Source organism: Telmatherina bonti (assembly GCF_933228915.1).
Source record: "Telmatherina bonti genome assembly, chromosome: 14".
Lineage (NCBI taxonomy): Eukaryota > Metazoa > Chordata > Actinopteri > Atheriniformes > Telmatherinidae > Telmatherina > Telmatherina bonti.
This window is the reverse complement of record NC_136612.1, coordinates 23,936,679-24,008,044: the sequence shown is the minus strand read 5'-3', so window position 1 is coordinate 24,008,044 and position 71,366 is coordinate 23,936,679. Positions and strand designations below refer to the sequence as shown.

Below are 71,366 nucleotides of genomic sequence, written 5' to 3'. Positions count from 1 at the left end.
TTAGGCTGAGTCCTTGGCTGGCCCGGTGCCACTGATCAATGCCATGTAACATCCAAAAGGGAGAAATTCAAAATCAAAGCTGTCGCTATAGCAACGCCCCTGCCAGATTCCACCAATCAATGGAGTCTGTGGGGTTGTGAGATGCGCCAGGGAAAGGCCAGCGTCCTACATAAAGAGTCCAGGACAGGGAGCCAGGCGGCACACAGGGCAGCACACCTTTCTGCACACAAACGATCAGGGGAAGAGTGGCGCTGAGAAAGAAGGAGAAGAAAAAAGACAAAGGAAACTGGGAAGCTGTGAAAAACTGAGAAGATATGGTACGCTCATGTGAACAAGAGATTCCTGCCTGGGTCTATGTGGGCACCCTGCTCTTCTTTGTCCACTTCCATTCTTTCACAGTCAGCGGAGGTAAGATAATTACTGTCAGCTACAGTTTTTTGGGGTTTTTTTGCTATGAAATAGTCATCTTTCTTTTGTTATTATTTCCTATCCAACATTGGGAAGATGTATTGTTCTATTTCAGTCCAGCTACCTCCATACCGTCAGTGGTAGAGGGGCACAGCAGGAATGTGTGGCTTGTGCTGAGCCTCAGGGCAAGGATGGCTATTTATTTATACCACTCATCCTGTCCTCATCTGTTTGTCTGGGGTCAGCTAAAGACAAGCAAGTCCATTTGGCATCTGGCTGTGTGCCATCTCAGTAATAGTGCTGTAAAAGCACTAGGAGATGGCTTTTTTTAAAAATTTATTATCATTATTATTCTTGACTCAGAATCATAAATCCAAGGTATTTTGGGGTGTGTACGAATACTTTATTGTTTTGAGGTCTTCTGAGCTGGCATGGAAGAGGCAATGAAATACTCTTCATAAGTTTTTTTTTTCTAATATTCAAGCGTGAAGATCTGCTTTCCATAGAATTACTAGAATTATCTTTTTTTCTACAGAATGTGAAAAAAAGGGTTGATTATGTAACATATTGTATTTTCATTACTCCCCTGAGTTTGGAGAGTTTTTTAGTTAAGCACATGTCAGAAACATTTGTCCACACATGTCCTCACACACTCTACTATGCTGAGCTGGCTCGGGGTGCTGGCTAACTAATTGGAGAAAGATTACTTTGAAGTGGGGGCATTTGATTGTGGTGGAGAAATGTAGACTTCGAGACATCCCAGGGAGCCAAGTGTGCTCCCCCTGTGTCTCATTAAACCCCAAGTAGCAGACCAACAAGGCTGCTGATGGCTGTGAAAGAGCAGAATGGTAACAGGGACTTGTCGTGCTGAGTCTTTCATGTGGGGTTCTCTAGTATGTGCCACTTGTATTTATGCACAAGAGGGCACATAGAAGGAGCCATTTGTAATGATGCTGCAAACTCAGGAGTCTTTTCTGTGCACCTGGCATCTGAGGTTTTCTGAGTCAGCCACCTGGCTTGCTGCTCTCATTTTTCTATATTAATTGAGTGCAGAAGAAGAAAAAGATGTGCAAGTCTTCTTTTTCCCTCATGTTGTGGTTTCATAGAAGAGTTCCGATGTGCTTTTCCAGTTCTGGCTGTGTCGAATAAGATTTAATCTGCATTAAATATGAAAGCAGTCTAACAACTTTTGTGCACATTTTCTTCCATAAGTGAATTTTGATTTTTTTAAAAAATATATTTCTCACTATTTTTTCCACATATTTTTCCCCCACAGCTCCCCTGAAGCAGGAGACAGCACTGGATAATGGTGCCACTGTGCTGAATCACTCCATGAGTTTAGTCCACCGTATGGAGACGCTGCTGGCCATGGGTAACAGCAGTGATGTCACTCTGCGGGTCCACACCATCAACACAGATGAGGTTAAAGTGATTCAAGCCCACAGCCTGGTACTAACCCTGCAGAGTGATGTATTTGAGGAAATGCTGCTCAACCGCAACAACAGTGCTCTCGTTTTGACAGAGACCCCCGAATGTTCAGCTGTCTTCGATAAATTTGTCAGGTGAGGAGCTCTGTGGGAACTAAACATCTGTCATGTGTTGCTTTAGAAATAAAAACAAAACTGCTCATGAAGATTATGAAATAGACTGTAGATGCCATTTTGTCATAAGTTAGTATATGTAACTCTTCAGCTTTCAATTTGGAGAATTACAATTCTCTATATAGTGAGCTATTCTTAAATTACGCTTGTTGTTTGAGGCTTACAGTCTAAAAGCAGTGTGTGTGTGTGTGTGTGTGTTTAAAGAGATTCTAATGCAAGGAAATCAGTAACACTTACAAAATAGTATGAATCCTTTTCTTTCTAACGGTACTTTAAAAAATATCTTTTTCAGATATCTTTACTGTGGGGACATCTCAGTGAGGCTTGATCAGGCCATATCGCTGCATAAGCTGGCCAGCAAGTACCATGTCTGGGGCTTGCAGCAAGGTTTGACCCAATATATGACTCAACATCTTTCCAGTGATTCGCCCACAGGCCATGTGGTTAGCTGGTACAACTATGCACTACAAATTGGGGACATGACCCTGCAGGACAGCTGTCTGCAGTACCTGTCATGGAACCTGTCTTCTGTGCTTCAGAGCGGAGAGTGGCGCTTCATCAGTGAAGACCTGCTCCTCTCCTTGCTCCAACGCTCTGACCTCATTTTGCAGAGTGAGCTGGAGCTCTATGAGGCCCTGGAGGGCTGGATTAACCAGAACCAGCCTGTCAGCGCGACAGTGGAGACTGCCCTAAGGGCTGTTCGATATGGCATGATCCCCCCTCAGCATCTGTTCCGCCTTCAGAAGCAATCCCCCCTCATGGTGAAGTACTATGAGTCTATCCGTGATCTCCTCTATTTAGCTTTCCAGTTTCACTCGGCCTCACCTATTCAATTGGCCAAGTACTTCGATGTCAATTGCAGTATTTTCACTCCCCGTAACTACCTGTCCTCCTCCTGGGGTTCTCCTTGGGTCATCAATAACCCTACCCGTGATGACCGTAGTTTCAGCTTCCAGACCCAGCTTGGTCCCAGTGGCCATGACTCCAGTAAGAGAGTGACATGGAATGCCCTGTTCTCCCCTCGCTGGCTTCCACTCAGTGCCAGGTCAACTTATACTGAACTGGGCGCCATGCAGCCCACTCGCACAGAGGGAGGTCGACCTCGTATCATTGTAACACCAGCCACCTCTAGCCCAGACTTTGCTGGTGTAAGCTTCCAAAAAACAATTATTGTGATGGCAAGACAACAAGGAAAAGTGGTTGTGCGTCATGTCTACAACTTTCACCAAAGTACAGAAGAGGCTGGAGATTTCTTAGTCGATGCTGACTTGCAGCGCCGTGCATCAGAGTACCTAATTGATAGCTCCCTTTATTTGCATGTTGTAATCAAACCTCTCTACCATTCCCTCCTTGTTGCCAGGAAGTAAAATCAGGAATTTGCTCCAGCTTTACCATCAGAGATCCATCCACACAATCACATACACATATTCCAAAGTATACTCATATCACAGCACATGTGTAAGTGTCAGATCTGTGATATTGTTATTTTGTGCATCTTGTCTTCCAGCTGGTATCTGTTAAAATGAAAGACTCTAAACTTGACAGCAGTGCAGTGATTATCATGTTTTTTTTCCTCTTTAAATTTTTTCTTGTGTCCAAGAAAGAAAAAATAACACTTTCATGTACTGTATTTGTTCAGGTATTTTATAGTAGGATAGTTTCCCTGCTAAATTTATAAATCTGTGTAATTGTTAATGTTGTTTAAATAGGTGCTATCAGTGTTTTACTTTAGAATAAACTGCTGATGCTGTTGATTATATGCATTTCTCTATTCAGCAGTCAAATGTAGATTATTAGTTGCACTTATATCCTATGACAGTCTTATAAAACATTTAAATCTCGAATACCAAAATGTGTTTAAGTGAAGAACCCATATGCAGTGTTCCTTTGTAAAGTATAGATGTCTTTCAAGACATTAGATATTCTAGGATTTTACAGCCCTCATATTTTGCTTTTACTTATTTTTCTTTCCTTCTTTTTCCTTTCTTTCTTCCTTTCGCTTGCATTTAACTAGCTAATACCTATTAATTAAACCCACCAGTAAAAGTTATAATAATAAAGTATGGTTTTAAAAAAATCTGTGTTGATCTGTAAACTTTTTCTCAAATAAACTTTGATAAGACAAAATTAAAGTGTGACTGAGCAGAAGTGATATGGCTTTTTTATTAGACGCTTTCGAGAGTGCCCGCACAATGAAACTACACTTCCCAAGGGGCTTGGCGTGCGGCAGGAAATACGTCATCACGTCGTTGGCCCCTTCAGCTGTCAGACTTTGGCCACCCCAGTGCAGGTTTTGTTAGCAAACTAACGCGAACCATCCAGCGCTATTTAAAGTTGTGCATTCCTTTTCAAATCGATCTTTTAGCGCGTGGGATAGTTATTTGTTTGCTAAACTTGCACGGGGACAAATTTCTTGGTTTTAATCGCTGCTTGATCTTGCACCGCAAGCAACGATCCTGAGCGGGTGTGAGGGGTAGATGCAGGGAGGGAGGGAGTAAAAAAAAGGCAAAAGTCTTTGTGCTTCCCTTCCCCCTCATCAAAGCAAAAGGGAAATGTCTGTATCCAAAGGAGGTAAGCAACCAGCAGGTAAGAGTTATTTTCAGTCACTCTTTTATTCGTATTTAAAAAGAAATCTTGCACATATTTTAATGACTGTGTGGCTGAAAGTAATTTGGCTAGCTTTGTGTGAGAAATGTAACCTTGCCAGGTGGAAAACCTGCATGCATGAGAAGAGGAAAACGAAGCTAGCCAGCATGTGTTTCCTGCTTTGTATGAGTGCATAAAGTATCTATACAACAAGATGTACACTTTATAAACCACAGACTCACAGATTGATTGCGTATTGATAGATTTTTGTTCTTATTTTTTTGCCGAAGAGTTGCACTCTTCCTCGTTGAAGTTCCCGGTTTGAGGTTAGCTAACAGTTTTTACGACAATACAGGACTTTTGCCAAGCTGTAATTATTTAACCGACTTGTCCATCAGCTGATAACCACCGTGTTTAGTGTAGTTTATGTCTCCCAGTAAAGTAAAGCATACTGGGACCACAGGTGTTCGGCTGCTTTTGCTTCGCACCGTGTTAGCGCAAACATATTTTTAGCCCCACGTTTATGAAAATGCTAGCGTTTCTACATGGGAAATTCCTTTATTTTAAAGACAGTAACAAGGATCCATAACTATCACAAACACAGACCTGGCATCCAAGCTATAGTGGGTTATTACTGTACATCGTTAAAGAAAATACACTCCTTGGAAAAAAAAGAAAAAAAAAAGTCTCTTCCTATGCGTCAGAGCACAATGATGATGATGATCATGATGTCAATTTACATTTCAAGTTCACCGCTTGTGTTGTTACACAACCATACTAGCGTTACCATGGTAGGGAGTACACGCTATTTTGCGAGGGCCGTGTAGATTGGCTGGGTGCTGCTCAGGCAATCTTTGGCCTACAATGGCATGTTTTGACTTGCAGCACCAGTACTGACTGTAGCCTCCCTTTGTCACTGGTTTTAAGCAGGTATTCTAGCTGCGACACTGGTTCTTTCCTGCTGCTATCATAAAGCGAGGGAAGTTTTGGGTGTCTTTATGAACGTTTTTTTTTTCTTTTCTTGGCTCCTGTGCATTGCTGAGGCACCGTTGAAGATTGGGTTCTCCCTTATAGCACTGATAGGGTGGTGTGGAAGATTATCTCTGCATGAGTCATCATTGTCTGTACATGGACCTTCTCTAAAGCGGCTGCTTCCTGATGGTGACTCGCCACCCAGCTATTGACACTTTGATCCCATGCACAATCCAGAAATTCTTGTTCACATTATGTATGTACTGCTGGGAATTTTCCACTCCTTTTTTTTTTAGAATGAATATATTTTGCATACTAAATTAATATCTTAGTGGGAAAAGTGTGCATGCTTGTTCTGATGTGATTCTTTACTTCACTTATCTCAGCCCTGTTGCTCCCCATCACTCTTTTCTTAGAAATTCTCCGTTTGCTGACATTTTCTCTGTAAATTATCTAATTTTATGTAATTGCCCCGTGCTTCTTTGATAAACTTTTTTTTTTTTTTGACTGCAGCTGTGTCTGATGTCATGGCTCCATTATGTCCAGGGGCTCATTTTGAAAAGCAGGCAGGTCTTGCAGCAGAAAGCTGCAGTGAGGCTGGCCTCTGTTTGCCCTAACAGGGACAGCAAGTGGGCCAAGTAAAGTGACATCATATTTCCCAAAGGGTCCTGACAGTTGCTGTATTTTGAGCGGATGTGTCCACTCTGACTGGCTGTGAGTCATATCCCGGTCCACAGCCTTGACCACAGTGTCCCTGCACACACCAGGTGCTGGGACTTCTACCTGAGAGAAGATAGTATTTCAAGGCCATTAATACTTTACAGTACACAAGCACCAACCTGGGCTTAAGTCAAACTATAATAATAGCTGCATATGCATAGTAATGGAATACTAATGAAACTTAAATATGTAATCGTTTTAAAAACTGCAGTGCAGTATTTCAGTACTGCACTGCTTTGTTTGCTTGCTTCCTTAATTCTATTGCTTGAGGAAAAGCTTGAGTTATTTGTCGGTTCATTAGTAACCTTTGAGTTCTCTTGCTTTATCCCACGCAGAGGAGATACAAAATCTATTTTTGACTGGGCATGTGTGAGTAAATCACACTCAATCTCTCCCTACCACATGAGACTACCGTAGTCCGTCCAGTCCAGACACTTATGGGTTTATTTTAGGCTTGCAACACAGAACGGATGTTTCTAAGTTTCATTGGTGGGCTGCAGTATCAGAAATCTTTATAAAAGCCCACTTCCCTTCCAGCTTAATCTAGCAAGGGGAGGTTTACCCAATAAAACTTCCTCCACTGTGGCATGGTGTGACTCACTCAGTGGCAAAGTCAACGCCACGGTAATGATGACTAAATGTAATAGATCCTAAATGTAGCTGTTTTTTTCCTCAGAACTTGGTGATTTATCACTGCATTAAACCATTTTGTCCTAACTAGAAGTTATCAAACAGCTTGGTCTAGTTTGTCTGTAATAAGCAGTGAATTCTAAATTGCTAGTTATCACTTCCTAATGGATGAAACTGAGGCATAGCAGTCCTAGCACACACAAAATAAGCTCATCTAAAATATTCTTCCTTTTGCTCAGTCTCTGCAACAACAGTAGACATGCTGAAAGTGACTGGAAGTGTCAAAAACAGGTTGAGGTTTTTTTCTTCTGTGTTGCTGCCTCTTGGTGTCTTTAGGTGTGTTCTTCTGGCATAAACTCTAAAACTCTTGAGAAGTTCCACAGATTCCTGGCAAATCACGTTTATGAATAGACTTGTGTTACTGGTTTAATAGAGAGAGCTCCGAGAGCTGTGCAGTTTACAGTGCAACACTCAAGGCATTGTAAAAATGTAAAATATGATGGCTCATAGTTTAGTGACGGCTGTCCTTTTGGGGGCAAAACGAATCACAAAAGGAGGGATGTCTTGATTCCTATCTTGCTTCCTTACCCTTGCTGCATCTGAGTTGGCACTGAACTTGCTTAGTCACGTAAAGTACCTTCTCTCTAGCATTTGACACACTGAATCTCCAGTGAGATAACAGATCATTTCCTGTTTCTCCCAGTGACAACAGCAAATTTATTGTGACTTAAGGAGATGCTAAAGGAAGAGAACTAAATCTATTTCTATACCGCTTAGTCCATTTCAGGGTCATGGAGAAGCTGGAGCCTATTCCTGCAGTTAACAGGCGAGAGGCAGGGTCCACTATGAACAGGTTGCTATCCATCGCAGGATCAATACAGAGACAACCATTAATGCTCACACACACTCCTAGGGAGAATTAATTGTGCCCTTTTTAACTTAACATGTGTGTCTTAGGAGAAAGCCACCATCCACACAAATGTCATCCCAGTGACTGTGGTGCTCTGCTCCACTCCCCCGTGCATCCTGAGAACTAAATCCCACATAGATAAGACTATTGTAGGTCATGCAGCTGACACCAAGTGGTTGGGATGTGAACTAGGAACCGCTGCGGCTAAAAGACAAAAAGTAGATGGGCTATGTTGCTGAGCATTTTATTGCGTTTTGAATTGAAGGAGCTTGTTGGGGCTGCTGCAAGCATTTTATCTCTGAGCACCGGTCACAGTTCTTTTTTTTTTACTTTGTCTTAAAGGGAAAAAGAAGAACCCTGGGCTGAGGCTGGACAAAGAAGTGTTTACGCCTCCCTCAACAGCAGTTACAGCGTAAGGCTCCTTTTTACTTTGGGATTATACCTGAAATGACACCGGTATGGAGGGTCTTTGAAAAAGCAATGCAGCATTTGTATGAGGAGTAATTTAATTATGAAATAAAAATTGAGATTGCTAAATTTAATTTCACAATTCTCAATGAATTCATACAAACGTCAGTCAGCAAAGTTGTGTAATTACATAATTTGAATTAAAACATTTATTATTAACATTAAGAAATACTGTGATTTGTAAATGTATTTGTTTAAATGCCATTTCAAAAAGGAGAAATAGATAACACAGTTCCTAAATTTAGTTGGAAATACCTTGTTAATTTTGTCTATTTAAAAAGATGATTCTCCCCCCTCCTTCTTTTTGCAATTGCATTTCCTTACTGGTCTTCCCTCACCAAGCTTTTGCACAACACTTTGGGGAAGTGAAAACCAAGTTAAACCAGTCACAGCTGCTTCTCAAATGTAATCGCCTCTCTCATTGGTTAGACAGAACAATAACAGGTCAACCTTATCCAATTTTATAAGAAATGTATATTCTGTATGCGTTCATTTAATCAACATTACTTATAATTGTGTTGTTCTAAACAAATTGTTTGTTTCTGCTCATTTTTAAAAGTGGCTCTCTGTCCGCAGGCCCCCTGTAGATCTAGACTCAAAAGCTTGTGTTACAATAGGAGATCGGGTAAGATGGTGTTTTTCTCCTGTATGCCAGTCGGCTTTCTGCAGTACGTTGTTAAAGCGTTGTGTCCCCACCCCTCCCTGTGCAGAACTTTGTGGTGAAGGCAGATGACTTGGAGCAGATTGAAGAGCTGGGGAGAGGAGCATATGGAGTGGTGGACAAGATGAGACATGTGCCCAGTGGTGTTATCATGGCTGTTAAGGTAGACTGAGGAGTTGCTATTTGTTTAGCTCTTTTTTTGTTTGTTTGTGTGCACTATAGTTATAAAAAAACAATCTGTAGCCAAAAGTTGTGAATGTATTTGTCGTTAGATCAAATCTAAGAAACACTGGATCAGATAACCAAGAGAAGTGTGAGGTTGATGGATTTTAAAGTGATGGTAAATCAGTTTAATGCTCATGTTTCCAGAGGATCCGGGCGACGGTCAACACTCTGGAGCAGAAGAGGCTTCTAATGGACCTGGACATCTCTATGAGGACAGTGGACTGCCTCTTCACCGTGACTTTCTATGGAGCCCTGTTTAGAGAGGTAAGACCAGGATATGATTCTGAATGAGTTATTACCGCCTTGTTCCCACATTTTAATAATCACTTTTTCCTTTTCCTTTTCCAGGGTGATGTTTGGATCTGCATGGAACTGATGGACACGTCTTTGGATAAGTTTTATAAGAAGGTTATTGAAAAAGGCCAAACCATTCCTGAGGACATCTTGGGCAAGATCACAGTAGCTGTACGTCCTTTTCCTCTTATGTTACGGTCCAAAATTCATTTAATAAGCAGAATATCCAGTTGTGGTTTATGTAATTATATATTTGTAGCACTATCGTTGTTAATAACAGCTGGTTGCATCGTCCTATTGCTTTGTGTGTAATAATGTGATAGCCAGACCAAAAACTGTGTATCGGTGTGGCTCCAGATGCTTTGGGTGAAAATGCTTGTCATATGGTTAAATTATTGTCTGTCCAGTAATGACCTGCTAAAACACAATCTGTCGTTTCTGCTTGTGTGTGTACAAAAGGAGGCAAGAAGCGGATCAGGACGTGTCACGGCTTTATATTGGGGGGAAAAAAAATCAGCATCTTTAATTAATCAAATCTTTCCTTGATGTACTCCTCAGATTGTCAAGGCATTAGAGCATCTCCACAGAAACCTGTCAGTGATACACAGAGGTAATCAGAAGATATAACGATAGATTTTTTTTTGGCTGTCATTCATTTTTTTTCTCACAGTTGGTTGACTATATTCTCTCTTGTGTCCCCCAACAATGTCCGCATTCAGATGTGAAGCCCTCCAATGTTCTGATCAACACTAAGGGCCAAGTGAAAATGTGCGACTTTGGCATTAGTGGGCACCTGGTGGACTCTGTGGCCAAAACAATGGATGCAGGCTGCAAGCCCTACATGGCAGTGAGTGGGGAAAGGGGGAGAGTTCTGGAAACATACAGATGAGTTTTAATAAGAGAGCTGGTGTGTGTCAGCACCTGAGTCTGATGAGACATTGCATCAGTTGGAGTAAACTGATGGCGGTCAGGACACTCTCGGCTAGGAGAATTGGGAGAAATTCTCTTAAGGGAGCACAAAAGAGAGAATATTTATCATAGTTCAAGTGAATGTTATGAAGAATCACAGTAACTTCATGTCACTTTTCTAACATTCATGTTGCATCACACTATTGCACGCACAGTAAGTTTATCAGCTTCAGAGTCCTGCAGGAGTTGTGTTAGATGTTATTACTAGCTTAGGTCAAGGCATTGCTTTAAATATAGTCAATCTGTGTTAAAAGTTTTTATTTTCCCCCGTCTTTCACTCATTTCCTGTTTGATAGTTTGCATCGTGTTGAGTTGCAGCTTAAAGGCAGAAAAAATGTGCTGCAGCAACTGCATCCAATGACACCGAGCATCACTGAAGTTTGTCATTGCTCTGTCTGTTCTGACATATTTTTTAGTTTTAAGTCTGCTTTTAAATGAGGATGATCAGCTCCTCTGTTTGAGTAGATTTTAGCTTAGATCCCACATCAGACTTCCTTCATGATTCTCCAAACTGAGCACTCTCACTGCTGTTGACTGCAGGTACAACACTGACACAAGGGTATATATAATAAAAAAAAATATTAAGAAAAAATTGATTTTTGCCTTTTAAAAGCTTTTTAATGTCTTACCTGGATGTAGGCTAGCTAAACCTGGTCATTACCCCTTGTTATTGCTAAATCTTGCTTTGCATTTTGTGTCTAATTCTGACATAGAAAGTTATCTTAAATATTCTAATATGATTCATGTTTCTAATGACTTGCCCTACCTTGCAGCCTGAGCGGATCAACCCAGACCTCAACCAGAAAGGCTACAGTGTGAAGTCAGACATATGGAGTCTTGGTATCACTATGGTGAGGACGGTTGTTGAAAGACATTTGATCTTGTTCTATTCACAGCATATTGCTAAGGGAAGTCGGTGCTGCTTTTTCCTTTTTTTTTGTTTTTTTTCCCCCCCAGGGAAAAACTTGCCATTTAAATGTAGATGCAACATAATATGAGTTTGAAAACATCTGTTGCCTGCTAGATAATAAGTCCTTTCATGTGTATTCAGAGTTTTCCTTGCTCGAGTTTCTTTCAGATATTGCTGACGCCAAGCTGTAAATGTTAGTTTAGTCTTATATAATCGCAAGCCCTCCATAATCTAATCGCTCCCATTCTTATATGATACTCTCAACATAATAAATGTTTTATTGACATTCTTGACCACAAAATGTGTTTCAGAGATTATAATGTCGGACTGCTTTTTGACAAATACTCTGAGTTGCCGTGGTCTGTTTTAAAAGTGCTACCGAGCCTTGACTAATGCTGAGTCATGATGACCCGTGACAAATTTGTAACTGTGCCACGTGGGTGCCCGGTTATTAGCAGCTCATACCTTCCTCAATTAATATATAACAGGGCTTACAGATTTACAGAATCTGTTTATAGATTTGGCTTTGACTTGAACTCTTTCTTTGACTATGCATTAAGGACACTTCCTGGAAAATTTGTCTAATATTCACTTAACAATGAAGTCAAGCATTTAATTCTCCTAATAATCTTAAAGCTGTAGCTTGGAGTCACCTAATATTACTTAAAATATAGAAAAAAAAACCATAGTTCAACAATTATAGCATTATACATATTCATCTGTGCAGTCCTTGCTAAATCAGCTTTCCATTGCGTCCTAGATTGAGCTGGCCATCTTGAAGTTCCCCTACGACTCATGGGGCACCCCGTTCCAGCAGCTGAAACAGGTGGTGGATGAACCATCTCCACAGCTGCCTGCAGACCGCTTTTCCCCTGAGTTTGTAGACTTCATCTTGCAGTGGTGAGCTTCACACAAGCCAACATCATTGCATTGATCATATTGCATTCTAGTTTTAGAGGAGGAGAAATGACACTGCTGCCCAGCAGGGGGCAGTGTTAGCTTTGTTTGCTGAAATAAGTGCCATAAATTCTTTATGCCAAGTTGCAATATGATTTAAACTGTTTGTAAATACATGCACTCGATAGTTTTTTATGTTTTTACTATATGTTATTAAGATTAGTGTGTGTTGTTATTCAGTTTTCTAACTTTTGCATTAATGTACTTCTTTTTTTTAAAATTACAGCTTAAGAAAGAAGCCAAATGAAAGACCAGCGTATACAGAATTAATGGTTTGTTCTTTTTTGCATTTTATTGCTATTCTAAAGCAATTGGCAAATGTATCATCTGCTTTTACTTCAACTCATTATGAATGTGATTCTTGTTTTGCCCACAAGAGGCCAGGCTTATGCCATTAACCAACTCAAAACTATGACATGTCTTTTTCATGCATATAGCAACCAATGTATTATTTAGATTATCAATTGTCTTTCCAGACCATATTTCCAAGTGCTTTATTCTCATATTCATGCAGGAACATCCATTTTTCAAACTGCATGACTCCAAAGACACAGACGTGGCCAGTTTTGTCAAGGTCATCCTGGATCACTGATGGGCTCGCTCCAGGCTCCACCTCGTCAGCATGGGCAGGACCTGTTAGCAAATGAACCAATCACTCTACCTTTATTTTATTTTTTTTTTTCTTTTTAAATTTCACTGGAATGATGGACTCTCATGCACCCGTACACAACTGGGGGATGACCCAAAAAATGACAACAGCCCAGCAGCACTGGAGTGCTGCTGTGGAGCAGTAATATGAACTTGTATGGTCAACTGGAGAGGTTTCACTCCTCCTAGCTTCTTGTGCGAGCAGTTATCCCATATGAAAAATATGAACTGAACTTAACTAGTTGTTTGTCCTGTTTTGCTCCCCCCCCCCAAAATCTTTTTATCTCGCTCCAGAACAGACAAGAGCCAGCCATTGTTTGTTTGTGACACATATTGTTTGCATACTTTGAATTTCATCTGCAAAAGTAACAGTTAATATGTATGTTGTTGTGTAGTGGAAGATATATTTGCATATCTGTATGTTTTTTTTTTGTTTTCCTTTTGGTTTTTTTTTTCATTTTACAGAGTTTTGATACGGTATCTCGTTGACGTGTGAATTTTACCAGACTAGAGCCTTTTTGTCAGATCGCATCAGGTTTGACCTGCTTCTGCCCCAATGTGATTGGTCAGTACAGGAACTGTAGATGTCGCTGGACAGCCTGAGGGAGGTGCTGGGGCTGAAACAAAAACATATTAGAAATGTCAAAGGTCACTTTCTGGGCAGCAGGATTCATTCCTAGAGCTGCTGTTGGCACGAGGCAGGAATGTCAAGCTTCCCACATAAGTGAACTGTGGCGTTGCCCTACACACAGTGACCACTCTGTATTCTTCTTTATTGATTATCAGCGAGTCAGCTCCAGTGTTGTGATTGTTACTACGTGGAAGTATTCAGGGGTTGCCTAATCAAGCTTAAAGCTTTATCTATTTCTATGTGCCATTTTAAAAATTGTTCTCATGAATTACTGCATTAATTGTGTCCCTCCCCACCCCCTCTCTTATGTTTTGAAGTTGTTCTGCCCTGCATTCTGATTTTATTCCAGCAACATTGAAACATCATCTCCTCTTTGCCCATCTTTTAAAATTTGGAGTCAGTTTTTTCATAAGAGGCACTTATGTGTGTTTTTTTTTTTTAAGTTGGATTGTTAAAGAGAGCTTATTATGCCTTACAGAGACCATATGTTAGGGAAATAATTTATGTGTTGAAGATGTAAATATCGTCTCTTTTTTTTTTTTAATAGATATAACATGGCACTGTTCAAACCTGTCCCATTGTAGCTGAACGGTAAAGTGGTTGGTATTGGTTAGTTTCAGCATAGTGTGACACATGCACACAAACCGTGCACACAGGGCCAGCTGACTGTACTACACCTATTTTGGACTCGTGCTGTCAGGCTTCACTGCTCAGGTTTCTGCAGCATGCAGAGACGATACCTTTTTTTTTTTTTTTTTTTTTTTTTTTCTTTCTCCCTTTTCCCCAGGTCATGCCCTCCTTAAGCGCCGGGCCATGATTTGCTCTTCAGTTTGTCGGACAGTAATTATCTCTTGTCAATCATACTATGCAGAGCCCCACAGACAGCCAGTAAGAGCCCCTCATTGTGGCAATCCCCCCCCAAGTGTTCACAGACTGGCTTGCACTCATTGCCTCTGGTTTACACTGTAGAGCTACCTTTTTTTTTTTTTTTTTAAACTCAAAATTAAGCAAGTTAGGAGTATTTATGATTGTGAATAATAAGGGAAAGCTAGCAACACCACAAAGAAGCTGCTGTTATTTTCATATTTTTATTTTTCTCCAGTAGGCCTTCTTTTGATGGCCATTCCCTTGGTGTGTAAAAATGAAATTTTACACTGATCACAATAAGAATGGGACACCTGCTCTACCTCTTACTCCTTCACTCTATTTGCCACCTTTTCCCTGGGTGGGATTGACAAACTTGAACTATGGAAAGACATGAAATAAAGGCTTTATTGTTCAGGATGTCTGTTCATGCTTGAATTTTTTTGGCTGTTGTTACAGTAATATAGTTTTTCTATGTTATAGCAGCCATCACAATAAAAATTGGCCTTTTTTTAAAAAATGTATCTCTTTCCATATGTATTCTTCATTACGCATTCCTTGATTATTAATGTAATTACTCCCAAGTCCTATGTGACAGACAGCTCCAATTAAGACTTACTACTTCAACCACACACTCTGAGATGAGATACTTAAGCCAACTGACAATAGAAAGACGAGTTTCCTTCTCTGACCTTTGTGTCCCACTTGTTACCAAGAGCTCCTTTTCCATTGCACTATTAGTGATCGCGTAAAGAAGGTTTAATGTAATGAAAATGTGATTAATGGAGGGAAAGGAAATGGTACACCTGGCCTCTGCACATATATTCCAAGTCCCGCTGTAACCAAAACCGGCTTGGTCAACCAGTGAAAAGTCTTTCAGTGTGTTCTTCGATGCCTGAGCTCCTGTAATCCCATCACATGAAATTAGTTTCAAATAATTCCGATTAATTTGGATTAAGTTTGCTTGTTTAGTTTTTGCTTTATTCCTTTTTATGATTTTTCAGTCTCTGTCAAAAGGAAAAAAAAAAAAAGAAAAAGCCAAAGATTTTTTTTATTCTATCCTTGAAGGTTTTTATTCATCTAGCTCATGGTGTCTGACATAGTTTTAGTAAATTCAGCTCAGCTAAGTTTAGTTTATTGAAGATACTTTACTCATTTAGAAGAGTTTCTTCAGTTCTGATGGAAGAAGTGGGAGATTTTAGTTGAGCAGTCTGTGAAACCACTGATATTTTAGAGTTTAGATGTCATTGAGAGTCATGACTCACCTGAGGTGTCCCATGGTTTTTCTAGATGCTACATGTGAACAGGTTTTCTCAGTCACCAAACGTGCATGTGTAAGGATGCTCTGGCAATATCAGTCAGGGGTTCACATTATTTTCTACTTTCCAGCATTTTCCAAATATTTGAAAGCAAACCAGCAGAATTGCATAATTCTGACTTGTTTCTATATTTAACCTTTTACATTTATACAGGCAAATAAAAAGAATCAGGTTTGCACTTGCAGTTTCATTGAGTCAACATGTGAGTAGGTGTATGGAAAACCGTGTCTCATCTGTGGTTCATATCACAAGTCATCACCTCTGGGGATGCATAAGGGCTGGATTTAAATTCCAGGTGTTCAGGTTGCTAATAAAACAGCAAATCATGCACATGGTTCTTGCTTTCAAGAAGTCATGAAGGTCAACGGGTGTTAATAGTCCTAATATTCACAGTGTATGTGCACTCTGAACATTGTTGCTTAGGGCTCTTCCTACGGTTTTTATTTGTGTAAACATCCTTATATAAGTACACAGAAGGGGAATGCACACTTTTTGGTGAGTTGTGACTCTTAAGGGTGTGTGATGAAAATAAAGAATCTCATTTTGATGTCTTCCTCAGAGCCTTTTTTTATTCTATCTATTCATTTGCTGTGAATGTTAACAGCAGAATGTAACAAAAGCTAACACTGAGCAATCTACTCTGTTCTGTGTCGGTCAAAGACCAATGACTTTATGCCAGAATGAGAAAACTCAATGGCATCAGACTGCAGGGAGTGCTGCAGCGCTGGGCAATAACAGGGATTCTCAGCCTAACTAAGGACATTCTTTTTGGAAAGATGTCCTTTGATGAATGATGACTTACATAATGCTTCTCAAAAGATTGTCGTGTGAAGAGAAAATAGCCAGCAGCCAGCTGAATTGCTGTCCCAGCTGAGATGAATGTGGACTGTGATGCAGAAGTGAAACACAGTTTCTCTGAACTGTAAATAGGCGTTGAATGAGCCCAGCAAGGCAGCAGCAGAAGTGAAAGTTTAAAACATGTTTGAGAAAAGCTGCAGTTTTATTTATTGATAACTGGTGGTTAGTTATCCCCAACAGACAATGCACAACAAACAGGACTATTTACTTTTTTTTTTTTTGTATTAAACATTTGGAAACAGACTAATGTGGTTTGACATGTTTCCATTTATTTCAAAGGCTTCTTTGACAAAATAGTTAAACACTGAATCGGGCAGAATCAAGGTCATGTATGATATCTTTTAATTTAATTTCAATTACACCATTTTTGCTTTTCATTTAAAGGTCACATCCAAGAAACGAGCACAAGTGATTAAATTCATGCCTACTTTTTTAAGCAGAGTTTGGGAACTCTTGCTGTTGCCCCAAGGGACCTACAGTTGGCCAGAGTAGTGCCAGCAAGTAAGTATGTGCGCTCCACTTTAGTAATGTTTCCTTAATCTTCTGCCAGATCTCACGACCTCTTGACCTGCTCATGTTCTAGAGATGGAAATTCAGTTGCAGTGTTTTGCAAACCACCCAATAAGTCAATAAAGTGTCTCACACGCACACAGAAATTGTTCCATACAATCAGCTGGAAGATTAATGTGTTGGGGTAGTAATCATAACTGTGATTTTTTTCTAATCAATAGATTTAACTGTCAGTGTGGTGATACTCTGGACAGCATCCCTTATGAAGTCTCTCTGCGTTTGTATCCGCGTGCCTGTCTATTCCGGGAAACTGTTCATCACGAAGCCCCCAGGTTGCAGACAAACAAGAAGCAGACAACATTGTTCAGTTTTGGCTTCAACATACATGACACAAGACTGTGGTGAGAAGTTAGAATGGGTTATACCAGGAAGGTAAAAGAACTTTTAAAGATCTAGATACATCTTGGCCCTGGGCTGACACGGCACAGTCTTATGCAACATATTGCTCTGTATGGGCTCCCACTGCACCGAGAGCCTTTCATTCTGAGAGAAGAGGAGGCGGGGTGGTGAGTGGTTCCGGACAGACATAACAGGCTGGTTATCCTCAACTAGTCCCATTACAGACAGGGCACATGAACAAATATAGAACATATTTTATATAATACATGAGAAGGACAAGCGAAAATGTTGCCCAGAGTTGTTTCTTCTATTCAAAATATGGTTGGATTGGAATTAAAAAGAAATTTAATACATTTTGCCAAAAACCCACATGGCTTAATTGTTTACTTGATTTTCGTGGACCGACATTTGGCTTTACTGAGTTTGAACTTCACTGAGTTTTTAGTTCAAACCATACAGACACAACATCACCGAGCAAATATCAAGAATTGTTAGAGATAAACTTGTTTCTTTAAGAATTCATTGTGAACAATTGAGTTTTTATATCTTATTTGAATGATTTTTTGGACTAATATTATTTTGCATTTTCAGGTCATGTGTTCCTGCAACAATAAACAGACAACTCCTGCAGGTTTTACTGTCAAAATCTTGTTTAATTCTGCATATTTACTGTGAAAACTCACCATGCAGCCAAATTTTGTCCTGTCAGTGTGGCCTCAGTAATACAAGTAGAACACTGATGCGCGCATCCTGTGTCTCTAACAAGCAAATGTGACCTGACCTATTTGTTGTCAGTCATTGGTCTGCATTTATGTTCATTGTTTGTTTTGTTTTCTTTACTGGCACTTTGCAAATCAAATACACAGATAATTAACATTTTTATCCAGGTCCAACATTAGAATTGACAATCATCAATAATATACAATATGTTTTAGATATATATAAACCAAAACTAATAGTTATAATCTAAAAGTGTAAATAAATGAAACACTGTCTAAATAGAGCAACGTGTCAAGGAAAATGCATTCATTTAGTGATATCAGTGATGTAAAGTCTTGCAATTCGCATTTACATTAAACATCTGGAGTAAAAAAAAAGGTTAAATACTGAGGAATAGGCCAAAATTAACATGAAGCTAAAATATAAAATACATACAACAGTCTAGAGGACTATCAGAGTAATTTTATGTTACTACATTTAAAAAAAGCTATTGATCTCTTTGATGATTTACCACCATTGATTACTTAGTAAAAGGGCCACAACATAATGAACATGTTTGAATACAAACATGCTTTCTACACTTGTGTGCACTTATATAATGCAGAATGTAAAGTTCCACCCTTCTATGAAAATTCCTTTGGGGGAGTTCTGTGCTCTGGGATTCAAAGGTTTGGGCGACAAAGCTAGTCCCTGAATGTGTCTTCTACAGAAAAGAAAATGCCTCAGAGGCTCTGGAACAGGATGAAGAAATTACATAATTACATTTTGGTGAGATGTAAGGGATTGAAAAGGGCCAGTTGCTTGGGAATGTTCACTGGACTTCTTTCATCACCTCAGACTTCTAAACAAGTGTGACAGCAAAGGTTTCACATATAAAACATTTTGGAGGGGTCCTTGTGACACTTAATATTTCAGTTTCATTGAAAGAAAAATTATGGTTATTTTTGTCTAAATTTTGGATGTTTCATAGGCTGAACGCCGCTTGACTTTGAAATTTTTCAGGTATATTGATTATGCAGCTTTTTGGTATTTTGATTATAACATTACAACCTAGTTTTTACATAGAGTTCCTCCACATGAATTTCAGTGACTTACGCAAACATGAGACAGAGTATAATCCAGGGCTTCCTTGTTGTTAATCTTACTCTGGATATAGCTCTTTAATGTCATAAGTTAAATGGTCACAATGGTCACAGCACTGTGAACCAAAGCTGATTTAACATTTGATATAATCAAAAGGGGGTGGGGTCCCATGACAGAGATAGCTTTTTATAAACAGAGCTCAGAGTTGTCTGAACTGACTGGAGATGAGCCATATTGTATGGCTTGTGCTGAAATAAGTCCCTGTGTGAATGTTAGTTCCTTTCTGTTGTGCTAAAATGATACCTGAACAGCTTAGTGATTTGATAGTGTAGCCTAGATTAAATTATGTTGTAATTAAACCCTGAATGACAAATTAAATGTATCCATTACAAACTACTCTATCAAAGCACAACCTGAGATACTTGATGTGCTCCTGTGCTGTTTTTATATGCAAACTGACAGCATGTTTTAGATTGGGCAGACATCACGTGATGGCAAATATAATTAGCGATTCTAATTAAAAACATACAAAATATGACATAATTTCTGTGTTCTTTCTATTTAGATACAAATTCCACTCTGCTGATGAGACAGTGATTTCACAGTTTTCATTCATCTCTATTTTGTGTCCTCATTTATGACCTTAGCGGCATGTAAGCGAGAGTAGAGGCAGAAGTTCTGCCCTGTTCTGTTTAGTTAAGTGATGATTCCTCATGGGAAATGCAGAGGCTTGAACCACCATATACAATATGAAACATTAATGTAGCAGTAATAGGCAGCACTGTTGTTGCTATGAAGGGGGAACATGCAGGGTCTGTGTTGTTTACTGCATGTTTCAGATCATTTGGACTATTTTAAAACCTGAGACAGCCAAAGAAGGTGAAAGTTAATATCTTCACATTCTGGAGCAGAAGTGCTGTGAGCTGATGTCAACAAGTGGAACAGCTGCAGGGAGTCGAGCCACTTTCTCCTGTCAGTCCACAGCAGAGCCCTCAACATCTGATCATTTGCTAATATTATTTCAGTGTTGTTCAGTAAACTTATTTAACACACAGGGAATATTTCAACCAGACCTAAAGAACAAGGAAATGATTTTTTTTTTTTTCTGACCTCTCATCTCCCTGTTGCCTGATTACATAAAAGTGTTTCCATGTTTCCATTGATGACCTCCAGCATGACAAGCAGCCATTGATCTAACAATTGTGATGCGGCAGGCAACTGGGTAAATGTGAAACTGTTCACACCACCCATCTGCTCAAACTTCTGGAATATTTGGACGACACAAGTGAATGTGCTAGAAACTTTTGCAGTCTGCACCAAGACAAGCCCACAGACACACAAATGCACACAGAGAGCTGTTATTCTTATTTCAGACATGCTAGCAATGTAGCCGCTGAATTTTTAGTTCAAGTCTTTAGTCTTTAGTTCAAGGCTTATTTCTCACTTAAATTCAGACTGAGATGACTTAGCAGTCTGTTTATGGGTTGTCGTGAAATCTGGTATCTATTATCTTATTAATAAAGTTTAAAGACTTAGTAACTTTGTTGATTGTTGGTATGCTAGCCTGCAGATGTTAGCCTTTAGCAGGGTGTGCTTCCTTCTGGGTTGCTCATGGTGAGTTTGGAATAAAACTTTAAATTAATCCTTCATGATTTCCTGAAATCAATATTAATCATTTTAATTTTGTCAAATAATAATTTTAATTATGGAGTAATAGAAATAGAGTTTGCACATTAACAACATTGATAAATAAATGTTTTCTTTTTTTATTGCTGTTTCATGAACTGTGTTTTTTTTTTTTTTTTTTTTTTTTTGGTGGGAAGCAAAGCAGGCAAGAGAGGACTACTGGAGAGGCAAGTAGCATCAACCCCCCTCCACCCCCCAAGCTGTTTTCCTGAAGGAGAGCCTAGCGTTCAGAACCCAGCTGGTCTTATGGAAACATTGCAGTCCCCAGTGAGAGTGAGTGCAGAAAGACGCATCTCATCAAGGGTGCTTTGCTGCAAGTCTGTGCCTGTTAACGCAACACAACCAGGATGAAAGAAAGAAGCAAACTGCTGAGGCATTGCTTTATATTTAAACCTCCACTGGTCTTCATAAAAGGATGGGGCCTGGTAGAAAAAAAAAGCTCATGATAATTTGTCCCTCTGAAGATGTTGTATTTTTATACACTGTTACAATACCTTTCTGCAGAAAGACAAGCTGCAGGAGGGCTGCCAGGTCAGATGCTCAGCTTGATTAAATTCATTGTCATACGCTAATGACAATGAATTTTTGATTTTTTAGTTTTATCAGAAATATGAGCAGTAGATAATAAGAAAATAAAGAAAATGCATGAGCGTGTCACCTGATGGACTATTGAATATTGCACTGACAGGGGCAGGTTTATTGTGCTTTAAGGATTGAAGTTCCACAGTGAAAAGTTGAAGGGCTTTCCTTCCAATCATATGATTTTTCTTTACAGGAATAAAGCGAGACTGCTTCATATGCCTTTGTAGATCCCCCATGGAATGATTAGTATCCATGTCCCCTAACATGCCCCATTCACTTTTTTTTTTTTAAATCAGCGATGGAAAGTAATCATCTCTCGTGAATGGAATGATGTATTGTGTCTGAAATAGACCTGGCACAGCATTTGACTTTTGTCCAGATTATTCCCAAGTCTGCCAATGTTTAAATGACACAAATAATCCGGGCTTCTGGGAAAAAGGATGATGTCGTATGCGTCTCCTTTTTAAAGTAATCTTTCAAGCTGGCAAAACGGTGCATCACATGCGCATTCATGCAGAGCCACGGCACGACAGGAGCATTATTTAAACTTCTGAACAGTTACTTACTCTTTCAGTGTCACTTGTTTAAGCCTCTCTGTCTTAACATGAGCAGGTTCACCTTAATGGCCAGGTCTTTGTGCTGCTTTTACATTATTGGAACTGACAAGGAAAGTCAACAGATCAGAGCACAACACTGAACCCTCAGGTGTAACTCTGAACCCTCATTTAAGACCAAGGATGTCCTTCAGAGGTGTGACGCTCCTCTCCTGTTACCTGCTACTCTTATTAGACATGGAAAACTTGCCCTATTTTCAATGCCTGACTAAAACAGAGTTGTCTTCTATTACACATGTTGGTCTTGAATGTTGCATTGATAAGATCCCATTGAGGAAACCTGTCCTGTTTTGGCACCATGCTGGCAGCAATACTGTATGTGTTTTCTGTTCCTGGCATGCATATGTGTAATATTGTTTTTTAATGTATGCTATTTTTAGGGGTTGGTTTTGTCCATTGTTGTGCCATTGTGCTGGCTTTTAGCTAAAAATGCAGCATCGTGTGGAATAACTTTTTTTAAAAAAAAAGACTTTTATTTCAGTAAAAGACTGTGGAGATAAATTACACATCACATCAACCCTGATATGCCTCTGTTTTCTCTCCTCTTGTCCTGAGGAGTTTCTAATCACAAGTCACATGTCATTTCCTGCAGGGCTTCTGTGGTATTGTTTTCCTTATGGCAGACCTGCTTAAACCAAGTATAAGCCACCTCTGTAATCTCAGGACAGGCAGGACAAGAGAGGAAATTGTGCCATGACGTAAGCAATAATCTTCTTGCAGAGAGAAAATGTGTTTTCAGCAAAGTGAAGAAATCTCTAGTTATTTTTAGAATGGAAAGGCTGTTCTTGTCATTATCAAGTAAAATGTTTTACTTATGAATAAATATAAAAGGAAAATGACCCTCGTTGTCATCTATACATCAGTGAGGTTTGAAGCTCATAGTTATACACTGGTGGATTTTATATTCATAGAGAACGCCTGGTCTCTACTCATCTGTACATTTTGGGTATCTCATTAACACAATCAGAAACTGAGGATCAGCATCCCTCAACCGGGTGGCAGAGAGGCCACTGTTGCAGCAAACATCCACTCGTGAGGTTTGAAGCATGGGAGATAATCTCACCTGGAAAAGAAAGAAGATGATATCGACCATCTGCTTCGTCTAGAGGGGATTTTATTGGCATGCTGCAGCGGAGTGGAGACATGGGGATGATTAGGTCTCCCTGGTGTCCCATTCCATGGGGTGCCAGGCTCAATGTCACCACTGATTGGATCCTCTAATCTTGTTCTGCGTGAATTAAATCTAAAGTGGGGAGGAGGATGATTGCACTCACTTTGCCTTATTCCCTCCCTCTTTGTTTTTGTGTGTGTGGTGCTGTGACTGTTGCTTCCAGTTTCTCATGATCATCCATTACAGTTGAAGACATATGGAAGTGTCATGTGGCACTGTTTCTTCCTTATAGCTACAAATAAATCTTTGGGTTGATAAAAGATTCTAACTAACCAAGCACTTACTTTTCCTGCAGCACACTAAACTCATGGAGAAAGTGCTGGAAAAGTGTAAAGATATAAGTGGTTTCTTCTGTTAGGTGTTTATGGTGGCTTACAGTAAGTTTCAATTCTATTTATTGATGTTCACCAAGAATAATCATACTTCACCTGTCATTATTATTGTAATTTTATACTAATAGACATTAATGTTAGCTTAAAGGTGGAGTATGTAAGATTTTCAATATTTTCAAAATAAATTAACTAGAAAAATAACTACAACCATAATTAGATCTTTTTTTTTTTAAAACATGTAGGTTCCAGTCTGTCCATATTTAATGTGTTGTTAAATTACAAGTTTAATAAATGACAAAGACCCTTCTTAAAAGTTTGCCTACCAGTAAAAAAAAAAGTGCTTTTTGTCATTTGTCATTAATTAAACTTGTAATTTAATAACGCATCAAATGTGGACAGACTGGAACCTACATGTTCAAAAAACTATCTAATTATGATTTGGGGTATTTTATCAGTTAATTTATTTTGAAAAGATTGAAAATCTTCCATATATATATATATATATATATATATATATATATATATATATATATATATATATATATATATATATATGTTTTTTTTTTTTGTTTTTAATTTTTTTTTTTTTTTATCTTACTATCTTCCATGGGGATCCATACCAGTGCTGACAATGATGGTTGCCCAGACAATTCTATAGTAACTGTGGTTGCAAGCTTTTTTTGGTTTTTTTAATGGTGGAAGACACTTTGTCCTCAGGGTGAGGATGTGCTACACATTAAGTACAGAGATGCTCATTCCATTAAGAAAAACAGCTTTGCAGCGTCCAGATTGGTTCCTTTAACAGGGAAGTACCTCCAAGCTTAACATTCAGACGCCTGTAGAGTAAAAAAGAGTGAGTAAAGAAACAAGGTTTTTGCTTAAGTAAGTCTTTTGGAAAGTTGGGAAGGTTTAGGCAGAAAAATAACATTTTTATTTTCATCACAGCATGGTGTCCTAAGATAGACTGTAAAACAGCATTCTAGTCTGAAAAAGATAACTCAGAGATTCAATTCGACTGAATTCAATTAAGATTTAGCTTTATCAATTCCAGACAGTTCATAATAAATAGCCTAGATAAGGAAAAACCAACAGATGAGGATTGTTTGACAAAAGCAATGTGATGTGGCTGGTAAGTTGACAACAACAGACAGAAATAGGCCATGCCCTGTGTGGTATTGCAGCTGCAGCAGCTGGTAGTGCTAAGTGTTTGAATATAGTGGCTGGCTGGCAAGACTGGTTTAATGGTAACCTTTGTTACTGAAGGGCTGGACACAGTTCAGAAGTGGCTATCCATCTCTCCTCAGCTGTCCTCATAAACAAACCCCTCTCAGGTATCCTGTTCCTTTAATTCTCCATCCGTCATATCACTCTCTTGTTATACTTTATTTTGTGTTATTGTGAATTTGCAGGAATGTTTTATTTTAAACCCCACATCACTGACCCATCTAAACATCTGAACCCCCTTAAACATTTATCGTGGTTGCCAACGTTAGTCGAGTGATGTAAAATATAAAGTGTGATGTAAAGAATGGCTACTTTTTCCACATTCTGTGAATTTGCTCATCGTGTGCAAAGCTGCAACTATAGTGCTCAGTCCCTCAGCCAGGCCAGGGAAGTAGCTCCAAGCTAACTTTTTCCAGTGGCCTGCATCAATATTTTATTTCATCACTTCCTCACACCTCATGCAGATTAGCTGGACACCCAAATTCAGCAAATAGTCAACCCTCCAGCCTTCCCCACAGATCATACAGGCTGTCTGACCTTTCTTTTCTGGTCTCACTGCAACTGTGATATACCCATTAAAACTGTCATTTGTTGATGATGTTTCACTTTCAACTACAATAGTGTGATTAAAACTTCTCTGCAAGTGCTTTTACAGAAAGGTAAGTTGTATTAATCATAATAAAAGGCTTTGTAATTGCTTCTGTTTCTCACTTTTCCATACAGGAAGGATTCTGCTCTCAAAGAGCCGAATCCCCTCAGGCCAAGAGAACCGACAATGAGCATACATATCGAGGTCAGAGGACCCAGAGCCAAAATCCTAAAGGTCAGTGGCATGAATAGACATGCAGTTAATAACATAGAAACAGCAGTGTGATTTTTAATTTCTAAATGCATTCTGCCAAAAGGATAATGTGTTTACGACTGTTATGCTGAGTTGTTTTTTTTTTTTTTTAAATGTTTTTTCTGTCTCTGTTTCTGTGACTACACATAGAGTATGAATAAATATACATATTGTGTTTCATCAGGGCAGGGGAATGAAAATAGCCTGAATCCCATCCAACACATTGTACCTAGTTGATTCTCCTCTTCCTCTCCTGAGTGTCTCATGACACTCAGCTGTCAAAGATGCAGCCAAAACGGGTGTCAGTTGGTGTGTTTGTTTGGACATATGCTATAAGGTTATTAAAGTACAAAATCTGAAACTAAGAAAAAACAAATACTGACTGAATGAGATTACTTCTAATCCATAGAGACACTTCAGAGTTTCAGAAAATGTAAACTAATATTCAGCATAAAGTGATAAATAAAAGTGAAAAGAAATCAAGTTAAATTAAACTCAGATATGTGTTTAGACATTTAAATATCTCCTATTATCTTGTCAACTCCTGGTGTATGCTTACATCTATGAGTGTTTAAACGAGCACACCATGCTGTCACTCAGTGAAGAAAGCGATATGCTCAACTCAATAAGCACTTCTGCAGCAGTGTTGTTAAAGGAGAATGATGGCAAAATGATCGCCTTCAGCTCTGCAGTTTAAAAAGGATCTACGTGGGTGTCAACATTTTGCCCTCTATGCTGTAATCAGTGACCCAGCTGCCATCATTAAGGGACTTGTTGGACAGCACTCTTCTATTGCATCGTCCTGCACCATCAGGCGCAGACCAACCATATCGCTTATGCAATGACCATGTCATCAGGGTTATGTAATTACCAAACTCAGTTCTGTTTTATTCTGTATTTACCTTTTCCTTTTTCACTGAAGTCAACATTCATGTATATAGATCCTTGTCGGTAGAAGAGAATTAGGAACATCTCTGAATTGCTAAACTTCTGTGACATTCCCAGCGACAACTTGTGTGACACCATGACATCACAGGTTGCAGCAGCTCTTTGCTTCCGACAGTGCTCCGTGATAAGTGCATTACATGACTGCATGTTTGTGAAAAGCAGGGTGACACCAACAACGTCATCATTCAAATGTGTTTTTGCTTCGTCCGCCTGGAAGATCCCAGTTTGAAAAATGTTGAGGCAGTGTGTTGTTTTGATTTAATGGTTATATGCTGTGGTGTGTTAATGCTGCCACAATTTATGTGAAAATCATCACAAAGGCTGGAGGCCATGAAAAGTGGTGCAACTGCCATGTTAGAGATGTCACATCTGTCAGATGGGTGGAATCAAAGGCCTTGTCATCACTTTCTGAATGTTTTCCAGAATCTATCCACCTTCCACACCCACTTAATCTCTGTCAGGGTCATGGAGGAGGGGCTGGAAACTAGCCCAGCTGACACAGGGCAAGAGAAGGGTTACACATTTAAGAAGTCCTGTGACACAATCGTGATTGTTGTGCCACCTAATTTCCCTGAATCGTTTTAAACAATTCAAACACATTGTGTCTTCAAGACTGGGAGGTTTAAGTTACTAACTGGTTATGCTGAGACCTAGATGATAGATGATCTCTACATAGAGACATATGGTCCAGTTTTATACATACTGTTTTCTGACCGGATGAATCTTAAAACAGGCACCTGAAAGAGACGTGCCAAAAGCAACTCAGAACTATGAGTCTTGAGACCATTTCTTCCACCCTGAGACACACTTTGTCTCCACAATAGCAAAGAAAGAAAGCAAAAACAAAAGAAAGAAAGAAGAGTTCAGGCCCATCAGCTATGTAAGAAGCGAGAAGCTCCGGATGTGGCCCACAAGAAATAAAAGTGGGATCATTTTTTCTGATATAATACTCTTTCTAAATATATTCAGGGACGACTTTGTCCAGACTATAAATGCTTCCTTTTTAGCAATAAATACATCTGTTATTTTAATACATCCTAACATTATATGTATAAACGATCTCTCATCGCCAGTCCCTGAGACAAACCAGGACTTTCTCTGCTTTTGCAAGAGTTGACAGGCAGGAGGAGAAATGATTTACCCCCACTGGTCTTATCTTTTTGTTTTATAGGTTTATGCTCAGCTCTGAAACATGGAGTATGTCAGAGGTTTTTTTTTATTTTAAATGTGACACGAGGCAAATTCAACAAAAGACAGGAATGTCAATTACAAGTTGTGATGTGTGATACTTTGCTCTGCTCAAGAGCTGCTTTCCTTTTGTCCACCTAGATATTCTGACTGTCACGTTGATTAGCCTATTGTTAATGAGCTAGTTCAAGGAAATGTGCTACAAAGACGTCATCAACATCATCGACGGGAGCTCAGCGGCCAACACTGGCGGTCAATTTCTTTCAAACAGCCCATCAAGCATGGATTTAACAGCTACTGTGTCATTCTGGTAAAAGTTATTGCAAATGTTTCAGAGATTAAACTGAGGCTTTCTGTGTAAATAAGAGTTTAGTTTATTTATATGTTGTTTACTTTTTAGTAAGAAACCATAAAGCTCATTTCAGGAAAGGCTTTAAAAGACTAAAACCTCCCAACTACCCAATGAGGCAAAGTGATTCCTACTTTGAATTAATTGAAATTTCTCCAGGAAGTGGAAAAATGGACATGCTCTGTATTTTAAAACAAAAATCTCAAACTGAAGCTTTGTGGCATTTTCATTGGCTAATGTGGAAAATGTCCAGAGGCAACACCCACTTCCTATGTAGAAACAAATCAAATCGGCACGCTGTCTCCCTGGGGATGTGTCTGATCAATCACTTGCATTCTGATATGTAGTCTATGTAGGCAGAATGCAGCAGCGGATGGAAAATAACTCAAATTGTAGACAGAGGTGTCACACTTCAACTGGTTTTGTTTGTGATACAACTATATTGATTTCACACATTGATTAACAGCATTTTTATGCATGTTAATGTTGAATTAGAGCAGCTGGTGGTTTAAAGGCACAGGCATGTCCTCACTGGAGTATTGGTTTGTTATGTAATGTGTCCATGTGGTCATGTAGACACATGCACCATCTAAAATCTATCATTTCTGAGGACAATAAAAGCTGTTTACATTTAGAAACAGAAAAAAAAATCTATCAGATGAAGATATGGTGTGTGGAGGATATCGTCTTCTGTTCATTTAAACACAAAAATTTAAGAAAACAGGAATCAGACTCTCCAGCAAATTCTACACATCAACACCTTTCCTCCAAACTTTCCACAGTGGAGAATACAGTCACATTCCCACAGTTTACTGAGAAAAGCGAATGAGATGTTCTTTCCACTGCTGTCATCGAAAATGACTTCCAGCAGAGCAGCAGGTTCTTTGTGGGCTTTGGCAGATCTGGACTGAGTCAGTTAAGTGAATTATTATAAATGACGGAGTGAGCTCTGACAGATAGCTGCCTGGAATTTGGGCCACACATCTAAGTTACTGTGGGTTCATCTGTGTCAGAGAACAACTCCAGATGTCAAATGATTTGGGTCAAAATGCATGATTGGATTTTTTTTTTTTCTTTGACAGATTTACGTAGAAAAATGACTTAGTGATTATTAATCAACTATGCACACACGATGACATTAATGGGTTCTATTTTATTAATTCAGTGAGATTGTAATGATTTTCTTTTAAAGTTTTATTGAAAAAAGAGGAAAAACAGTTCTGAATAACTGCAGCATCACTATACAGTATTTTCAAATAATATTAAAATAAAAACTGTACAGTTTCATTTCTGCAGAAAGTTGGGAAGACAGTAGTAGAAAAATAAAAACCAAGAATAGTGGAACTACAGTGTTCTGGCATCCACTGACATTATCAATGTGACCTAATAACACCATGAGTTGGAAAAGCTCAGTCTTCTGTAAGACTGAAATGAAGTGTATGCAGGATTTCTGATTGTGACTGAAAGAATCAGTGTTGTTCCTGTTTAATAAGACAAAGCAAGCGTCCATTCTGAAATGACCTCACCAGAACTAGAGCGGTGAACTGAGAAAGTTTACTACAATGCATCCAAATTCTGCACGTCTGACACGCCAAGAACACTGCTGTTTACACATATTATGCTATGTTTAAATCAGTTTAAATAATTCAGCAATTTAACAGCCAACCACTCTTAAATGAGAAAAAAAGAAACAGGTTTGAAATCAACTAACAGATAAGTTAGAGTTGTTTCATATATATATATATACACACTTGGTTTTGGGTAGTAAAACAGTCTCTGCTTTTCTTGGGGAAAAGGGATTTCTGGTGAGGAAGAAAGTGCTTCGGAAAACACACTTCACAGAATCATGCTTGTCTACAGCTAAAAATAACACCAAAGACTGAATTTGCAATCTTTTAAGTGGAAAATAAAGACAAATAACACATTTTGGCTCCAAAGATTTCTGTCTAAACATACAATATGTAACTTAGCAGCACTTATCGTCAACATTCATAGCTTTGGCTCAGGGTCGAGCTTCCCATCTCTTCCTACCACTGAACAGTATTGCACATTAAAACACATAAACCTGTAGGAGGTGGCAGCAATCTGCATAATGATGTACATCTTCATGCTTCTTCTTCCAGTGAGATCTAATGCAGTGTGTGCTCAAAGCCAAACCACCTGAGTGCCTCCACAGGGAGATTTTTGTTAAGGCACACGTTGCAAAAGATTCTGCATGTAGACAAGATGATAGGTTGAGGAGTATAATGTAGCCTACTTTTAGTTTGTGCAAGACATCTTTCCTTCATCACACCTTGAATCCAACACCAACACAGTTAAGAAGACTAAATTGACATTTGCTAAGAGACCAGCTCATTAACAAATAATACCCTATTTCTGTGTTGGTAGTTTTTACTTAGTATCATCTAAAATAATATATTTTTTTTTATCTTAAATCCAGATTAAAAATCTGTTAATTTAAGTTGGCATTCAAAAGCTTTCTCAAAACTTCAGAGTCAGTTTAACTATTTGACTAGTCACAACCTCATGTGACATTTATGCCACGAAAAGGACCTATTAAGTCCAGGATGTTCAATGCAAAAAGTGCAAACAAGGAATATGCAGCCGAATAAACACAATCTTTTTCTGAACCAAACTGAATCAAACTTAATCATTTGAAATCAGATCCTGTTTGAAAGTATTCAAAGAAACAGACTGCAATGTGTGTACATGATGTTACGCAACCGTCTTTATCACACGGTTCCATGCAAAAAGTAAGTTACCACTTCCACCATAAATATTATACCATGTTTATATTTAAGTGGTATCCTGTGCATGATGTCTGCATAGAGTCACAATCTTAAATTAAAATCTCCTTCAAGTTTTCATGCCTTATTTAAAAACAGCAACCAGGACCAGTTAAAGCAATCTTCAACACACCGTGTCGTCCTTTACTTTTGAAGTCATATTTCAGATTCTGCTGTCAAAGGCCTAGATTCTAAAGGCAAAGAGTCCAGGTTGCACTCTGAGTCTGACACCAGATTTGTGTTTGTGTCTCCAAGAGCAACAACCTCAGCATCCCTCATCAGCCTGTTTTCCTCCTCCTCGAGCTCCTCCTCCATCTCAACTTTTTCAAGAGCCACTTCATTCTCATAACAAAAAGAGTTCCTCAAGCTGGAAGCATTGGACTTCTTCTCGGCCAGTTCTCTGGCACTGCAGCTGGGTGTGCTGGGAACTTCATAGGTGTTGTCAAAGCGAGAGTAGTCCACTTTGTAATAGTTCTTTTCCTCAAAAAGCACTGGCTCGAAGCGGTGGCCCCAGAGGATCTCACCAGCCACATAGGAGCTCCGACACTGAGTGGTCATGGCTGTGGCCTCGACCATGCCCTCGAGAATGACCACAATCTCAAACTCTGACGTTTCCAGCTCCTGTTTGTTCATTTCATAGAACGGGCTGTCCTCGTCAATCTCATGCACAATAGTAATTGGAGATACCAGGAAGATTCTGTCGATGCCACTATCGAAGCCCACATCGATGTCTACCTGATCCAGAGGGATAAACTCTCCCTCTGCAGTGGTGCGTGACTTTAGGAGCTGGGCTCTCACATGGGCCTCCACAAGGTGACTCTTTCTCAGGTTTCCCACCCGCCACATCAAGCAAAGTTTACTGTCCCTCATGGCCACTGTTGCATAATGACTGAACACCAGGGTCTCGTTCCTTTTTTTGGGCTTCGCCATCTTGGCCATGACAGCACCGATGATGAAGGCATCGATGATGCAGCCCACAATGCTTTGGAATACCACCATAAAAACTGCAATGGGACATTCCTCTGTCACATAGCGATAACCGTAGCCAATCGTGGTCTGGGTCTCAACTGAAAACAAAAAGGCAGCAGTGAAGCTGTCCACGTTTGAAACACACATTTGAGTCTCGTTTACTAAGTCCCCGTAAGAGAGGGCCACTAACCAGAAGGCAAGGCCAAATAACAGCCAGGACAACAGGAAGGACAGGCAGAATATGAGCAGCATCCAGCGCCAGCGAATGTCCACACAGGTGGTGAAGATATCTGCCAGGTAACGCTGGCCTTTCTCACTCATGTTGATAAACTGCACATTGCAGTGGCCATCTTTCCTGACAAAGCGGCTCTGATGTTGGTGCTCTGCGTGCCCCTTGTTCACATTGCCGTTTCCGTAGCCATTTGGGACGGCAATGGTAGCCAGCTTCATGCCGTCTTCTTCAGAGGACACAATGCTGTAACGGTGGCTTCGCACACTCCCCATCACTTCCAACTGGGGGGGCTGGGCCGCTTCTGCTTTGGAAAACAGTCTAAGTTTTTGGTAGAAGCGTTGGAGAAACAGTTTCGAATGCTCCTGTGGACAACTTCAAGCAGAAAATGTGGACAACAGGACTCCGTCCTGTGGGGAGGAGGGAACACCAGGCCTGTGCTTCTCTGGCAGTGCTGTGCACCTTTGGTGAGGGCAGATCACTCCTCTCTGATACTTGCTTTGAGCCTCATCAGTGAAGTGGACTGTGGAAATTACAAAGAGAAAACTGTTTTAAAATAATTGACAAGAGCAAGAGGTAAGATCAGAGCATGTGGGTGCGTGGTTACAATCTGTCTAAATAATGCATTGCACACTCTTTGTTGGTGGCACGATTCTTACAGATAAACAGTGTAAGCAGTACAGTATAAAGTGTAATGAATGTAAAAGGTGTCTCGGAATAAATTGCATTTATTAAGTTACTACCAATTATATTATCTCTGCAGCTGCTTCAATTAAAGCTACACTGAAGCACAATAACTGAACCAGTCACCTTGTATTATATGTAATGGAGCAGCAAGGACAGCTGAATTAGAAAAGATATTGACTTGGTGTATGTGGCATGAGAGGTCCATTAAAATACAACACCACAGGGTACAAAAGGCTTTGGACAGCCTGATACGCAGGGTTAGTGCCAAAACAACCCCACTTTTACTTTTCAACTCACCATATATATATATATATATATATATATATATATATATATATATATATATATATATATATATATATATATATAAAATTAGCTATTGAATCCAAGTGGAGAATGTAAATAAATTACATTTAAATGCTGTGTTTGCTTCTGATTTCTAAAGTAAAAATGTTTTACTTTGAAGGTACACTAGATTCAGAAGTGGCTCTTTTGTCTTATGTAGTTCTGATCATGTTTAGAAGTCGCAAAGGATGAGCAGCTCTCTTTTCATCGCCTTTATTTTTATCCGTGCAAGTCATGTCATTCATGCTATTTGAGTTATCTGTAATATTTGGTTTGATTCAACCAAAAGTGATTAGTTTAGGAAAACTAAAGAAAAAATGTATAATGCACTCACATATTTTCAGAGATAAAAATATTTCTTTTCTGTGAAACTATAATATATAACCTGAACTTGGGGGTGCAGTTAACATTTCCGTTTCGTGAAGATTCTGCCACACATGTGGATTGCTGTACAAAATCAGAGATCTAACTTATCAGATTCACACATCACATCTTTTTTTTTTTTTTAGATTATGTTTTTTGCTACTTTCCCACACTGTCACATTGTTTTTTTTTTTCTCCCACAGCTTAGTGTTGTTGCATGGTGGCAGATGAAAGTTTGCAGTCTGCACAGCCTGTGATTGTTTTGCATGCATTCTTATTTAAAGCCAACAACGGAGGCAGATGGAAAGTGGTTACATAAAGCTGCTCTATTTTTCATGTCACAAATCAATAACGATGGCCAATCTTTCAGCAGTAGGTTCCTTTGATTTAAGGCTTTTTAAATATTTATTCTTCCATCAGATCATATTTAATTATAGACTGCAATCATAAGAAATTTCAATAACTTTTAAAATCACTGTTATTCATTGATGTTTAACTCTTTTAATTCTAGATGGTCAAAAAGTATTTGATAAAAAGTGACCTTTTGTAGGCATGATGACCTACAGAGTTTAGACAGATTAAGGAAATGCAATGCAAAAGAGCCAGTCCACATCCTGCAGCCTCTAAAACTTCACTAATGTAATAATATTTGAAATAAGAATAAATTTAGCTATTTAAGCCACTAAAACAAAACAAAACAAAACAAAAAATCACTTTTTATTAGTTGTAATATTTTCATCACACGATTATTACATTTCTTAAATTCAGCTAAATAGCTGTAATTGCTATTCACTTTAAAAGCAACAGCATTATTCCTACCTGTTGTCGCTTCCAGTGCAAATCTGAGCTTCTCTTGCTGTGATAAGTCCAGTTTGCGCCAGATTTGCACTCTTCCTCTCTCTTACTCTTTCGAGCCTTTTGTTGTGTTCCCCTTGTGTCCCGTCTGGAGCTGTAAATTGTGCCATAACCCTCCGCAGCGGTACTGAATAAGATAGTAGTGGCTCCAAAGACAGACTTTAAAAACACGTGTGGAAATCCCGCCCCCTTCAGATGAGTGGCCAATAGGAAGCTGCAGCGTCTGTTTGAGGATCTGAGTCCTCGAATTGGTTTCATATCGTTAATTAGACTGGGACACAGATTTACTGAGCTGAGCTTTGAAAAGTTGGATACTGACAAAGGAAATAAGCAGCAGCAGCTTTCAGGATCAGAGCAACAAAGTTTAGATTAATGAATTATTTACAAAAATTGCATTCATGGCAGAGAGATTTCCTTTCTCAGTTTACGAATTGAGCAAATGAACTGCGTGGAGTAGGTTGCCTCTATGGGACATCCACGGTTGGCAATGGATGAGCACAGGGTGGCAGTATTCAGCAACAAGCAAGACTGTCACTGTAACCACATTTAAGCTACATTTCATAGGCTATGGAAACAATGGCAAAAGAGCAAATTGTCAAGCTTTATTGTTTTATTAACATCTAAACAATCCATAGATAAGCATCAAATTTAGAACATTGTACAAAGATTTACATATAAATATTTTTTCAGGACCCAGGCTTGTGCTGTCCTTAAAAAAGCCTTTAGTGAGCAGTTTATCATGTTTTAATGTGCATATTGATTCTGTTGTTACATACAGGTTTGCAGAATCACATCGTCCATGAATTCCAGAGTGACATCGTAGAAATGGCCATTTCTTTTTACTGTTGGTAAATGCAAACTTTCCTCTGTAGGATTCCTTCTTCTGTCGTGCTCCTCTGCACTGAGCATTGGCACCGACACCCAGGTGGTCTCATTAAACAGAGCATAGTCCACCTTGTAGTGCTTTTTGCCCACTTTCAACATATCTTTGAAACACTGGCCCCAACAGATGTCTGCTGGCATATAGGAAGTTCGTGTCTGGTGGAGCATCCCTGTAGAGTCACCTGTGTAGGTGAAAGACACCACCAGCTCAAAGTCCTCTTCCAGAAGGTCATCAGGACTCAAACTGTAGAGGGGACTCCCTGGCTCCAGCTTGTGGATGATAGTGGTTGGTGTACCAAGGACAAGAACACGGTCTTCGATGACTAAGTCCTGGTATGATATGTCAATAGAACCCAGTGGCTGCTTCACATAGCGGACTAACTGGGCCCTGGCGATCCCCTCCAGAATGTGATTACCTCTAAAGTCACCAAGGCGCCAAGACAGACACAGAACCCCATTTCGCAGGTTGACTACAGCACAACTGCTGAAACCCACCGTCTGAGCTCTCTTACGAGCAGATGCCATCTTAGCCACAATAATACCAATAACGATGGTATCAAGAAGACAGCTGAATACATCTTGAATGGTCACCACTATGATAGCCACAATGCAGCGCTCCGTCATAAACCTAGAGCCAAAGCCGATAGTTGCCTGAGTCTCCATGGAGAAGAGAAAAGCTCCAGTGAAGCCATGCACCCCCTTCACACACGGCTTTTCAGAACTGTCACTGTCTCCATTTACATATGCAATGAGCCAATAACTGAGACCGAAAAGAAGCCAAGAGAGGATGTATGAAAGGGAAAAGAAGAGGAACATTATCCTCCACCGGATCTCTACAAGTGTGGTGAAGATGTCCATGAAGTATGGGCTCCAGTCTCCAGGTACCTTCTGGAACAGCACTGGGAACCTGCCATCTTTCTGCATGTAGCGAAGCCGCTTCCTTTCTTTTCTATTTTGCTTGCCCAGTGTGTGGATTGTGGTGCAGTAGGTATCAATAACCTGATCCCCCCTTTGTGAGCTCATCCTGATGAGGACCAGTTGTCAGTTCCCTGTTGAAAGACAAGGATGAGAAGGAAACACAGGTAAACATTGCATATGTATAAAAGTTAAATTCCCTGTCATGTGTTGACATAGAAGAAGAACACCACTTTACTCATTACAAGTGATTAAAATGCAAAAATCTCTTGAGATTTGTTTGTTCAGCTGGAGTCTTCATGTTTGAACAACTAGTTTAGGTCACTGTGTGCCTGAGGCTGTCAGAAGCTCAAGGTATCAGTCAGTTATAATTTACTTAGGTTGTTCTGCCAAACACTCATAAACATGTTCAAATACACTCCACAAATTAAAGCTGATTATAGAACTTGGCAAAGAATTTTATACTAGTGTCATTCAAATAGCAAAGCCTCTTAAGAGCCTTTCTTCAGATGGCTATTGAATATGGAAAACGTAAAAACATTCATTTTGTTTTTAGGCCTTCAAACAACGGAAACTAAAGTGGTCAGATCTGTTTTTTTTTTTTTTTTTGGTTTTTTTTAATTTACCCGTATTTTTAACCAATCCTGCAAGCAGCAGGAGGATTTCCACACTGCATATCTTTTTATTGAAGACCCATACAAAACAAAGGGAAGCGGGATTGATTGTGAAAATTAAGCATCAAGCTTTTTTCAACTACTAATTTACTTTTAAAGGTACCTGATGGTTTGCCTAAATGTTTAACCAAATTCTTAGGGTTTCACTTGTCAGTTTTGCAACTCAGTCAACCTGCATGTTTCTTCTTTGGCATTAACATCCATAATCTGCAACCTTTATTGCTTTGTTGAAGATTTGTTTGAGTGTGCATTTTATTTGTAAAAAATGATCTTTTTAGTGAGCATTACTGATACATATTAATATCCAGTTTTGACCCTGACCCTATGAAAAGATTAACCAAGGCTTTGGCTCAGGAACATCTATTCCTTGTAATGGAGAATGTCCTTTTAATCAGGTTGGCTTATCTTTTTACTTTATAGTTTTGGTGAAGTCTCTTTGATTTATGACTCCATGCAATGTCAAGAAGGAGAAAAGTGAGAAATTGTTTTCCTATTTTCTTAACTGTCTTTGACAGACTGTGACTTTTTAATTCAAAATAAGCCAGATTCTTTTCATAACAAAGTATAGTTGATCCATCTAACCCAAGTCCTGTGCAAGTACGTCTCGGTTAATTAAGCAAACTCTTCACCTTAGTGTGGGGCAGTTATTAACTTGCTCACGTCTTCATGAGGGTAAATTATTATCCTCCCACCACCTCTAACAGCTTTCACCTCCAAATTTGACCACAGATGTCAAACTTTAACTGTGGCACCCTTCTTCAGACACACACCCAAAAGACATGACATTGATATCACTTTCTTATTTTGTACTTGAGTCATTTCACGTGACTTAAGTTTCCAATGATAACAAGCTCACTTTCATGTTTATGTCACAGAACAGAACAATCTCACCGATCAATAACAAGTCATGTCAGCCTGTCAAACTTTCTGATGTAGATATGACACGTAGCTAATGTTTATCCCAGTTTATGATAAATGGCTTATTAAGACGTCTAATTTTACACTTTCTGTTTATTAATTGACTGACTGTTATGGTTATATTGTTTGCGCAATAAAGTGAAGCCGAGGCTGGTAAACAATGTTCCTGTCAGCCAGATAAATGTCAGTTCTTATGAGATGTTATTCTGGATCTCTAACGCATGAGACTTTTTGCAGTAAATTCACTCAACAGGTTAAAACTTGACTGTGTTCTGTAACATCAAGTTCCACAACAAGAAATGCCAAATTTAAGAAACATATTTAGGCTTTACGCGTTCCTTTGGTTGTGATTATAATACAGCTTTGCCGCAGCTGATCAGATAATAACAGACAGAAACAAATGCATAGAAAAAGAGAAAGTTATTAAAATAATCTGCATTAGAACTAGGATAAATCATGACCCATAAACTACAAAAATCAGAGACTGTTCCCTGCAAGTCATATAATAAAGGACAATCAGGACTGGGAAGAAGGTCAGTGAGGCCAGTCAGCCCAGTTTACAGCCTTTACATTGCACAGTCACAAAACTAGGAAATTACCAAGAATAACTTCTGCTGCTAACACATTGTGGCTTCAGGATTGATTAACTTCACCTTGGCTCTCTTTTCTTAGTAATTTTGCTTTCTCGACCCCACATAGTTCTTCTAATGAGATTTTTTTCCCAAGAGAATTCTTTTATTTAATTGGTCATAATTTGCACTTCTTTTCCATTTTCTGTGAGATGAAAATACACTCAGTTTACCTTACGTGAACAATTAGTTCAACTGCTATATTCACACACACACACACACACACACACAAACATATATATATATATATATATATATATATATATATATATATATATATATAAAGATATATATATATATATATATATATATATATATATATATATATATATATGTGTGTGTGTGTGTGTGTGTGTGTGTGTGTGTGTGTGTGTGTGTGTGTATAATATAATATATATATGTATATAAGCTTAAGGTTAGTCCTTTAATGGCAATAAAACTTCCTATCCTGTTTTTTTATGATTGTACCAATTCACTAAATAGGTAAACTTTTGAGCTCTTTTTTAGTTTCTAATTCAAGTCTAGCATGTTTCAAGCTCAGCAGAATAACAGGAATTTTACACTAATTGTTTTCCATATTAAGATTGTAAACATTTAGAAATAATATTCCAATCAAAGTTTAATCAAGTAAAGTTTAGAAATATCTTTAACTGTTAGCAAATATTTAAATTATTGACTTACTTGCAGAGATGAAATTGGTTTTGATCAGGTGTCACAAAAGTGCATCAGACCTGCCAAGTGCTAGACGATGTTTTGTCCAAGTTGAAGTAGCCTTCACCTGGTTGAGCAGCATAACATTGTTGGGGGCTGGTCTGGTCCTGAGGCAAAGTCCTATTTTGTCCTGCTATCACAGCAATCACTGCCCTCTGAAGCCTCATTGGACAATGTGAAAAGTTTTATGACTTATGGAATATTTAAGGAATCCGTCAAGACAAGAAAAACCAAACGTCCTCCGATTGTTTGTGTTGGGATGATGAAACAGAAGTTGTGCAATCTCAGTAGTCTTCCAGATAAATAAAAGCTGAAAATTATCGATGTTTAAAGGTAGTTCAATAGGTTACTTCTTGAACTTCCGTGATTCATTAGACTGGAAGTTAACCTTTGCTCAATCAGATGAAGACATTTTCAGTGGCACAAGGATTTTCTCTTCCACAATTGAAGACAATTTCCTTCCGATAAGACAAGATCACACCTGGACTGCCATAACACGCTGACTTTTAAACCACATTTATTGCAGCTATAAGAGCATCAAAGCTGCGAAAAGAGGTCAATAATACCAAAACAACCTTATCGTGGTTTCTAAAAATAAAGCACTGATCGGCTATGAAAGCAACATGATAAAGTTTTGGTTTAGTCAGATGATGTGTGAAGAAAGAGATAACAGACATTCTTCTGAGAGATAACACAGAACAGTGTGCCATTTACAGCCAGCGTGGTAAAAAAGAAAATGAAAAACTTCCTGGACTAAAATTAAACTCACACTTATGTTATTACCAGGCAGAAGTGACTGTTACTATCCAACTGGCTCAAAGGGAGATATGATTGGAGATAATATTTGAAGAGAATAAAGAGAAAGTTTGGAGGGATCTAAAGAAAAGAGTGGTTTTAAGTGAAAACTGTGTCAGCATGATCATTCTAGGGGCTCATTTTGCTCATACAAAAACTTTTATTTTTATAGTACTAGAAGGATTTAGTATTTTTAAGTGATGTCTGACAAAGAAGAGAAGGACCTTCCAAACTGTGAAGGAAGAAATTATATAAATGCAATAAATGGGGCATCAAGTTTCAAACAGTGTGAGAAACACTGGATGACAATAGAAAACTCCATGAAACCAGTAAGGAGAAGATGCAGCTTCTTGTAGAAAAGAATAATGCCTTGCAGTAAGCTTTCTACTTCTTTTACAAGTCTGACACAAGTCCTAACACACTCTTCTGATCAGCAGAAGGATCCATTGGCAGCCACTTTTTATATGGAGTAGCACAAATGTTTGCTTGAAAAATTAGAACAAAATGAAGTATAAGAGAGGAAATATATTTTACTCAAATGCTATGAACCTTTGTAGGTTTGATTTATTTCAGATGGGTAAAAGAAGCTTTCACAACGACCCTGTGAGTACATGAGGCAAGGCCAGTTTGTTTGTATAGAAATTTTCTCATACAAGACATTTCAAAGTGCTTTACATAAAACATGTAAAAGGAAGTAAGCTTGGGAAAGTATTCACCATCCTTTACCCTGTTATATAAATGGAATTTTTTGAAAGCGGAAGAGGAGAAAAAAATACTTTAAAAAATGGTTGGGAAGTTTCAGAGCTTATGAAGAGACTTTATTGTAAAATGTGTAAAATATAGATCTTCTATAAAGTTATTTTCTTTTACTTCTCCATCTTTAAGTTTTTATGCTATTTTTCACTTATCTTTGTCTATTAATTCTTTGTAATTTATTTAATGTTTTTTGTACTGTCTTTTGTTCTAGCCATTTTTTTTAGTAATTTTTTCCCCTGTATTTACTGTGCTTTATATAATTGTAAATAAATTGTTAAAGCATTCAATAAATCAACTCTTTTAGTCACCAAACACACTATTTGGTTTGATCATCTGCTCTCTTTAATTGTAAATATCATCCTGTCTTTCATACCGTGGAAACATATTATATTAACGCATGATCACTGATGGACAGACAACCTGCTTGTCTTCTTAAAACTGAAATAAATATGGAAGCAGTATAACTCAGACTAAGTATAATAAAACATAATGAGTCTGAGTCAATTTAATGAATACAAATAGTAAAAAACAATTCAAGTTCACATCTGAATTAATCATCCAGCTGTCATAACAGTTTTTAAATGCCACTCCTTTCCTCGACAACAGTCTTTGTCCTGCCTTCATGAGCGGGAGATCCGATCCTTTTAGGTAAGCTCCTGTCTTAATTAATTTCTGAGTTGGCTCGCTCTCCTGTATGGCAGACACAGTCCCATTGTAATACTGAAAACAACAGTATGATATGATGATGAATGGCAGCTAGGACAACCTGTTTACCTGCTGGTTGGTAAAGAGACAATGGATATGATTGCGCTTGGGTTTTTATGTTTACACAGGTTTAGTAATGGACATGCTGGAGAGCACTGTCCTATTAATGTTGTGGTCATAGTCTATATTCTAGTGGCTCAGCCACATTGTCCTGTATGGTGCATGTTATATACATAAATATTAGAAACAGGACTATTTAAGGGCTGTTTGAAGATGAAACCTACAGAATGAACATGCTGACAAGTGGCACACAACTGTGATTAGTCATTAGTAATATCTGGTTTAATAGTTGATAAATCTACAGTAATACTGTTGGAAAGGTCAAAGTTTATTTCCAACAGTATGGAGAGGACAATCTTCTTCATCACTTTACTGACTGCAGGTAAGCAGTTAACAAAGTTTTCAAAGCAAACTGAAGATTTTGAGATGGGTTTTTTTTATATTATGAGATGATTTTTATCTCCAATTTTAGGGTGTATACCTGCTGAATCCACATGTACAGATCGCAGATGTCTGGCTGAAATGTTAATTAAGAAAGATTATCTATCTCAGCCTCAGGAAGAAAACTGCACCCTACCTATTTTTGTGCCATTCATTGAGTATCAGACACTTGGAGTTGTAAGTACTTTGTTATAGTACTTTCTAATGGAGATAATGGGCTAAAACATAACTCAGTGTTATATTTTTATCAGAATAAAATGCAACAAACAACTCTTAAAACTCATATTTAACCAAACTTAATGGAACAGAGATCAATGGTTTTAACTCTTCCATTATGATTACATTGTCCTAATTATTGATTTGTCTAAGCTTTTATGGTTGTAACAGGATACAAAAAGACTTTGCCTTGTTAGCCGTCTGATAGCCAACATTGTAAGTTAAAAGATCATTTCAAATAACAAAAAATAAAGACGCAACAAACATGTTTCAACCACTTACTTCAATTTTGGCACACAGAGATGGACAGATCCTGCATTGGCATGGGATACATCCGTTTACCCGTATGATGAGGTCATTCTACCAGTACATAAAGTCTGGACTCCAGAACTCCATGTAACAAATGGGTAAGTTAGTTAGGTAACAAGTGTTGTCACAAACTCGTCTGGTTGACCTGTTGAAGTTTAAATGTGGTGTGTTTTTTTTTTTTGTCTGCAGAATAATAACAACCATGACGCACAGCTCTAATAATCTGCTGGTGTTCAGTAATGGTACAGTGCTGCACTCTGTGATCATAAATGCAGAGGTTAACTGTGAAGTCAATCTGTTCAACTACCCATTTGCAGCTGATGAATGTCCTGTTGCAATCCAGACCTACTCAACTGGTGGTAAGATCACTAATTTACTGATGCATATATTGACATCCTGTCCGATGCTGACTAAAAATGTCCTCATTTCACATGTGGTATCAGTCTTGAATATTTTTCAGTTTTAGTTCATTTTAATGCATAGGGGGAAAAGTTTGCCTCATTATTTCTGAGGTATTTTCAGTTTGTTTTATTGAGCGTGAAAACACCACAATGTATATTTAGCAAAAACAGAACTGCAGAACATTTAGTATATTTTAGAACACTCCTATTTTTTCCAGTTCTTTAGTAATCAAGTAAAGTTGGGAGTCCTGTGGGAATTGATACCATCACTCAAGGTTTGATCAGTCTCTACTGCTGCAGAATAGCTGTAGTTTGTTATATAGTCTATATCAGTGTTTTGTTCACTGAAACTGACTTTTTGTATAATTCTGAAATGTACATTATTTTCAGTTCTGAGTAACTTTACCCTTGTAATCACATCTGGGAATTGACTATTTACATTAGTGACATTATTGGCATTGAACTGCTTGAATTACAGTTTTTTATAAAATGTAAAAATTGGGGTGTTTATCAAACCACTGATAGATAATATGTGGTTGATGCAGACTGTGGTACAGAACTTGTACTGGGTTATCTGAAGATGGTTGATGGTTCACACGGAGACTGGCAAACAGAGTTTGCAGCTCTCAGGAAACAACGAGATGACCGTAATTTCATTATAGTGAGTTCATGAACAAAAGATACACAAGATAGGCATCCAAATTTTGATGCCAGTGTTTTCACCTATAACGTTTTAATAGTAAAGGAAGCTGATGACCTGTACAGGTGTGTTGGAAAGCTGAAATTCACTGATCAATAATTTCTTTACCACAGATTTCTTCAAAATTGATTCACAATTAAAGGTTATAATTTATCGTGTTTTCCCAAAATTCCCAGCACACACAACAGTACTACAGAAACCCTTCAGCGAAAAACATAAACATCCCTTTTAATCATCAAAACGGATCTTTTATAAAACATTTCCAGAATTTAACCTTTCAACTTGACCATAATCTTAATCCTAATCCTCTCAGAATTTTAGCGGTTTAACATTAATGCTGCCTCCTGAAATAAACTCCAGTACTTTAAGAAAGAAACTCTGACAAAAGACCCTCCACCATCTTTACATCAGTTGAGTACAAATAAAGGGCCCATTCTCTGATGAGCTCTATCATCCTGCACACCCTCCCACACAGCCATTTCAGTTTCACGATCTTCCTGTTTCCTTCAAAGCCTTGGGAAAGAAAAATGGAAAAATAAATGTAATCACTCATAGACCAAATTCTGAAAGTAAATGCAAGATGATATTTTACATACCTGTTTAAAAATCTGGGCACCAAGGTAGTTCTTTGCCAAATTTCCCAAGTTAGACTTTTCACCCACTTTACATCTAACGTAACCGTACAGGTTTGCCCATTGTAAAACCAAACCCATTATCACCACAGCCTGAAAGAAACACCACAAAAATGACTCACATGTGAATATTTTATACAAATAGATGGTTCTGCGCCTTATAAACAAAATATTCACACTGACCAGCCATCTAATATTGAAGGAGAAGATGGTGCTGAACATAAAAATGATCCAGACAATGGGGCACGCTGTGAGTCCGAGCCAGAAAATTTGGGATTCAGCAGTGGATGTGGAGTTTATCCGGCTTGACTATTAATAAAAGTAAAAAAGATTATATTTCATAAACACAAAAATTGAAGTACAAATGCCTACACGGTATACTGTGACAAAGAGGACAGTCAGTTGTGCAGCTATATTAAATAGTACATACCAAACTAATAACCACATGAAGTTAACTCTGTGTTACTTTTATATGTCTAAATTTACTAAGATATAACAGCTGGCACTGTTTAGCCAATTTCATTGTAAGAAGGACATGTTAAGAGATGTAAAGACGTTGTTTAGGTTACATAATATGTTTTGTTTCATCATATTTTTCTACAATGGGGTTGATAACCTTTTGTTCCCTTGAAAGGACCATTTTAATTAATCATATCAGCTCACTATCAATAAATTTTATATCCTACTTAAGGGCCTGGTTACCTTCTTTGACTCAAACACCCAGCGGCTCTTTCCATCATCATCCACTTGATTCCACCACCGAAGACCCACCAATAGTCTGCCAGACACATTCTGAAAAAGAAAAATAAGTCCATACAGTTCATATGATTTATTACAATGCATTTTAATCAATCAAAATAATTGATGAATTTCATTTTATTTATTACAATGCATGATACCAAGACTCAATCAAGAATAAAAAGTTTTCTTACACAGAGTTTTTAGAATTAACTAAAAACCTTAAGTGACCTTTGTTTTATTACATAATTTTTAATTAGTTACTAAAAGACTACGCGTTATAAATTTGGGGTTTGCCCTGTGTTACATAACTTTACTATGCAGGTGAAAGAGACCCAATATTTCAAAGCCTAAAGTCCATGTTAAGGGGAGTTCTTTCTCGCCACAGAGAAAAGGAGCAGTAGTAGTCCAGGCTTATCTTTCAATACTTCTCTACATCACTACATCTTTAAAACCTCTGCAACCACTGTACAAACAAACTATGAAAATTCTGGATAAGAAACCCAACATTGCTCATCAATGTCTTTTATTACAAAAAAACACAAAATACTGAGCTTGAAAAACATGGTCAAATACTCAAATCTCTGTCTTATGTATAAAATTATTCATGGTTTATCATCCCTTCCTCTTCACCGGTTTGTTAACATCCGAACAGCTGATCACAGGGGAGACTGTATCATTCCCTTTAGAAAAACTGTATTTGGTCAGACTGCGTTTTCTGCTCGAGCTGCTACTGAATGGAACCTAACCATCAGAAATCTAAATACATATAATTTATTTAAGACACAGTTAAAGAAATGGTTCACTGACAATCAGAGCAGTCAACATGAACTAAATCGGCTGTTGCTGCCCCCTGCTGCCATCATGCCTTGTGTGTATGTATGTGTGTGCATGCATTTTGTTTGTTGTTCTGATAGCTGGTGTGTTCTGTTGCTACTTTTAGGATAAATGTTACTTTTACTAGATGTACTATAGTAATATTGTCATGTAATTATGTACTTTTCACTCTTGTTCTTTAAGGCTGACTTTTAACATTCGTCTAGGGACTGCAGACAATAAACAGCCTTCTGGCTAACTCTCACATATTGACAGAAATGTTTATTGATATGCAATGTCCCTGTATTAAATATATCAATTTTTTTTTTTAATGAAAAAAAACTATGTAACATAGGTTCACATTCCTGCATCCTGGATAATGTGAAACTGCCATAAAGGTCGTACTATCCAGCTATTTGTAGCTCAAAACTGCCAATCAGGAGGAAAGCAGCCGTATATGGAGACATCAGACCATGAATGAGCAAGAGAATAAGATCGGATTAGGGTTGGATGTAAGGATATGAAACATACAGAAGCTGGGAGCAAACACATTTGACTGTTATTCTTTTTTTAATTGTCACTTGAGACAAAGAGTAACATTCTTCCTGAGATGACGAAGACTGTTTTCTCATGAAACTGGGATAATTTATCTTGCTGCCTCACAACCCCTTCCAAACAGTGACACACCTGGAAAGCTCCTTCAGCAACAGAATACTGCCTGAAGGAACTATTGCAGGTCCTTCATTCCTGTAGCATTTAGACTGGAAACCAGCACTGCTTCCAGTAGACCACAAACACACTGCATAAAAGTCAATTTATTGTATTAACATGCATACTTAATGTTTTATTTGTAAAATTATTATATATTAACAATAAGTAGGTTTCGGGGGGTAACCTGAGATGAGTTTGCATGTTCTCCAACTATGTGTGGATTCTCTCCCAGCTTCCTCTCACAGTCCAAAGACATTCATGTTTGACAGAGTTGACTCTAAATTCTCACTAGGAGTGATCATGAGTCTGACTTAATGATTTGCCTCTGTGTTGGTTCTGTGACCGACTACGAACAGCTCCACCCACCCATGTGACCCTTTATTTAAATTAGCCATTGCTTAAACAGAAGTAAAAATTGGTGAAATTATGAAAAGCATCTCCATCCCACGATTTTATTTTAACACAAATATATTTTTAGAGTTGCACCTTTTATAAGTGGGATTTCAATTTACCCTACAAAGCACAGCTGACTGGGTCTTTCTATTAAAAACACAAAAAATTCACCCATCTTGCTGTGATTAGTCAATTTAATAGACTAATAGTGTGTACTTATAAGCTGAGTCCAGCTATGTCGCTAGTGCTAGGTGATGACAAGGTCAGGGGTCAAGTATAAAGCTAAGGCAGTAGGCACCACCATATGTGACTGATCTTGCAGGAATATATACTCTTATATAAGGGTTTTATTTGCATTTATCTGGAAGTGCATGTTGTTACTCTCTAGTGACCAGTCTTTCTTTGAAGCATGAAAAATGTAAGAAAAGTCTGGATGGCAAATGAGGTGTATTAGGAAGTTCAGGAGCAGTTGGGGACAAAATAACCAACTTTATTGTGGATTTTGTAACTATGACGACATTCAATGCACAAAAAGCAATCAAATACATTAAAAGGAAGAGGAAAAGACAAGAACCATAACACTGCCTATTTACGGGTGGTATAATAAGCCTATTTCCAAAAGCATAATGTTGTTAAACATAACCGGATCAACTAACCTTGACAGTCCAGAAGTCACATGAAAGCAAAAGGATGATTGTGACCATACAAGCAATAAAACGACTGCTGAAGATGTCACTCAGTAAATAAACCAAAATGGCACTTGTTCGGAAGAAGAGATGGAAGAATGATGCCACGGGATGTCTGAAACACAGGTCAACAGGTTGTCTTTAAATAAAAAGAAATATGAAGAGTAAAACAATACATTTTACCACAATCACGGCTATACATCTTACCTAATTGTAGACTTTTTGACCTTGAAGTTCTCTTCCTCCTCGCCAAAAAGAGGAGACTCACGGGAGTCCTGAAAGCACAAAAACATGAACTCTTATGTTGAACATAGGAAATGCCGGCTGTTTTATCACTTTGTTGTTTCTGTCAGACACTGTTAAATGTAAGATACCAAATTAAAACTGTGCAAATCCTTTACAAAAAGTTATATTTATAATAGGATTTAATCTTTTAAAAAATCTCAATTAAAATCGATCACCTGTCTGTCCATTTCGACTGTAGAAGGATGTATTTCCTGGTGACGTGGATGTAAACAAAAGCGTGTGCGAAGGACCCCAGGGAAGTGTGGCTATGAATTAGCCTGAATCAGGTAACCTTGAAATGTACCTATTTCAACTCCAGTTTTTGTCATCTACTTTTAATATTTATATGTTTACATATATTTTTATTTTATCTTAGAAAAAAGCTACTTTCTGTCGCTTGCGCTGTTATATATCGCTTTTCATATTTGTTGTAAAGTCGCCAAAGGTTTTGTGAATTTTTTTTTTTTTAAAGAACTTTCGATATGCTCTTATTCGAGCTTCTTGTCACAATGCCTACATTTAATAATGCACGATTCAGACAAAGAGAACACGTCGCAGTATTCAGACCTTTTAGTACAGGGAGGTTTACTAAAATGGACAGCAATGCCTTCCAGCAGTGCGTTTGCTTGCGTCCTGCAGTGGCGCGATTCAACCACCAGGGGGGGGGCGTTTGGCTATAGAGTTTTGCTTTTTCAATTGTCAGCATAGACAGTCTATGATTGTCAGCAACGGTAAATTAGCTAATTTTACTCACATGCCCACTTGTATCACTACTTACTTATATCACAACTTATGTATGTTATTTATTATAGATTATGATTATGATTGTTTTCCATTTCCTTACACCCTCACCACAGGAATCCGTTTTTAAAAAAAAAATTAAAAAAGCTACTTCGGCAGTATTTACTGTATTTCCCCTAAAAGTTAATAGTTTTTCACAGTATAAAGTGCATTAACATGGTAGCAGCAATATCCAGAATGTGCATGTTAAATTTCACAAAGTGCAACAGCATTGGCTGTACTTAGCAACAGGAGAAGCCATGAGGATAAGATAATGGTCATGATGACAGAATAATTATTTCTTTTTTCTTTTGTTTATTAGTTACTTTTATTTTTTATATTTTACAAATAAAGATAACATTAGTCAAGTTGTACAAGATTCGCATGACATTCTCTGAGTGCAACATTTGGATACATTTACATTCTTATATATTTGTGCTACAACACAATAAGAAACATCAAAGTGAAAATAGAAATTTGTCAGTTTTCACAAGTAGACAAATAAATCTATAAAACAAACCAAATTCTGTCCAAAACAGTTGTGCAATGTCAAAACAATTGCCTGCAAAGATTGCAAGCTGAACATGTTACGAGTTCAGAAACACCTCAAACAGACTGGAGACTGAATGCATTCTGTAAAAGATGCCAAAGGGAAGCCCGATATTCACAATGGCAGCCCACATGCTTAACTGGTAGAATTCTGTTTCAGTGTCGTGATCAAACTGTGGACGAGCACCAAATGCAGGCATGATCCACAACTGTGAAAGAGAGAAAGGAGTCAGTGGTTATTTAGATCATTTCAAGGTGTAAATTTTAGGGAATGAGGGAGATGGGTACTCACGATGATGTTGCCCAGCAGCAGGAACATACACAATTCTCTCAACACTCGCCGCTTCCACAGCAGTTTGTGTTTGTGCTCGGCTGTGCTGCTGTGACTGTTCGCTGCTGCGCCAGGATTGGGATTTTTGTCCATGTCTGCTCTCTCCAGGCTGCTCACATCTTTGTTTTCCTCCAGCACATATGGATTTGCAACCACTGCATCTGGTTCCACCTCATAGAAAGGCTCCCGATGCAAACCTTCGATTATGAAAAAGTTCTGCAGGCCAAGCTGGATCACCATCATTATACCCCAGGCCAGGTTGAGCCTGTTCAGGTAGCCTTTGGCTCCAGTTGCAACCATGGCTATAATGGAGAAGTAACTGATGATGAACTGCCCCAGTGATGCCCCAACCAGCAGCCCCACATCAAGATTGTGCGTGGGATTTTTCTCTGAGACAACCTCCCTGTGATCCACCTTGAAGATTGCACTGCCAATCACGGTGCAAGCAGACATCATGGTAACTATGACTATATTCACGACAAAGTGCATCATCACTGCTTTGTCTTTCTTGCTGTCTTCAAAGTAGTTTGTTTTCATTTCGATCTCATATATGATGAAAGTTGCCAGGCCTGCAATCACAAGGAGGACTCCCAAAATAGGACCAATAAAGACATCCTTGAGGCTAAATTTGATGTGGTGGTGGCTGCTTTCAGCTTCTACTCTGCCTACATTCTTCCACATGATGTAAGCCATTGCAGAGGCAAAGAGGCTGTACTCGATATTGAAAGGGTACAGGTAGTAGTAGGCTTCCTTGAAGATGCTGCAGGCAGTGTGGCTGCACTTACATTGATGATCTCCATAGCCAGCTGTAAGACACGAAGCAATAAAGAGTCAAATGCTATTTTACGAACGCTTGCTGTCAGCTACATAAATCTTCATGGTTCTCCCTGCTTCAGTCACCTTTATTGATATACATGCTTCGTCTGGAGAGTTTGGTGTGATTGATGTAGTCAGGAACGATTGTTCGGTGAAGGGACTCTTCTGTGACTTCACTCATCCATACAACTAGATTTGTGGAGAGGATGAGCATCAGCCCACAGCTACAGACAAAGAGAAAAAGGAAAAGAGATGTTAAATTAAAGTGTTCAGATATGATGCCATGACTAGTAAATCAGTAGGAGAGCAACATTTAAAAAATGTCTTTTTGCATGTAACTAATAAATATATTGCTTCTGACAGTTTGGATTTATTGACAGACTTTATTATAGGAGAACGTAATAACATAGAAAACACTTTAGCATATGTGAATCTTTGTCCAGTTGAAACAAGTGTTTTAGATACAACATGCCTTCCCCGGGGGGGTTTGTTAGTCTGTTTTCTATCATTTAATCAGTCAAATGACTGAATAACTTATTTGCAGTTGTTTGTCCAACAATAATAGAAAAAATCGTTAAAAAAAATGCAACTTGGTAACTGAGCAGCAAATAATTTAAAAAGAGAAATGCAAAAAAACTTAAAAAATAAAGATGTAAAATAATTTCAACCACCTACCGTGAAAGGTTCTTTTGGACCTGCACACAGTCCTTTGAATGAATCCACAAAAAGTACGTCTGCAGGTTGATGATATGAAACATCTTTACTATAAGCACTTTGAAATGATGAGGATCACAATGCATGAGGCAAGTTATAATTCATTTTTACCTGCACAATAACAAAGATAAATTGCACCACAGGGAATGCGACCTTAACACCTGAATCACAGTGGAGGTAACCAACATAGCTGGTTATCTTAAAAATGTCCATGATGATACTGAGGAGACCAAACAGGAGAAGTCCTCCTGAAAGTAAAAGAACATTTTAAACAGTCAAAAAAAAAAATCTTCAAATACCTAATAATTATTCTGTATAGCGACTATCTAATGCTCTTACCCCTGAGCCAAATAGGTCCAGCATGCTCATCCTTGTAGACAACTGCATTTTCTGTCCTGGCTGTGTAGATACTGTAATAGAGCATCCAAATTGAGGCGAAGAGGAGGAGGACGATGATGAAAGCCTGCTGGTCCAGAGCGCTGATCTTGACATTGTCGGTAGCACTGCCACTGACCAGAGAACATCCTATGATCAGGATGTTCAGGCAAAGGACTGCAGACAGCATCCATCCCCAGTTTCGGCCTCGGTCTTTCACAACCTCAGTGGAGGAGATGTTCAGCTCAGGTCTGCTTGCAGTCTCTGGTTGCTCCGCTCCACTGATGTTGGAGAGGTGTGTCTCTTCCATTCCGCTGTCTTTAGTTGTCATCTTGCATGGCTCACACAGACTGCCACTGGTCAAACACTCGCATGGATTGTCAGAGTTATAACACATCGCTCCTGTCTTTAAGATCTCCTCATTGGGGAGCTGTTTCAGGAAGCGGATATGAGACATGACAGGTTTAACAGCTATTTCCAGTTACCAGCTCACTGTGAAGGCAGATACCTCCTTAAATGAAGGCTTTCTCATCTTTCACTTGTTCTGGTTTTGAAAAATAAACATTTAAACTGGATCTATGCAAAACAAAACACACATTTTCTTCACATAACCAAAGCAATCCTTTCCCATTGTGAGTAAATCAAGGACTGACACCAGGATAGGTTAAATACCATCAATGTAAATACTTATCAACAACCAAACTGATATCTTGTACAAATTCTTTGAACCAAAGATTTTTAGGACTCGTGTGCTCACCTGATGGGGGGAGTTCTTAAGACTGGTCTGACTTTTCTTAGCTTTTATATACCCCCAAAACCAACGTTTCTTTTACGTGCAGTCGGTCATAAATGTCAGTGTGTTCTGAACATCAACAAACACAGCGTGTTTAGCACAAAATATTACCATAAAGTTCAAAACAAGTTTCCAAGAACAGCCTTGTGTCAGGTATCCCAAATTACAAGAAACCAGTTCTTCTTTTGTAACAGCAAGTTTTATAGATAATTTGACATTTATATGTGTGTTACTCAAAATATAAAGATGTTTTAGCATTCACAAAGGTATTAAAGGTTTGTGGATTTTTCTCTTGGTTTTTTTTTTGCAGGTATCTTTATAGCAAATGTTTCCCACCTATGTACTTGAAGAACTTACATTTATTTCTTTAACCTAATGGCACAATGGAGACTGAATTTCCTGTTCTGTAAATAAGTTCTATAGTTATAGCAAGTAAGTATAGCGCTTTTCTAGTCATACAAACCACTCAAAGCGCTTTACACTACTTGTCACATTCACCCATTCACACACACACTCATTCAACACACTCATTCAACACACTCATACCCCGATAGGACAGTGGGGGGCAGTTTGGGGTTCAGTGTCTTGCCCTAGGACACTTCGGCATTTCAGGGGAAGCCTGAATCGATCCCTCAACTTACCAGTTGAAGGACAACTGCTCTTCCTCCTGAGCTACAGCCGCCTGGTACAACTGTGCTTAATTTTAATTGACATTCAATCAGGGGTGAACTGAAAGTTAAGCCACCCAACACCTTATTGCATTTATAAAATCTTCCATTGTTCTTTTTTGTTTTCTTTTTTTTTGGGGGGGTAAGTATGGATGGGGCAAAGGAAAACTATGACAGCACATGGTGCCACTGACTTCTGTCCTTTAATCGTCACGATGATTTTTTTTTTCTCTCCCAAAACTCATTTCAGTGATACAGGATTTTTTTTTTCCAAAACTCATTTACTTCTATTTCTTCAACTAAAGTTGAGTTACTTGTGATAAATGACTTTGCACAACTTTAGAAAAGTCGAAGAAAACCTATCAAAGTGTAATTATCTCCAAAGTCATTAGGGTTTAGCACACGTAGAAGCACAAATGGATCTTTCAAACCGAATAAATATGACCCCAACATAAATATGGCTCTGATTCAGTCAACTTTACTGGAAAACATGGCTCTGTTTGGTGCTTGGTTCTTTTGTTCCGGGTCATGTCGGCCACCGGGAGCACTGTTGTATAGTCCTGTTGGACCGACGGCGCGCGCTGCGGCGTCCCTGGATACCACCGACTCGCTCCGCTTGGCGCTTCGTCACAGTTCAGAAGCGTCTCGCTCTGGGTGAACTTGGGGGCAAATTGACACTTTATCTGTGTGCTAACCACCACCTGCCCGCATGACAACGGCCATGGTGGTGGTGCTGATGAAACGGAATGGAGTCGGGCACGGTGGACCATGAATGACAGGTACCACAAGGCGGCCCGGGACGGCTACCTGGACCTGCTGAAGGAGGCGACCAGGAAGGATCTGAACGCACCGGACGAGGATGGCATGACACCGACGCTGTGGGCTGCTTATCACGGCAACCTGGAAGCTCTGCGGTTGATTGTGTCCAGGGGGTGGGTATGATGACAGAGTGCTAAAGAATTCCCTCAAGTGTCAGAATCATTCATGCGCTTTTATATTTTATTTTATATTGATTTTATGACTAGCACATAGCTATTTGTGAACAGTTAATTGAATTTGCAGTAAATTGTAACCTACTGTTAGTAAGTCAATAGCCTAACCCAGATATCAAGCACTTGCCCAGCAAAATGGAATAAAATAAACAAGTGGAATAACATTTAATCATTCACCTGCCTAAAGGTTGAATTTGCAATATGGTGTCAAAGTCATGGTGTAGACAGCACTGACCCATGCTGGTCTGGATGTGGGGCAGTGGTATGTTTGCTATAACAAATTCACACTGAATTTTTTTCTTGGAAGACTGTAAACTCATACAGTAATCTTATGAATCAGCATCACTGTGGTTCTCCAACATGGTGATAAAGTCTGTAACTGTCATTATCACCCTCTGTAACTTATATGGTTGGATTTTTGCAAAAACATCAATGGCCATTTTTATAGTTATGCAGGATTGACCAATCAAAATGATAGCACTGCAAATGGTAAAATAATCAATTCACTCAATACCTACGATTTCTGAATGTCCTTGCTACCCTTCAAAAGAAACTTTATTGGCATCATTTCTAACCCTCACCTAAAATTAGTTTTGTTCATTTTAATAGTTTAACTTAAGCATTTTAATGTCACAACTTGAATAAGAATATTTAAAAAAATTTTTTTAAAAATCAGGCTGCGTCATGTTTTACAGACTGGTCATTCTCCAACAAAATATGCAATGTGATTTAGTATGCACGTGCAAAAGCTCATTTCTTTTCTTCTTCGTTTGACCCTGTTTTTATGCCAGTGAGGAAAATGGGCCATAAATGAGTCTGCTTCACTGAGTAATTCTAAAATGGGACACCAGAATTCACTGTTGCTTTGTTTATAGGATGCAGAATATTAGAAGTAAGTACATTTTAAGCTTAGTTTGACTATCCCAGGGTTTCATAAAGAAACAGGAGCCATGTCAGGGAAGACTATCAGCATTGGTTTCATAAATCCTACCTCAGGAGCAAAAGAGAAGATGAAATAACTTTCTTTGTGGTATTACTCCTCTAAACGGAAAAGCTTTCTGGTTTATAATGGGTAGGGAGACCTTAAGAACCAAAAATGAGGTCAAGTAGCTTTTTTTTCAAATAACGCAAAATTAACATGTGAAGTTCAGTATTTCCCACAAAGCGAATGTCAACAGAGCTGCAGTGCTGTTTGGCTGCTAAGGGACATCATGTTCATCTGATAACAGCAGGAATGGACTATGATGAGTCTGACTGACATGTACTAAAATGAATATTAATAGGTAACACAAGTCAAACTCATAAGAAATGATATAATGAAGACAAGTCTGACACTGCTTAACGGAGTCATGGGAAAGATGCCATTCTTACTAAATATGGCACGTATATTGCATTGGGCCCCCTGCAGTAATATCAAATTGTCAGAGGAAGTGAAGACAGAGATGGCCCTTAATGTGATAACAAACAGGGGAGGGATAAGTAAGCGGACACTGCTGTGCTCAGCAGTTTACCACACACATAAATCATGACATATAAAGCTGCCTTGGATGATCACTTTGTATGACAATTATATTAGATAAGCACATAAGGTGATAAATATCTCATCTTTATAAAGCTTAGTTCTCTCTGTCCTTTCAAATCAGTTCATGGCCAATCATGGTCTTTATCTGTTTCAACACAGCGCTGACGTTGAAGCTTTGATCGTTGTTGTATTTACGTAGATTGGGATGTTTTTCCCACTCACTCCCCATCATCCACAATGAAGAATGCCAGATCAATTAAACCATGAATGAAAACTCCTGCATCTTATTTCTTCTTCTTTCCATTTTAACGTTATGCTGTTTAAACATAGAGAGCATGGGGCTGAAATCAGAGTGGGGCTTCAATAATCGCAGCACAAGCAGGATCAGGCTGGTCTGACCCACATTCCAAGGGAAAACCTAACAGTGCCGTCCATCAATTATACATTTGCACCTCAACCGTAGTTTCACATCCATTGCATCAAATATTCAGCAGTCTGGATGTGGATACAGTGGAGGACAGGACACAAGACAAAAAAAGGCAATGACAAAAATACTTTAAAGGTGGAGTATGTAAGATTTTCAATATTTCAAAATAAATTAACTAAAAAAATAACTACAATCATAATTAGATGTAGGTTCCAGTCTGTCCATATTTGATGTGTTATTAAATTACAAGTTTAATTAATGACAAGGACCCTTCTTAAATGTTTGCCTACCAGTAAAAAAAAAAAAAAGTGCTTTTTGTCATTTGTCATCATTAATTATGATTGTAGTTATTTTATTAGTTAATTTATTTAGAAAATATTGAAAATCTTACATACTCTACCTTTAAACAAAACTGTGGGGCAAAAAGCAGAAAACCACGAGCAGAAATTATTTGAGCAATAGTGTGAGCTGAGGTCATTGGTCACATTTCTTTGGGGGTAAAAATATGGATTAAATATAGTGTGAAAAAAGTTCATTGGACGAAAATAAGCTGTGATATATTTGCACAGGCTCTCAGGTTAATGTCCGGAAAGAAATATGCCATTTAAAATACAGTTCCACACACATCCTTCCTACATTTCATCTGTATAGGATCATCTATGTACAATGGTTTGTTCTGACTTGAGGAGTTCAGTGTGACATCACCAACAATGCACAATTGTGCTTTTTGAACCAGGCGCAACTTATGTGGCCTCCCCTGAAACAGGATACAGGTAGTGGAGCGGTTGTGCTGGCACTCCTGTGGTCATATTACAGACATGAAACAACAGAGAAACACACAGACTGGTAACCCTCGGGTCGTACACTGTCACTGAGGGGGAACATGTTGGGTTTTTTGTTTGTTTTTTTACTGAGGAGGATTTGATCTCTTTTAGAAATCAAACTCTCCTCAGAGTTTTTTTTTTAAAACTCAAAGATAAATGGTTGCCTTCTTAAAAGTTAGAGCGGTGCCCAGACTTTGAATTATTAAATTAGGTGCTGTTAACAACCCACGGACTGTAGGTCAGCAGTGAAAACATAATCAGAAAATGACATGCTTACTCATGGGTGGGCTGTGGAAACTGATCCAAGAAGGTTTTAAATGTAACTAGAAACTGTATCAGAGTCTAAGCTAAATAGAATAAAAAATATTCATTCATCAAAAAGTCTTAAGTCAAAAGATTTGAGCTAACATTTTTCTCATGGTCTACAGGGGAGACCCAGACAAGTGTGACATATGGGGGAACACGCCCCTCCACCTGGCAGCTGCCAACGGTCACCACAACTGTCTCTTCTTCTTGGTGTCTTTTGGAGCCAACATATGGTGCCTGGACAATGACTATCACACACCGCTGGACATGGCCGCCACAAAGAATCACATGGACTGTGTCCGCTATCTGGACTCCATTGCTGCCAAGCAGACAGCTCTCAATCCTAAACTGATCAACAAGTTGAAAGACCGGGCCTTTCGCGATGCTGAGCGACGGATCAGAGATTGTGTGAAGATGCAGAAGAAACACCACAAACGAATGGAGCGCAAGTTTCATAAAGAGGCCTCTGAGGCTTCTGCGTCGGATGTCATGAGCTTTTCCAGTTATACCAGCAGCTCCATTAGCCGCAAGCTACGCAACTTCAATGCAGCCACTATCAGTGTGCCATATTCTCAGGTTAGGAGTTCATTTGTTCTTCAAGGGTTGCCGTAGTAGTCGAGATATTTCCTAGATGGTGGGTGGATGTGTTTGATCTATCTCAGTAGGAATATAAACAATATTAATGCAAGTGTTTGATCATTGTGTTCTGCCCTTTTAGGCGACTCTCCATGCCACGAACCGAGGAAAGACAAAGATCCAGAAGAAGCTGGAGAAAAGGAAACAAGGAGATGGCACTTTTAAAATCTACGAAGATGGAAGGAAGAGCGTGCGCTCTCTTTCTGGACTTCAGCTGGGTAACGATGTCATGTTTGTCAAACAAGGGACGTACATCAACCCACAGGAACGCGGCCGCCGCAATGTTCGTGATATGTTTCCAAGAGACAATGATGATGCCATTTCACGTGCCATGAGCGAACCAGACCTGCACGGGCCAGATGTGGACTACTCTGAGATCAGCACCGACTCTGGACATGATTCCTTGTTCAACCGACCCGGTCTCGGCACAATGGTCTTCAGGAGGAACTATGTTAGCGGGGGCATGTTTGACCTCGGTGGTCGGGATGCTGCTAGTGTGGCCCAGTCAGGCAATAATGTGCGTTTACGCAGTCGGCTGCAGTCATACCCAAGTATGGATGAAGACAGTATTGGGAGTGCACACAGCCTACAGGAGAGGAATGTGGAAGAGCTGCCCTGGGAAGAAATTGAGTTGGGGTTGGATGATGATGATGAGCCTGATACAAGCCCTCTGGAGGTCTTTCTTGCTACACAAGGCATGAGCGACTTTTATTCCATCTTCAAGAGGGAGAAGATAGACCTAGCAGCGCTGTTGCTGTGCTCTGACCAGGACTTAAAGAGTATTCATATCCCATTAGGACCAAGGAAGAAAATCTTAGATGCCTGTAAAAGACGACTTGAGACCATAGAGGACCCTGACTACATCGAGGACACAGAGTTGTAAGTTTCTCAGATAGTATGAGGCACTGCACAATTGCATATATTTTCTTATCTTTGATAGACATGGACAGAATTTCTCAGGCCTTCATCTCTAGAATTGAAGTACAGTTTACACACTGATGCTTCAGGATTAATGATCTATGAATCGTTTGTTAAAATATATCAAGACAGTGGAACCAAATCAGTAATAATACAATAATAATACTGCTTTCTGGTATTTTTATGGAGCCTGTTTTGATACTTGTAATTACAGGTTTGTTTTTCAAAACAGCACTTCCCCTTACAGAGCACTACAAGTAAAAATAACCAGAGTATTGACAGGTTACATCTGATTCTCTTTTAGAGGTGTGCTGCACAGAAACTTAACAAAAACTACTTTGGAAGTTTGCTGAAATGACCTGCAGTAATTGGATTATTTTAAACAAATGATTCAGTATTTATTAGATGTTAGAAAGAAAAATTGAAGGATATAGTTGATTGATCGACAAATTTTGTTCTAGTCTGAGGGGAAATTACTATGAAACCTACCTAGTAACCGGTTGGATGCGAAAATCTAATAATTTTCCAAAGCATTAACACTTTAATCCATGCTTTTATTTTTTAAGGGAAGTATCTGAACTGTAATGCACATGTTGTTGTTGGTAACATTTAGCTTCTGAGAAAGATAACAAACATGCATTCTTCTTTTGGTTGCTCTACAGATAATCAAAGTTGTGGATGGCCATCTTGCTGTGTGCTCATCCGGACGCTAATGGTCAATAGATTGATGTTGGACAATGACACAAATGAGCTGAGAGAAGAATAAGGAACACTGTCACAATAAATATATCAAGCTAAAAGGTATAAGGGTGAGATAGATTCTTCAAATGATTCCTTTACAGTTTTGTTTGCTCGGTGGGATCACAGAAGTGGTCTCTATGTATCGGATGAATGGTCGGAGTCCCCTGCACTGCATGGTTTCACAAACTGAAAGACATTTATCAGAGTGCAGCAGAGTGTTTCATTGTTGAATTATCTAACAAAGAGCTGATTGTAGGGTCCCAGTTACTGAACATGTTTCCCCCTGTGGGTTAAATGTTACCACCTCATGTGCCTGCAATGCTTGTGCCTGTGCATTTGCTTAAATGTGATCTTTATACACTGAGACATTGTTATTAACAGCAATATGATCAAGATTTGTTTTCTTGGAGTTGTTTTTAATTACATTTCATTGCTGTATATGTTTACATGCAAGAAGCCATGTGCATCTAAATGTTGCTCTCTGGTAATGAAAGGCCAACTGTACATTAAGAATGCTGTAATTTACTGTAGTATTGTATACAACGTGACAAAACAGTATTTTCTGCTACTCTTTTTTGTTTAATTGTTTTTACATAAAACTTAACACATTAAGATCACACAAAGGTACCTATTAGCCTTTATATGCCACTCATGTCAGTCTTCCAACAATTTGTACCTTTCTTTTTCTTATAATCCACAGCTGCACAGTAGCATATGTTAGTGTATTTTGTCAATTTTTATTTTAACTTAAAGTGGATTTGACTTAAAAATAAAGATAGTCTTTCCAAAGCTTTCCATTAGTCACATTGCATGTTTTCCACCTGGTATTGCATCTTTTTTACTGCTACTGCTGTATTTGATGTACAAATAAGGCTGAAGTTTATAGTACAAGAGCATAATGCAAAATGTGCTGTCACAAAACACTGTCATTGTTATTTTTTTTTTAGGAATAATAAGGGTCTTGTGTATTTCTTGGAATTTTTGGACTTGTCAGCATTAGCATGAGTTTACATCAGAGGTGTCCAGCTCCAGTCCTCGAGGGCCAGAATCCTGCAGGTTTTCTATGTATCCCTGCTCAGACACACCTGATTCAAATTAATTAGTAGTAGAGCTTAATCAGTTGTGCACGTCATTGGCTGTTTGATCCATTTAGTGGAAGCTTGATGTGTTGGAACAGGAATACATGGGAAACCTGCAGGACAGCGGCCCTCGAGGACCGACTTTGGACACCCCTGGTTTACATGAATAACTTAAGCATTTCCCTTTTTATGTGCTGGTTCCCATGAGAATTAACATAATAACTTTTAAATCATAGTAAACTATTTTTTGAAAGAAAATGATATATAAAATCAAATGGTATGTTGCACGTTTCACCAGGATTATATGGCAAAGCAAGCACAAGAAAGTAACCTCTCTTCCAGGAGATGAAAACTTTTGAAGGGGGGTGAGGGGGGTTGACAGTGGGAACCAGAAAAACTGGTGCATGTAAATGAGACCTTCTAAAACCTTATCCAAATTTGTTTTAAAAGGTAAAAAAAAAAAAAAAAAAAAAAAAAAACAACACAGTAATATTTTTAAAAAGTATGAACTAAAACACAATCAGTTTATTTAATCTTGGTTCTTTTTTCCCTGTGGTGTTTTATTTAGCATGCCATAAAATCACAAACTTTACAGATACTGAATCAATGATTGTTTTAAAACATAAAGAAACATTTTGCAAACACTTTATTCACACCATCCAAAGACATGCATGGTAGGTTCATTTGTTACTCTAAATTGTCCTTAGGAGTAAGTGTGAGTGTGAATGTTTGGTCTATGTGCTGGCCCTGCAGTGGTGTCGCGGCCTGTCCAGGGTGTACCTTGCCTCTTGTCCAGTGATTGCGGGGATAGACTCCAGCTTCCAATGGAATCATGGTGGAGAAAATTTATCTGAAAAGGAGTTTACGTTCAGCACACCTGCAGAAGACAACAGGATATGAAGCAGGTGTTCAGCAGAACTGTTAAAACTGCATCATCTTCATAGCAAGGGCATGTTAAGCTTTTCAGCTTAACATGACTTTTCTCAAATTTCCCATCGCGACTGAAAATATGCTCTTACACAGATGTAGTTACAATATAATATTCAAAGAACAGAGTGTTCACATCACAGAATATGATCAACAAAATATGCTTGCATGTGTATTAAGAAGAAAACAATTATAATTCTGAAACTATACGACCATTATTTGTACAACTATGTATATAAATATATGTGTGTGTGGAATATATATATATATATATATATATATATATATATATATATATATATATATATATATATATACTACTCACAAAAAGTTAGGGATATTTGGCTTTCAGGTGAAATTTATGGAAAATGCAATATGTTCATGCTACAGTGATATAATATCATAAAAGTAAGACATTTAAGTAGAAGGATGCACTACTGATTTCCTCATCTCAAAAAATTCATTCAACACAAAAGGTAACAACAATGGTAGTTACACCACAACAAAAAATTTGAACGTCTCAGTATCTCCTCATGTGCCCTTGAGCATCAATTACAGCTTGACAACGACGTCTCATGCTGTTCACAAGGCAACTTATTGCCTGCTGAGGCATGGCATCCCATTCTTCTTGAAGGGCAGCCCTCAGGTCATTGAGATTCTGGGGTGCAGGGTTTCGAGCCTCTACACGACGGCTCAGCTGATCCCACAGGTTTTCAATGGGATTTGAGGTACACCAGTCTCCAACAGCCGTTCCCTGATGATGCGGCCTCGATAAGCAGGAGCATTGTCGTCCATGAAGATGAAATTAGGCCTGTGCTGTTCATGTAGGGGCACAATCACTGGATTAATGATGTTATTCAGGTAGTATGGGCTTGTCACTGTACCATTCACAAAGTGTAGGGCAGTTCTGTACCAAGTGGACACCCCTGCCCACACTGTAACACCGCCACCACCAAAAGCTCGCCTGGTGACAACAGTGGCTGATGCATAGCGCTCTCCCTGACGTCTCCAACATCGTTGCCGGCCATCATTTCTGCTCAGTGTGAATCGACTTTCATCAGAGAACAGCACTGAGGCCCACTGGTTCCTCGTCCAGCGTAAATGCTCCCTGGCCCATGCAAGACGATGATGCCTGTGCCTGGTGGTGTGGTCAGGTACCCGTGCAGGTCGTCTAGCACGCAGACCACGCTGATGGAAACGGTTTCGAATGGTCTGACGTGACACTTGGGTGCCTCTCACCTCTCTTAAACGTGCCTGGAGTTGAGTGGCATTCATCATCCGGTTTCTCAGGGCAGTGTTCACAATGTAGCGGTCATCAGCACGGGATGTGTCTCTCGATATCTCTGTTGCAACCTGCTGATGACACTCTGTGACACTCCAAGCTCAGTGGCCACTTCTGTCTGAGAACGTCCTGTTTGAAGCATTGCAATGGCAAGGGACTGTTGTTCCTTTGTTAGGTGTCGTCTTGGTCTCATGATGTCAAAATGTGAACAGCATGATGAGGACAACTGTTTAAACACCAGCTCTAATTGAACCAGGACATTTATTGGTCAATTCAAGGATCACACACCTGCTGTGATTTTTGCCGTTAAGCTCCTTGTTAGAGAACAGCAACTTGTGCAAAATTTATTGAAACATTTAACAGTTGGACATGTGAATTTAAAAGCTCAGAGAAGATCACATTAAGTTCACCTGTACAGGTTTGAATGCATTTTAGGCTTGTCGTGAAATTTCACCCAAAAGCTGAATATCCCTAACTTTTTGTGAATAGTGTATATACATATATATATATATATATATATATGTATATATATATATATATATATATATATATATATATATATATATATATATATATATATATATATATATATATATATATATATATATATGTATATACAGAAATAAATGTTGAATTTGCAAAGCAGACCAACACAGGCCAAAATAGCTGCTGCTGATCTCAAAGATATTGTATGAGGGAGAGAGACACAGCACAGACTGGGCTTTGGCATCCTGAGGCAGTTACATAATAATGAAGAGTTCCTCCGTCGTTACTTTGTGCTGCACGAATTCAGGAAGCTGCTCATTAGATATGTGGCTTTGTCTGGAAGCTCCATGCTTCCGATGTAACTCTGTTATCAAAAGGAAAAATGAAGCTCTTCTACAATGGGTCTCTTAGCAGTGCAAACAGTTCAAGTGGAAAAAAATAAAACACAAAAGTTTTAGCTGAAACACAATCCATTTGTTTAACCTTGTTTTTTTTTCTTTTTTTCCTTTTTTCCATATGTTGTTTTTTTTTTTAGTATGTCCAAACTTTACAGATGCTGAATCAATGATAGAGCTCCCAAGAGTCCTTCCTGGGAGGATTTTTTCTTCTCCATTTTTGTTTAATCTGCAGTGTTTCTAAACTTAGTGCTGGACTAAGGGGAAATAAAGGAGCAATGGTAGGGAGGGGTGAAAAATGAGAACACTTCAGTTGGCTAAGCACAGAATACCAAAGGCGGGGTTCCGAATTCTTTTGTTAAGCACTGCAAGAGTCTGCTTTGAAAACATAGGGAGAGAAAGCTGTAGGAACAGGAAAAACCTTCTAAACGAAATTTATCCCAGTTTAGATTTAAACATGGAGACTCTCAGTGGTGGCACTGAAGAGAACCTGATAGAGAGTCAGCACAATGTCAACATGAAGCAGGGACCAGAGAATCCTACGACTCCGGCATCTGACACACTGCAGCCTCAAGATGTGTTGTGCGACTCATGCATGGACAACCCCAACAAAGCGCTTAAATCCTGCCTGACGTGTCGGGTCTCCTACTGCAAAGATCATCTCAGACCTCATCTGGAAAAGGTCAAATTTCAGAACCATCGTTTGGTGGACCCCCTTCATGATATCGACTGTCAGACCTGTGAAGTTCATCAGCTTTCTCTGAAAAGCTTCTGCTTAAAGGATGGTTGCTGTGTGTGTCTGGAATGTGAGAGTCAGGAGCATGAAGGGCACCCAACTGCAACTTTGGGGGAAGCACGTGCACAGATTGAGGTCTCAAAAAGTGAAAAAAAGAAGAATATGCATTACAATTCTTTTATGTAAGTAATGAAGCATGTGTTGCTGTTTTGTTTACAATCATTTGCAGACCGAGCTGGAGAGGAAACATGAAGAGATCAGACAGAATGTGTCCGCTGTAGAGAGAGGAATTGAAAAACTTCAAACCAAAAATGAAATAATCAAGGTAATTTCTCTATTATGCCATATTTATTCAACATACAATAGTTCAATCTGAATGTACTATGTTGATTCATTTTCTTTTTTCCCCCCTTTCTTTAGTCTTCACTGCAAGAAGTTTGTGTTGTCATTGAACAGCAGTTCAGCAGGCTGCAGACAACCGTGCTGGAGGCCAGAAAAGGGGTGATGGAGGTGCTGGAAGGAGAGCGGAAGCAGACAAAGAGACAGGTGGAAGGGATCCAGGCACATCTGGAGCAGAAGAGAACAGAGTTGATGAAAACTTTGGCTCAAATAAGCAAAGTGTCCAGCAGCAGGTCTAATATTGACTTTCTGCAGGTAAAAGTCCAAATATATAAATATAATGAAATTATATTTAATGTTTTTTTGAAGGCAGCCAGTATTATTGTTAAAGTTTTTTTTTTTGTTTTTTTTGGTAGTTTAAGAATTAGGATCCTTTAGGTTTTAATCATGCAAAAAATCTCTGTACACTAACAGGTGGGACTAAATCTGTTTCCTTTGATTGACAGTATTATATTTTATTAGAGAAAACTGCACAGGCCAGTGGATTAAAGCTGTTTAGGATAAAGATTTTCATATCATATGGGATTAGTACAGGATGTTCTCTGAGATGAAGAGTATATTTTGGATGTGGTTGTGTTGGTGGTGTACACAAGGCTTTCTAGTTATTTAACAAAGGAAAAGTTTAGGATCAGAGAAAATAAATAGCATGTTCTTTCAACAGCACTTATTGATACCATGAACGCAGCAAATGTTACATTAGTTTGTTCTGTCATTTCCCAGAATTACACAGAGTGGAAGAAAGAAGAGGCAGATATGTGTGTGCCCACAGTGAACATCAACAGAATGGATCACCTTAACGCATACATCAAAGCAGTGACTGGTGTCACACAGGAGATTTGTGACCTGATTCTCTCTTCTTACAGGGAAAAATTGTCCATAATGTGCCAAAATGGTGAGCTAATTTCATTACCCTTAAATCTTAAGGTATCTGTTGTCATGATGTGGTTTCATTCGGTGCCTTAATTTCTGGTTTCCTGTTTTATTTTGTAGTTTTTCCTGTTTAGTTCTCTTGGTTCTTGTTTAGCTTCATGGATTTTCTGTTGTAGTTCACCTGGGTTCATTTACTAGATTTGTTTCACCTGTTTCTTGTTTGGTTTTCCAGTGTATTTATACCCCTCCGTTTCAGTTTGTGATTGTTGGTTCATTTGGTTAGTTCTGCCCTCATCTTGTTCTGGAATAAATCTGTCTTCGACCTGCATCCTGTTTTCCCTCATATCTGCATTTGGGTCCACACCACATCTCCACTGCCACCGTGACATCTGTACAGAGATAAAACTGTCAGGAAGCCTTCTATTAGTGTATCTTTGTTGTTCCCATACTTGTGATGCAAGAGTAGCGTTTCTGAATGTCTACTCTTTTAGTCTGAGATTCTTTAGGCTAATTTAAGGGCTCAGCAAAGTCATGATGATTTCAGGGTTACGGACATCTAAGATATACTGTTTCCATTTGTGTATTAGCTATTGAGATAAATAATCTAATAAATAAATTTATAAATTAGCTATTTATCTCAATAGCTAATACACAAATGGAAACAGTATATCTTAGATGTCCGTAACCCTGAAATCATCATGACTTTGCTGAGCCCTTAAATTAGCCTAAAGAATCTCATGTTTAGTTTCGGTTTGGGTTCATTTGGTATATTGATTAGCTTCTGAGATTTATGTACATTAACTTCTTAACTTATCGTTTTAATGTTTACCATACAAAATGTGTATTTGGAAGTTACTGCATGGTTTTCTATGTAAGTAAAACTTAGTTATTGCTTCTGTTCAGATCCATATTTTTAATAATCTTTTGATCAAATGTTTCTCACAAATACATAATACAGTATGATATTCTATCAATAATCTCTCTGCAAACAGATCCTAAATCACCAATACCAGACACTCAGCCTGCATCCCTGCCTAATCGTGAGCATCCCCAGACCCATGAGGACTTTTTGAAATGTAAATAAGTTTCACTGTCAAATATTTCAATGCCTTTTTTATTTGGTCTAAGTGTGACTTTATTAATCACCAAATTTTACTTCAAACTGCATGTTCCTGTTGTAGATTCAAGGAATTTGACCTTTGACTCCAACACTGCTCATCATTTCTTGCGATTAATGGAGGACAACAGGAAGCTGACCAACACCAGCCCATGGCAGCACAGCTATCCAGACCACCCAAGCCGATTTGAATTCTGGCGCCAGGCCATGACTTCAGAGAGCCTTTACTTAGGAAGACATTACATTGAAGCAGATCTGACTGGGGAAGGTGCGCATGTTGGCGTCACCTATAAGAGCATTAATCGTAAGGGAGAGGAAACCAGCAGTTGCATCACTGGGAATGATTTCTCTTGGTGCATAGGACGAAACAGCCGAGGTTTCGCTGCCTGGCATGCTGGTGTAGAGACAGCTTTGGAAGTTAATGATATAACCACGATCGGCATGTATCTCGACTTTAACCAAGGCACTGTGTCTTTCTATAATGTGACAGGTCCTATGACGCTCCTCCACACATACATTGCAGAGTTTTTAGAGCCCCTATATGTCACAGCCTGGCTGTCAAAAAAAGACAATATAGTTTCGCTTGGTATTGCAAAATGATGTATTAAATTACCAGTGGCCTTCACTGGGAGCTTGTAAAAGTGCTGCATTACAAATATTTGAGGTTACTTAACAAAGTAAATACTGTACAGGGGGTGGATTTTTCCACATGCATGTGATAAAGTAAATTTACTAACATCTAGTGGTAGTTGTACAACATGAACATGAGAACCCCTGATTTGCGGGTGTGTCAGAAATTCACTGCTGGAAAAGCTGCATTCAGCTTTTAGGCTCTACATGTCTGGAACAAAATCAAAGAAAGCCTTTTATCAGCTCAAGGTTAGAGACCAATTTGTCACGAGCTGCATTTCTATATAGTTCACATTTAAAAATTCAAATTTGATCCTTTTTTCTTTTCTAAAAATGGAAAATGATGCTCCTTTTTTATTAGCTGTGTGATGATGTTTTAATGCACTGAATCACCCTGTCGTTGAATTGTGCCATGCAAATAAACCTCGCCTTGCTGCTTTATTGCTTTGAAATGTGATAGGAATGATGACAGACAGCTGTGTTCTTTTTCATGCAAGTTTATTTAGTTGTTTATTTAACCATTTAAACCTTTGTTATCTGTCAATATTTTACATTGTCAAGGTCTTTAGATTGATCACTGGTAAATTTGTGAGCTGTTAAATCATTGTGAGCAAATCAGAAATATTTATGTCACGGTCAACTTTACACTGTAAAATCTGTTTCATTTTCATCATAAACTGGATTGATAAAGTGCACTCCTGTCTGAGTCAAAGAGATAGAATTATTTTCAGTTCCGTACAGACCAGGAATATTAGTCATCGCATCAGGTTTATCAAACATTGGATTATCAAATCCATGGTCGAAAGCTCCACCAGGGTCTCCAACATCAGGGTTTTTCCTGAAGCTGGGAAGAGATGGCACTGAAAGCATGGACGGCATTTGAACAACACCTTTATGAATCAAAACTGTTAAAATAGTAATGAGTGTAATCAACGTTAAAACAGCAAACACAACTCCAACCACCATCCCTGCATTTCCTCCAGATGACTTGCCACCAGAACTTTGAATTTCAGTCTCTGTGATTCCCAGTTTAGATCCATGGGATTTAGCATCCTTCGTTATGTCCCGGGCCAGAGCTTCTGATAGCTTCCCACTTTCTCCATCCAGTATAACAACCTGTATCACAGGAATTTCCCCAACTGGAATAATCCCCATCAACCGCTGTGAGTGAACGACCTTAGACATGCCCAGCTGAATAGACTTGTAATGTGGCAGGTTCAGGAAAAGGTGACGGATTCGTTCCCTGTAATTCTGCAGGTTAAAACTGGCAGCAAAATGGATGGTAACAATGGCACCACACACTTCACAGCAGTGTCCCACAGGCTGGAGAGGCTTCTTACAGCTCAGAGAGCCACATGTTACCGTACCACAGATCAGCTTATTGTTTACTGAGTTCCCACAGTCACAGCCAGAAGGATTATTGCAGCCTGAGTTTGTAACGGTGACAGCTGAGGACCCATGAAACTGCAGTCGGCCTGAGTGTGAGCTGAGATACTGAGAAAACTCAGATTGACTTTCAAACATCTCCCCAAGCACAGAGATAGATTTCACTGGGATGCTGGACTGACTGGAGCTGGTGTCCACACGGAAGGAAGACCGGTCTTTGAAGACAACATCATCATACTGACAGGGAACACTCTCCTCATGGACTGAAAACAGGAAGTTCCCATCCTTCATGTCATCCAGGGTTCCGGCTGCCTGCCACAGAGCTGGATTAAACCACTGAAGAGACTCTGAGTCTTTGAAGTGGGTTGTTACACCTGCACCACAACCAGGGTCTTGTCCACCGACAACGTAAAAGCCAGCCCCTGAGTTCAGTATAAGCTCTCCGTCGACTGGCAGCCTCATCTCCTGCACAGCGTGCGTGGTCTCCACAAACACAGACACTTTTCTTTGAGCTGGAAACTGAGCTATGTCACTTCCACATGGAACATCTCCTTTGTCCCAATTGGTCTTATTCTCATAGTTGGTATCAGGAATCCACTGTTTGTAAAGGGCATTTGTTGCCCCAACAACACAGCAGAGCAGGAGCACGTCTTGTGTCTTCAGCATCTTGACTATTTGTGACAGGCAGAGAAGAAAGTGGTATGACCTTTGTTTCCAAACTTGTGACCATCACGAGTGCACCCTGCATACGACTGAAGTTCACGAACTTTAAACATTATTGCACTGCTCAAGCAGCTGACCTGTAAAAGATTTACATCTTCTGAATGAACACCTGCATTATAAAACACAAGTTTTTTTAAATAATTAATCTAAGATCTTATTCCCTACATTGAACTGAGATTGATGAAGTATTACTTTTTAATGTTTTCCCACTAAAAATTAATTCCTGTAATCAGCTTTTGTTGCATGAAATAATCCTTCTTGGTAGATTTTCATTAAGAACTAGTGAACACCTCATAAATTTTCTCAACCTTATTTAAGTTTAGGACATGTGACATATGGCATCAAGCCTCTAATTAGAACTTAATACAAACTATTGAACTCACAGACACTATTGAAACTAAATTAAAAGTGCAACATCTAGTCAAGATAATAACTATTTTAATTACTATGACCGCTGTATCATTTTTTCATATGCTAAACAAGCAAATAAGCACATACATAAGAATTATAGTCATCAAGTATATGACACCATCACCACAATAATATATTATTATAGTGAATCAGTATTTAATTAACTCTGTATGCTCATGTTAAACTGTTTTCCCATGCTTTAAGGAATATAAACTTATATTTTCAGATGCCTTAAATCAGCAGGTCAAAATCTATAGGATTCCAACAAATGTACTTCTTGGAAGATAACATACATCATAAACAAGTACCTGGAACCTGGATTTTTCCAAAGCACTGTACTGTTAGGATCTTATTAATAAGCAATAAACTACTTACTATTCAAATGGATTCATAGAATTAAAAATCTCCTTGACTGAATGTTTAATATTTACTATTTTCAAGATTTATATACACCTGAATAAAAAGGTTTTGGTCTGGAAAATGAACTACTTCTTGGAAGTGGACATGCATAACAAAGCACATTCACTGAACCTGTTTCAACCTCGTTCTCTGAGACATTACATGTCTACCTGTAAAACTTGCATTAGTCAGGGCCGCGTTGCATGACGTCACGTACGGGAATGTTTAAAAGTTTCCAAGGTGGAAAAACACTTTCCCAGTTCTTTGGACTGGAGATGTAAAATAAGTTGTAGTTGTTGTGAGCCTCTGTTCCACGTGAATTGTCCCAACATTTTTTGAAGAAATACTAAGCAGGATAAAAATACCAGGATAAAAATTTGGACAAAAAACAATGTTTAAATGTGTTAGCAGTGCCCTGGAGGTGCTGGGCGAAGTGTCACTAATCAGCTGAAACTAACTGACCCATTTGTTTTAACTTACTCCACCTTGTGCGATGTGTCAGGTTGCTCTGCAGCATGACCTGCATGAAGAACACTGCCCAGTTGTTTCCTGTTTTCTACTACTCTGTTTAACTTTGATGCAGAAAACTTAAGCTCCACGTCATCAGAAGTGTAGCTTAGCAGGTGTTGTGTCCCAAAACAAAGTTTTCTCTAGATAAGATCATGTTTCCCAGCTCGTATTGTATCCACTCTGCAGTGCTCTCGTTTGCCATTTAACTTAGGAACTCACAAACCTGCTTATACAGCAAGTTAACCTTTAGCTTGCTTTATTATCTGATAACACTCAATGGGCATTTGGGATAGCTTTTTAAACATTTTCTATGTGCTTAGGTTATGATATGGCATAGTGGGTTTACTCAAAAATAAAAGTATAATAAAAGAAAAAAAAACCTGAGAAGAAATATTGCTGTTTGAGATTACCTGAGTGATATAATGTTTCTCCCACTGATGACTAGGTGTCACTGAGGCCTGTCCCTCCACTGAAACAGCAGTATGTACAGATGGAAAACATCCGGCATTTGCCCAATCCTTCCCATAATACCAATGTATGTCTGTGGGAAAGTGTTCACCATGTGAAGCCAGTAAAGGAGAGCCCGTGTCATGGTTGTGTGTGTGGCTACTGCCCAGCAATAATGCCTTAACATCCTGATCCTAGACCTGGTCAGTGGCAGTGATTTAAAGAGTTTGACTATTACTGCTGTACATGGACAAATCTGCCTCTTCATTCTTCTTTAGTTTATGTATCATAA

General features: G+C 38.7%; 10 protein-coding genes across 10 annotated transcripts; 5 read left to right on the top strand and 5 right to left on the bottom strand.

Annotated features, from left to right (window-relative positions):
* Nucleotides 1–314: 314 nt before the first annotated feature.
* btbd17b (BTB (POZ) domain containing 17b) lies at nt 315–3,376 on the top strand (the record flags this gene model as incomplete). The annotated part of the gene is made up of 3 exons (XM_079253515.1): nt 315–408; nt 1,685–1,970; nt 2,302–3,376. The coding sequence occupies 3 exons, from the start codon at nt 315–317 to the stop codon at nt 3,374–3,376; spliced, it is 1,455 nt and encodes a 484-aa protein (XP_079109641.1).
* A 1,144-nt stretch (nt 3,377–4,520) lies between these two features.
* On the top strand, nt 4,521–13,464 carry LOC306766067 (dual specificity mitogen-activated protein kinase kinase 6-like). The gene is made up of 12 exons (XM_079253658.1): nt 4,521–4,595; nt 8,170–8,239; nt 8,872–8,920; nt 9,006–9,119; nt 9,326–9,445; nt 9,530–9,646; nt 10,034–10,085; nt 10,195–10,322; nt 11,218–11,295; nt 12,115–12,254; nt 12,538–12,583; nt 12,826–13,464. The coding sequence occupies exons 1-12, from the start codon at nt 4,562–4,564 to the stop codon at nt 12,901–12,903; spliced, it is 1,026 nt and encodes a 341-aa protein (XP_079109784.1). The 5' UTR covers nt 4,521–4,561; the 3' UTR covers nt 12,904–13,464.
* Nucleotides 13,465–31,176: 17,712 nt separating this feature from the next.
* LOC306765888 (inward rectifier potassium channel 2-like) lies at nt 31,177–34,613 on the bottom strand. Its single transcript, XM_079253419.1, has 2 exons — nt 34,477–34,613; nt 31,177–32,785 (listed from the first exon to the last, which is right to left on the bottom strand). The coding sequence occupies exon 2, from the start codon at nt 32,535–32,537 to the stop codon at nt 31,221–31,223; it is 1,317 nt and encodes a 438-aa protein (XP_079109545.1). The 5' UTR covers nt 32,538–32,785; nt 34,477–34,613; the 3' UTR covers nt 31,177–31,220.
* Nucleotides 32,640–36,417, bottom strand: LOC306765596 (inward rectifier potassium channel 16-like; the record flags this gene model as incomplete). The annotated part of the gene is made up of 2 exons (XM_079253078.1): nt 32,640–32,785; nt 35,373–36,417. The coding sequence occupies 2 exons, from the start codon at nt 36,415–36,417 to the stop codon at nt 32,640–32,642; spliced, it is 1,191 nt and encodes a 396-aa protein (XP_079109204.1).
* Nucleotides 36,418–41,899: 5,482 nt separating this feature from the next.
* LOC306765595 (ligand-gated cation channel ZACN-like) lies at nt 41,900–43,945 on the top strand (the record flags this gene model as incomplete). The annotated part of the gene is made up of 6 exons (XM_079253077.1): nt 41,900–41,939; nt 42,030–42,175; nt 42,515–42,621; nt 42,713–42,882; nt 43,470–43,571; nt 43,938–43,945. The coding sequence occupies 6 exons, from the start codon at nt 41,900–41,902 to the stop codon at nt 43,943–43,945; spliced, it is 573 nt and encodes a 190-aa protein (XP_079109203.1).
* A 165-nt stretch (nt 43,946–44,110) lies between these two features.
* Nucleotides 44,111–48,073, bottom strand: LOC306765594 (Golgi apparatus membrane protein TVP23 homolog B; the record flags this gene model as incomplete). Its single annotated transcript, XM_079253076.1, has 7 exons — nt 44,111–44,137; nt 44,221–44,349; nt 44,440–44,565; nt 44,959–45,048; nt 47,571–47,715; nt 47,808–47,875; nt 48,062–48,073. The coding sequence occupies 7 exons, from the start codon at nt 48,071–48,073 to the stop codon at nt 44,111–44,113; spliced, it is 597 nt and encodes a 198-aa protein (XP_079109202.1).
* A 1,179-nt stretch (nt 48,074–49,252) lies between these two features.
* otop2 (otopetrin 2) lies at nt 49,253–51,847 on the bottom strand (the record flags this gene model as incomplete). The annotated part of the gene is made up of 6 exons (XM_079253263.1): nt 49,253–49,423; nt 49,507–50,351; nt 50,446–50,585; nt 51,037–51,095; nt 51,187–51,323; nt 51,415–51,847. The coding sequence occupies 6 exons, from the start codon at nt 51,845–51,847 to the stop codon at nt 49,253–49,255; spliced, it is 1,785 nt and encodes a 594-aa protein (XP_079109389.1).
* Nucleotides 51,848–53,679: 1,832 nt separating this feature from the next.
* Nucleotides 53,680–58,501, top strand: ush1ga (Usher syndrome 1Ga (autosomal recessive); the record flags this gene model as incomplete). The annotated part of the gene is made up of 3 exons (XM_079252382.1): nt 53,680–53,843; nt 57,105–57,558; nt 57,701–58,501. 3 exons carry the CDS (start codon nt 53,680–53,682, stop codon nt 58,499–58,501), a joined length of 1,419 nt encoding a protein of 472 aa, XP_079108508.1.
* A 5,402-nt stretch (nt 58,502–63,903) lies between these two features.
* LOC306765593 (tripartite motif-containing protein 16-like) lies at nt 63,904–67,168 on the top strand (the record flags this gene model as incomplete). The annotated part of the gene is made up of 6 exons (XM_079253075.1): nt 63,904–64,317; nt 64,412–64,507; nt 64,603–64,836; nt 65,302–65,473; nt 66,444–66,527; nt 66,633–67,168. 6 exons carry the CDS (start codon nt 63,904–63,906, stop codon nt 67,166–67,168), a joined length of 1,536 nt encoding a protein of 511 aa, XP_079109201.1.
* A 672-nt stretch (nt 67,169–67,840) lies between these two features.
* On the bottom strand, nt 67,841–69,268 carry amn (amnion associated transmembrane protein; the record flags this gene model as incomplete). The annotated part of the gene is made up of 1 exon (XM_079252754.1): nt 67,841–69,268. The coding sequence occupies exon 1, from the start codon at nt 69,248–69,250 to the stop codon at nt 67,841–67,843; it is 1,410 nt and encodes a 469-aa protein (XP_079108880.1). The 5' UTR covers nt 69,251–69,268.
* Between the last annotated feature and the right edge of the window lie 2,098 nt (nt 69,269–71,366).

Coding starts and splice junctions, on each gene's coding strand:
- LOC306766067 (XM_079253658.1), top strand. CDS start 4,562: ATGTCTGTATCCAAAGGAGGTAAGCAACCAGCAG. Junction 9,647..10,033: donor TGGGCAAGATCACAGTAGCT/GTACGTCCTTTT, acceptor TGTACTCCTCAG/ATTGTCAAGGCATTAGAGCA. Junction 12,584..12,825: donor CAGCGTATACAGAATTAATG/GTTTGTTCTTTT, acceptor ATATTCATGCAG/GAACATCCATTTTTCAAACT.
- LOC306765888 (XM_079253419.1), bottom strand. CDS start 32,537: ATGGGGAGTGTGCGAAGCCACCGTTACAGCATTGTGTCCTCTGAAGAA.